Genomic DNA, 72089 nt, shown 5'->3' on the forward strand with positions numbered 1-72089 from the left:
CTGACTAGATTGAGGGTCCCTACTTGGACAGGGTGCAAACCGACTGCCAGCTATAGACCCCATTTCTAACAACAACAATCCGGCAAAAGCTCAAAATGAATAAAACATTTTGTAAATCTCCAGGCTTCAGTTTTATTCATATCATTAAATTCTATTAGTTCTCCTAAATAACTGTCAGTAGTGAAACCAGATCACCTTACTCGCTGAGACAGGGAGTTTAGCACCTAAAGTCAAACCACTATGTAATAATGTATTAAGAGTTTATAGTTTTTTTTATCAAAATGTTTTCTGGTATATACAATGCATACGGCATTCTGACGTCGACAAGGACTTTGTCCATGCTATGATGATCAACAAAAATAAATAGAAAAATATGAACATATGAGGCACTTCCTGGCCCTATCATTCCATGTCCTCATGCCATACGAAAAGATCTTTCACTTGAGAGTGGTGCCCCTCAACCTCTTGCCTATTCGTAAGATCAGATACTCAAAATCTGTAGACAGATAGCTACAAACCAAGGACACCTCATCTATGTCACCTACTGGCCTGACGTGGCGCAGAAAACAATCCCTGTGCCTAGTTCCTCTATACGTTTAATGGCCATTCAAATTGCAAAACCATGCCTCTGGCTCACACCTGTCTGGCAAGTGCATGGCCTTGTGGACGCCCCAAGCCTATACCAATCTATATCAGCAAATTTGAGCACTATGCAAGTGCATCAGGGGTTTTAAGCTCTACAAAGATGATACAAATGACGTACCTACTTGCCTGACCACCTAGAAAGTGCTTTGTGGTACTGGAGCTGAAGGAAAATGCCACAGAAATGATAATACAATAAACTGCAAACTCATGATGGCCTTTTGAATGACTGGCCAGCCACCCGACCCGAACCATCTACCTTGGTGGACTGCACTGTGCTGGTTCTTTTACATGTTAGCTAGCTTTTGCACATCCATCAAACCACTGTGACGGAGCTGTGCAGGGACATTCAGCACCTAACATAAAATCATAAATCTTAGATGAAATTCAGCAATCCCTAATGTGTGCAAGAAAGGAATCGGAATCCATATGCCTGACAGCTTATAAGACCACAGAAAAGAAGAAAAATGAAGTGAGCACAGAAATAGCATTTGAAGTCGCCGGATTCGACTCTGCCTTGTGGGCTGCCGCAAGTACAAGAGCAGGCTAACTCATTTCTCAACAGAACACATTTCCCCACCTCTGGCGCCTTCCAAACCCTAAATCATTACTTCCTTTGGCTCCTGAGTACACAACAGGGTCAAGGGCTGCAGCAAGTGAGCCAAAAATGTGTTTGTCTTAAAAGCTTCTACAGGAAACAAGTAGACCAAGAATTGAAATAAAATGAGCCACAAAATATAAAACAAACACTGGCAAAGCAAATCAGTCTGACTGGCAAGCATGCAATGTTTTAGTTACGTATTTATTTTTTTGAATACGAGTAAAAAAATGGCAACAAATATAAAGATAGAGTGACCGAGGAGCCCAGGCACGCTAGCCTCTGACACTGAAGTGAGCTTCTTTTCAAGCAGCTAAGCACGTGATCAAGCGAAATGTCATCACTCACAGTTCACTGACTGTCAAATGACGGAGAGGTATGACCCACTGGTCCACGCTGTATACTTTGGTGGGTATGAAAACGTGAATGACACTTGAACATATCAATGGATGGAGACACTATGTATGTATTATTCTTTTGATTTATTTGGAAAACTGGGGCTAATGAACAACTACTGCTGCCTCGTGGCAAAATAGCAGATTATTCACCCTGAACAGAAATGTGTGTTAGTGTTTCTTTCAGAGGAAATGGAATCTAAAACATGATTTAAAGAGTGTTTCGAGAGAGGATCTTCAGAGCTCTAGGAAACATGAAATTGTTGTGTGGTTCCTGTGTATGAAAGCTACAAGTAGTGTTTAAGATTATATCACTTACAGATATTAAAACTGTGTGTGTGTGTGTGTATATATATATATATATATATATATATATATATATATATATATATATATATAAATATACATATATATATATATATATATATATTACCTTCCTGGCAGTCACCAGTAGGTAGTTTTAGTTAGGACCTAGTTTCTATACGAAGTGTTTTTTAGTTTGCTAATAACTTTAGTGTCGTTTTACAAACCTTCACCGAATTTTCAAAACTAGTTTGCCACTTACTTTTGTTGCAGACTGGAAAGTTTCAGGGTGATTCATCAAGCAGGAAGGGAGGAAAAAATGGGGGGTCCCAAAACATGTTTTCCCCATGCAATTTCCCACAGGTATTTTCAACACGACTACAGCCCGAACCACTGGACGGAATTACACCTAATTTGGCAGACAGCTAGATCTTGGACCAGAAAGTGTGCTTTTTGTAATTTGGTGTAAAACTGTTCAGTAGTTTTTAAGTTATTAATGGATACATACATTAGTATATCTAGGGACTTGAATCCACGGATCTCAAGGAAAAGCATTACCTGGCTGGTTGCAATCTGAGAGGAAAGTTGTGGCCGCCATTTTCTTTCTCGCATAGGGCCGGGGTGGAAGAAAAAACTATAGAAAACAGACATAAGGGGTCAGGATATGGGTATCCTGACCCCATAGAAGAGATGAAGGGGACCAGGGCAGAAATGGGTCATTTTTTTGGCAGATCCACTGTGGCGCTTCAGTGTGGCCCCCGAGTAAACTTGTGAGGGTTCCGTTGATCCAAAAAACAATGGAAAAAAAACACCCACTAACCCACCAAAATTTACTGGGCATGGCTAAAGGCCTTGGATGGCGGTGGTTGTATTAACATGCAGTAATTAGACATTACTTTACATTTAAAAAAACATACAAATTCACTGAAAAAAACCAAAGGTTACAGGGATGTTATAGTTAGTTTGACGTTTTACCCATAGAAAACCATACAAATTCAGCAGTTATTATTATAGTTATATTTATTTGAAGAAACTATAACTTGTGCAGTTAAGTAACTTTAGTCCAAAAGTTGTAGTTTCTTCACATAAGTATAACTATAACTGCTGAATTTCTCTGGTTTTGTATGGGTTAAATGTCAATACTTAACTATAATGTCCCTGTAAACTTTGTGTTTTGTTAGTGAATATCGCGAGTAGGTAGTTACAGTTAGGACCTAGTTTCCACTGAAAAATCGTTCTTTGAGTTGGCTATATCTTTGGTGCAGTTTGGCGAATCTTCACAAAATTTCCCCAAAAAATGTGCCCAAGGGTCTTGTTGTGCATGGAAAGTTTCAGGCTGATCTGTCAGGCAGGGGTCTGAGAGAAAAAAAAAGGGGGGGGTGGGCGGAAGCAAAAAAATGTGTGTTTCCAATGTTAATTCCCATTAGGACTTTGAACACGACTGCAGCCTGGATAGATGGACGGAATTACACCAAATTTGACAGAAAGCTAGCTCTCGGTCCAGAAAGCATGCCTTTTGTTATTTGGTGTAAAACTGTTCAGTATTTTTTTAAAATTTTAAAAGAAAACGGAATCTATACATCTAAAGGTGCAAACACTTCACAAATCCTCCTGATGTCGTGCAGAGATCTGTTTGGCTGCCAACACTTAGCTGTCAGGAAGTGTCTCAGCTTCAGCCGAGACTCAAAAAAAAAAAAAGGGGCAGGGCATGTTTACCCGCACCCCCAGCTTTTGTGCACAGGTGCCCCTGGGACCCCACTAGGGGAAAAAAAAAAATGTATGGCTCATGGCGAAATTTGCGACTGAGATTGTCTTTTTTTTTTTTTAAAGTAAGCGTAGTCTTTCGTGCTTGTTTGTAATTTTGCCCACTGGTGGGCCAGGTGCTTGATTACAATATTGAGGAGGGGACACACAGGGCCCCCCTCCTAGGATTTTCAAATGCTCCAGGAACCACCATCTCCCTGTGGCCACATGCAAAACAAAAAAAATATGGGTGGCCACACAGACCACCACCTCCCCGAGGCTAGAAATTAAAATAAAATAATTACGAGCCATACACCTGTGGCGACAGCCACCTCTCCAGGGCTACAGTAACATTAAAGTAGAGGGTCCACGCAGACCCCCGGGCACCACCAACTCCCCAGGGCCATATAGAAAAAGGGATCCAAATATGGCCCAGATGACCACCACCCCCCAGTGCCGGCTCGTGCTACCACCCAAGGTGCCCACCCTCAGCTGACAAGCTCCCGCCAAGCAAAAGCAAACACTCCACTTTCAGCAAGCGGGAGCTTTAAAAATATCTGCTTGCTAAAAGTGGAGTTTTCATCTCTTTCCCTGGCTGCTAACATGCGGGCAGGGTAAGAGATGAAAACAATTCCCCAGCATGCAGGGAGCTGCTATATGTAGCAGCTCCCTGTGTGCAGGAGCAATGGCTGCTCCTTCCGCGGTCCCCATAACTGTATACTGGGTGCCCTAGGCACCCAGGAACATGTGGCTGGCCCGAGGGGATAGAGTCACGGGAGCTGAAATCAGCCTACGGAGGGGGTCGTCAACCCCCACCATACTGTTTCAAGGTGCAAGCTACTATCTCGCTTGTACTATCCAAACTAGTTTATGCCAATGGCCTCTACCATGGATCATCTCTATCTATTATGAAAAAACTACAACATATTCAGAACTCCGCAGCCAGGCTACTATTACATGTAAAGCCGCAAGCCCACATCTCCCCTGCCTTGATAGCACTACACTGGTTACCCGTTGCCAGAAGATGCACTTTCAAGCTGCTTTGTATCACCCACAAAGCTATGCATGGAACAGGACCGCTTTTTATCAGAAACAAAATAAACAAATACATCCAACAAAGAAACCTCCGCTCAAGATTGGCACCCCGCCTTAGAGCACCACCATACAAGAAAAAGACTATAGGTGGTACATCCTTCTCCGTTCAAGCAGCCAAACTATGGAATTCATTACCCCCAACTATAAGAGCCACAGATAACGTTCTTCTCTTCAGAAAACTACTCAAGAGTTGGCTCTTTCCTTCATAACCACCATATTCAAACAACTATGGACTGCATATGCCTATGTTGATAAATATTCTTTCTGATTATGTGTCTATTTCTAGTTATGCATAGTTCTTTAGAAAATATGTATCGCTACTATGTCATAACAATAAAATACACACTCTTTAAATCTGTTTGACTAAGTATATTTAGCCGTGGTTCTAATTATGTATTGTATGTACACATATGTGTGTGTATTCATGTGTGTATGTATGTGTGTGTGTAGGTGTGTATATATATATATATATATATATATATGTATGTATGTATGTATGTGTGTATGTTGTTCTGTGCTTGGCATGTTCGTGGGTCATTGCATGGCTCCTGGGTGGGTTGTTATACTAGATATCTATGAATCCTCATCTTATCACACTTACCTACCCATCATCATATATCATGTCTCTATCAATCTATCCTCCATTCCCACTATGACTCATCCCAAATCCATTCTACTACTTTCATCTCCTAAATAACTCTGCCTAAGCTCTTCCCTCCGTTCCACATCTAACTCACCAAACCTCACTCTACTACCATGACCTCCCAAACAACCTTACTAAATTCGCCCTCATTTATCTCACCCTGCTACTATGATCTCCCTAACCCTTCCCCAGACTCTTCCCTCCCCCATCCCCCTTTACTCATCCCAAGCCTTTGGGATGAGTAAATGAGGGATATACTCCCAATTAACACTTCTGGATTTCTTTCCTCCTCCACCCCTCCATTACTCCAGTCAATCAAAATAACAAACTCTCATATCCGTGGCTCAAATTAACTCATAATAATACTAAAACTGTACTCATATTTCCCGATACTAATCCATCACCAATTCTTGTTGGGTTCCAGAGCAGCGTGCTACTCGCTGAAAAGCGCTTCGACACCTCGCCAGGGGTAGTAAGCGCTATATAAGGATTAGTTACTTACCTGTAAATCCTAGTTCTCTTCCAGGGGTATCCTCATCAAAGTCATAAACATTGAATATTCCCGCCCTTGTGCGGGGACCCCGGAGCATATATATATAAAATACATACATATTATCATGTGTAAAACAGCAATGCAGGCTATAATCATAAATAGGCTAAAATGCTTTATTTCTATGCAAGTTTTTTTTTTTATTTTTTTTTTTATATTATATTATAAAATCACAATAGATGATAAATATCTACCTAAGCCCCAAAAACTGGACTTAGGGAAGTAAACAGCAGTAAATATCAGAGAAAAATAGAAAAAAACCACATTGAAAAACAATGAAGCATTCTTAGCCAATAGGCTGCATGCAGGTTAACACAGGAGAACCATAAAAACTTTGGCACCGTGCCTTTAAGACCCTGAGCACCTCCAGTATCCCACCATGCCTCAGGGGTGAAGGGAAGGTGACAGTTGGTTCACAGTTAGGTCAGTACTTTTTTACGGTGACAATCTGTGTAACTGATCAGAAAGATAATCTGTCCTGCACTTCTAGGCGACTTAAGTCCGGGGAGGAGGGTGGGTTGTTTATGACTTTGATGAGGATACCCCTGGAAGAGAACTAGGATTTACAGGTAAGTAACTAATCCTTCTCTTCCAGGGGATCCTCATCAATAGTCATAAACATTAAATAGATTAGCAAGCCCATCCCTAAACTCTGCGGACTGTCCGAAAGAAGTGCAGGAAAGAATACATATTCATGCAAATAGATTTCTAAGAGAGGCCTGCCCCACCTGGGCATCCGCTCTTGCATCCGAGTCTAAACAGTAATGCTTAGTAAAGGTATGCACAGACTTCCATGTAGCAGCCTTACAAATCTCGGAAATTGGTACATTGTTAAGGAGGGCAGCAGTAGCCGCTTTTCCCCTTGTGGAATGCGCTTTTGGCCTAGCCAGTAATTGCTTATTAGCCAGTTGGTAAGTGTTAACAATACAAGACACAATCCATCTTGATATAGTTCGTTTAGACGCTGCCTCTCCTGTTCTTAAATTACCATAATTCAGAAACAAATGGTTAGAATGTCTAATCGGTTTTGTTTTGTCCAAATAGAATTTCAGCACTCTTTTTAAGTCTAAAGAATGCAATGCTTTCTCAGCCGGAGTCTCCGGATTGGGAAAGAAAGTCGGTAAAGATATAGTCTGATTGATATGGAATTCTGACACCACCTTCGGAAGGAAAGATGGGTGAGTTCGCAGAACCACTCTATTATCGTGAAAAACCGTGTACGGTTCTCTACAAGACAGAGCCTGAATTTCGCTGACCCTCCTCGCTGAAGTAATGGCCACCAAAAAAGCCGTCTTCCACGTAAGGTGCTGTAAAGAGGCCTTGTGGATAGGTTCAAAGGGAGGGCCCATAAGTTTTGACAGGACTACATTCAGTTCCCATGGAGGAGAAGGTCTCCGAATGGGAGGAAAAACCTTTTTCAAGCCTTCTAAAAAATCCTTGACTACAGGTATCGTAAAGAAGGATTCCTGAGAAGGCGACTTACGATACGCTGTAATTGCAGATAAATGAACCTTAATAGAAGATACCTGCAGACCAGACTTCGCCAGATGAAGTAAATAGGATAGTATGACGTCCTCCTGAGCTCGTATGGGATTTATACCTTGTTGAGAGCACCAGATGTAAAATCTCTTCCACTTAAAAGCGTAAGAACGCCGCGTGGAAGGTCGTTTTGACTCTTTCAAGATGCTCATGCACTCCTGTGAGAGCCCTAGGTGCCCATACTGTAGGAATTCAGGAGCCATGCTGTCAAGCTCAGAGAGGGAAGGTTGGGATGTAGGATTCTGCCTTCCATCCTGCTCAGGAGATCCGGTCTGCACGGCAACCTCCTGTGAGGTCTTTCCGATAAGTTGAGTAGGTCCGTGTACCAGAATTGGCGGGGCCATTGTGGCGCTATCAGAATCATTCTGGTTCTGGATTTGTAAAATTTGTTGATTACTGCCGGTATGAGGGGAATCGGTGGAAAGGCGTAGAGAAATGTCCCTGACCAGTTGATCAACAGGGCATTCCCTTGAGATCCCGGACGGCAGAACCTGGACGCGAAGTCTGGGCATTTTTTGTTTGTTTCGTCTGCAAAGAGATCCAACTGAGGTCGACCCCATTGACCGAAGATGTCCTCGACGACTTCGTCGTGTAGCACCCAGTCGTGCGCGTCTTCCAGATGTCTGCTCAGGAAATCTGCCTCTACGTTTTGCTGACCTGGCAGGTGTACCGCTGTGATAGACATTCCCCTGGCCAGGAGCCAATGCCATATCGTTTGGGATTCTCGAGACAGAGGTAGTGATCTTGTTCCCCCCTGTTTGTTCAGGTAATACATTGTGGTTGTATTGTCTGTCTGAACTAGGATAGATTTCCCCTGAACCAATGGAGAGAAAGATTTGAGAGCCAGATGGACTGCTCTGAGTTCCAGTAGATTTATGTGATAGTTCTTTTCCTTGTCGGACCACAGACCCTGAGCTTGGAAGGAACCCAGATGAGCACCCCAACCCTGAAGAGACGCATCCGTCACCAGAGTGTCGACTGGAATTGTCTGGTGAAACGGAGAACCTATCGACAGGTGTGGTCTGTGCATCCACCATTGTAGTGATTGAAAAGCCACTGTTGGTAGTCGAACTCTGTCCTCCCAGTGACCAGTCTTTTGGCTCCAATTGTTCTCTAATGCCTCCTGAAGGGGCCTCATGCGTAGCCTGGCATTCGGGACAATGAAGATGCATGAAGCCATGGAGCCCAGAAGCGATGTCACCTGACGAGCTGTAGGTGCATCGGCTGTTAATAGATGTTGACACTTCCTGTGGATTGATAAAAGTCGTTCCTCCGAAGGATACACTCTTTGGAGCTCTGTGTTTAGTATCGCTCCCAGGTAGCGGAGGTTTTGTGTTGGAATCAAGGTTGACTTGTCGTGGTTGATTTGAAGACCTAGAGACTCGAAAGTTCTTAGAACGATATCTCGATGTTTTCTCGCCTGATCCGGAGATGAGGCCTTCACTAGCCAGTCGTCCAGGTAGGGATAGACGAATATTTTTTGTCTTCGAAGGTGTGCCGCTACCACTGCTACACATTTTGAAAAGACTCGGGGTGCAGACTTCAGGCCGAATGGAAGGACTCTGAATTGGTAGTGCTGTGACGCTATCTGGAAACGTAAAAATTTCCGATGTTTGGTTGCTATTGGGATGTGAAAATATGCATCCTGTAGATCGATGGAGCACATCCAGTCTCCCTGATGCAGTTGCGGGACAATCTGGTGAAGGGCTAGCATCCTGAACTTTTGTTTTCTTATGTACTTGTTCAGGAGCCGTAAGTCCAGAATTGGTCTGAAGAGGCCCTGTTGACCTTTTTTCGCCACCAGAAAGTAACGGGAGTACACCCCTTTTCCTTTTTGTGCCGGAGGAACCTTTTCTACAGCTTTCTTTTGTAGGAGTGCGAGAACTTCCTTGCGTAGCAGGCTGAGATGAGAAGGAAAACACCTTGCTGGCGGCAAGTGTGGAGGAGGTTTTTTGAAAAGGAGAGAATAGCCATGTTCGACAATATTGAGCACCCATTTGTCTTTTGTGATTGAGTGCCACTCGCGAAGATGATGCGTAACACTTCCCCCCACCGGAGTGGTGCACAGTGCTGAGGGAAGCAATGCCTCATTGCTTTGATGGCGTCTTTGCTGTAGACTGTTGAGGTCTACTTGACCCTCTGTCTCTTGTGGGTCTACGTGCCTGAAACAGGGGACGTCCCTGTCGTTGTTGTGGCCTTTGAGACCAGTGAGGGGTTTGAACCCTCTGCTGGAATGGTCGTCTGTCATACGGCCTGTACCTCCGCCTGAAGTCTTTTTTACGTTCCAGGCCCACTGCCCTCATCGTGTCGACTTCCGTCTTCATTCGGGCCATCTCTTCATCCGCGTGGGTACCGAACAACGAACTCCCGCTGAATGGGAGGTTCAAAATGCGCTGCTGTGCTTCCTGCTTCAGACCCGTGAGCCGTAGCCAGGAAGACCTCCTAGCGCAGATTCCGTGCGCATACCCATGCGCAGCCAAATCCGCCCCGTCCGCCGCCGCGCTGATGACCTGGTTAGATACTAGGCCCCCTTCCTGCAAGATTTCCTGGAAGTCCTGTCTATCTTCCCTGGGCAACTTTTCTGTAAATCTGTGGAGTGAGTCCCACAGAGAGCGGTCATATCTGCCCAGAAGTGCTGAGGCGCTGGAGACCTTCATAGCAGATGCCGCCGTACCGCACATCTTTCTCCCCAGAGAGTCTAGGTGTCTGCTCTCCTTATCCGGGGGGACTGTGGAAGATGATGCCACAGAGTGTGTTTTTCTGGCTGCGGCTAAGATCACAGAGTCCGGTGGCGGATCCTTCCGCAGGAATAAAGGATCTTGTTCCGGAGCTTTGTATTTCTTTTGAATCCTAGCCGGGGCAGACTTGAGAGTGGCTGGAGACAGAAAAGTGTCCATAGTCGGTTGCAGCAAACCCGGTACTAGTGGCAGCAGTTTTCTCGAGACTGATCTGTGTTGTAGGGTCTCAAAGATAACTGAGGATGAGGTGGCCGGCTCTGGTACCTCAATATTTAGCTTCTGCGCTCCCCTTAGAAGAACCTCATTAAAAGTGGTGATATCATCCACCGGGGAAATCCTAGCAGGTGGAGAATCTGTGAGTGTGGGGGAGTAGCGCCCCACAGACGATCCTGAAGAAGACCAAGAAGGTGATCTTCTGCGTGGTGTTCGTGACCTGGTTCTCCTTCGGGAACGGGACCTGCTCCGAGAGGCTGTAGCAGAGTGTGCAGGTCTTGTGGTCGGCTGACGAGAAGCAGAACGAGCCCGTCCTGCTCTAGCTGTAGGCAATGGCGTTCTCGGTAATGAGGCAGTAGGAGAATACATCCTCGAGTATTGTGAATCCGGGGATGCTGTGATGGGAGAAACATGCCCCGATGCTCTGGAATGGGATGATGCACTCCTTATAGAGACCACCGGTGAGGGAGCTTTGTCCGCTGGCTCCACTGCCTGTGACACCGCTGAAGGTTGTGTCGACGTCGATTGCATCCTCGACGTCGAAGGTTGCGCTGGCTGGTCTGCTCTCGACGTCGAATGTCCTGACGTCGGAGGTCTTGCCGTCGAGTGTCTTGACGCCGATCGCCTATCACGGGACCTGGACCTACTCGCCGTCGTGTGTCTCGACGTTGAGTGGCGAGTGGTCGACGGCGGATGTTCATGCCGTCGAGGTGTTTTTGGTGTCGTGTCCTTCGACGCCAAGGGGTGAGACGTTCTCAACGGCGAACGGGAGCGCCGGAGATGACTCGACGCCGAACGGCGGCCTGCCGTCGACGGAGATGTACCCCTGTGTCCATGCTTCGACGTTTTGTCCCTCGACGTCGGTCTGGTCGCCGTCGACGGCGATCTATGCCGGTGAGACGGTGGTGCCGATGACGTCGATGGAGAACAAACAGGTACAATCCTACCTGTCGACGTCGAACGGGCCATTCCTTCTGCTGTAGGTCTGGGAAGTGAAGAGGATGTTGACTTTTTCCTCTCCTGAAGTCCATGTAGCCTGATCTTCTCTCTGTCTTTGAGAGTCCTCCTTGACATGTTCTTACAATACTTGCAGGTGTCAGGACAGTGACTCTGTGGCAGGCAGACAATACACAGAGAGTGTGGGTCTGACTGGGCTTTCTTCTTCCCACAAGAGGGACATTTTACAAAAAGAGAAGGCATTTTTCTGTCAGAAAAAACCTTCCTAGCTCAGACAAAGATATTACTTGTCGAGTGAAAAGTGAAAAACGCTTTTTTAAAGAATTTTTCTGAGGAAAACTCAGAAAAACTGAGAGCTCAATGCTCCAGGATCCTCTCAGAAGAAGCCGGAAAAAAGAACTGACCTAACTGTGAACCAACTGTCACCTTCCCTTCACCCCTGAGGCATGGTGGGATACTGGAGGTGCTCAGGGTCTTAAAGGCACGGTGCCAAAGTTTTTATGGTTCTCCTGTGTTAACCTGCATGCAGCCTATTGGCTAAGAATGCTTCATTGTTTTTCAATGTGGTTTTTTTCTATTTTTCTCTGATATTTACTGCTGTTTACTTCCCTAAGTCCAGTTTTTGGGGCTTAGGTAGATATTTATCATCTATTGTGATTTTATAATATAATATAAAAAAAAAAAAAAAAAAAAAAAAAAAAAAAACTTGCATAGAAATAAAGCATTTTAGCCTATTTATGATTATAGCCTGCATTGCTGTTTTACACATGATAATATGTATGTATTTTATATATATATGCTCCGGGGTCCCCGCACAAGGGCGGGAATATTCAATGTTTATGACTTTGATGAGGATCCCCTGGAAGAGAAATACTATTACAATTACAAAATGTAGCAACGGGAGGTGGTGGTCCACCAGGGTGGGGGGAGGTGTCATCGAGGCACCCCCATATATATTTTTGATGTTGTCCCAGGGAGGTGGTGATCGCCGGGACTCAGGGAAGGGGGTCTGTGCGGCCCATTGTGCGTTTTTTTATTATGCTGCACCCTTTAAGCACCAAATCCCTTAGCCATGCGTGGCGATGGGTTAGCAGCTCAAAGGGGGTTGACGGCAGGGCCTGGCCACAGGCGAGTCCCTGTGGGCAAGCCCCGCTGCGCATGGCAAAGGGCCTGCGTAGTGCGGGCTGGTGTGGATATCGGGGGTTGCCTGCAGGACCTGGCCGCAGGCCAGGTGCTACGGCCGAAGTTCGTGCATGGCCCAAGGTTGGGTAGTTATAGGGGCTTGGCTTGAGGGCTAGGCAGCAGGCCAATCCATTCGGCCAACCTGTGCCATGCATGGCAGAAGGCCGGGCGTGGCACAGATTTGGGTAATTATAGGGGGTTGGCTGCAGGACCCGGCAATAGACCAGGCCCTGGGGCCAACCCCTCACTGCACATGGCCAAAGGCCGTGCATAGTGCGGGTTGGGTGGTTACAGGATGGATGGCTGCAGGGCCTGGCCGCAGGTCAGCCCCTGCGCCCAACCTCTGCCACGCACAGCCAAAGGTGAGGCGGGGAGTTGTCCGCAGAGCCTGGCCACAGGCCAGGACCTGTGGCCAACCCCCATCACGCATGGCCAAAGGCCATGCACTGTTGCAGGATTGGGTGGTTATAGTGGGTTGGCCACAAGGTCTCACCGCAGGCCAAGCCCGGCGGCCAACCCCCACAGTGGACTGATTACCATATAGTAATTAAAATTACTTTACGTTAAAAAACCCATGGAAATTTGCTGAAAAAAAAAACCAAATAAATTCACCTGTTGTAGTTAGAGTTATTTCAACTAACTATTGGATATAGGGGGTTGGATGCAGAGCCTGGCCACACGCCAGCCCCTATGGCCACTCCCACCGTGCACAGCCAAAGGCTGTGTGAGTCACAGGGTTGAGTGGGGTGTTGGCCACAGGGCCTCACCACATGCCAGGCCCTGCAGCCAACCCCTGTCGCGCATGACCGAAGCCATGCATAATGCAGGGTTAGGTGGTTATAGGGGTTTCCCACAAGGACCCGGCGGCCAACCTCCCCCACACATGGCCAAAAGGCTGTGCATGGTGGTTGGATTAACATATAGTAATGAAAATGATTTTACATAAAAAAAACGATAGAAATTAGCTGAAAAAAACTAAGAAATTCCCCTGTTAGAGTTATTTCAAGTAACTATAAATTGGGCCCTAAGGTAACTATAAATCGAACCCTCGCCATGCACTGCTAATTACCCCAGATATTACAGCACTCATGACATCTTTTATAACAGCATTGATAATATTACTGTAACATTTGCTGTAACATTTTTCATTTAAAAAATGTGCATGGCGGGAGCGCGGGTTACAGTTACCTTTGGGCATAAGCTGTAGTTACTTGAAATAACTAACTATAACGTGAATTTCTATGGTTTTGTGTGTTTATTATGTGAGCCTAACTATAACATCCCTGTAACCTTTGGTTTTAAAAAAAATTATATTTCCTAACTACAACGTCCCTGTAACCCTTGGTTAGTGTTATAATAATATATATATATATATATCTATATCTGCACACACACATCAACCGTTGTTGTCACAAAGCATGGATTCTCGTGATAGGCCAGGCTCTCAAAATGTCTAAGCTGTCATTCTTCAAAGTTGAAGACGCTCCCCACAGAATAATATTTATTAAGCTGTAGCTGAGGCTGCAGGGTAAAACCAGCCTGCATAAGTGGCTGGGCGACAGTGAGCTTCAAGGATTGAGGGAGCGGGAGCATGGACCTCTGCCAAGACTGAAGGCATCACTGGGCGTAGACTTCTTACAAGAATGGAGGGAGAATCAGGGGTGGACCTCTCTCAAGAACGGAGGTACCTCTACCAGGGATCGAGGTAGCATTGGGCTCGGACCTGTCCCTGGGAAGGAAACAGACCTTCACGAGTGACAGAAGTAGGACAAGACATGGACCTCGGCGTCTGTGTAAGGCACTGTATGTCACGGAGAAATAGAAGTGTGTTAATATCACTATGCTGCTAAGGAGTGTTTTTCATGTACAGCAGGTTGGCTGAGAAGTACTAATATCTTCCCATTCAAAGTGCAACAGCCAGCAGTAAACTGCTGATTTGCAGTCATTTAATGTATAGCAGTCTTTCTGAGATGTACTTGTGCTTCTCAAATAAAGAAATAGCAGTGCTGCTGAGGAGTACTTGTGCTCTCCAGCCAGATGCACTACCTGTTGAATGTATAGCAGGTTGGCTGAGTGCTGGTAGTATCCCATTAAAGGTATAATGGTCCTAGTGTAAAGAGATGATGCAATCATATCTAGTAATTGTAGACCGTCCCAGAAGTACTGTGCCCCACAATGAAAGGTACAGCAGTGCTGCTGAGAAGCACCGAGGCTCGTGCCTTAAACGCACTGCAGCCCTCTGCTGCAGACAGGTTGAATATACAGCAGCCTGTCTGAGAACTAGGATTATCAGATTAAATATATAGCAGCTGCACTGAGTATTGTTGTAGTATCCAATTAAATGGATAGCAGTCATGTATAGAAACAATGGATTTATCCCATAAAATGTATAGCAGCCTTACTTAGAAGTACTGGTATTATCCTGGTCAATGTATTGACGTCCTACTGAGAAGTACTGGTGTTATCCCATTAAATGTACAGCAGCCGTGCTGAGGGGTGCTGGTATTATCCCATTAAGTTATAGCAGTGGAGCAGAGAAGTATCAGAATTTTCTCGTTAAATGTTTAGAGACAGACAAGGCAAGGACCCAGTGAAAGGAAAATAAGGCACAGAGGGTAACAAAACCGCACCGACGGTGCCCCTGGGAAGAATGACGTTAACAAACAAATACGCCCAGTTACTAGGAAAGAAATCTAAAAAAAATAAAATCGTGCGGTGAAGGTGTCAGGTAGATCGTATAACGCGCTAAACCTGGAGAGGGGCCTTGGGACCGGTTCCGGGCTACAGATTGGGGGGAGTTCACGGCCTCTGATGCAGGTCAGAGGTCCCCGTGAGCTGCAATCCACAACAAGAGAGAGCGGTATGGAGTGATGGGCGGGGGCCATCACTCAGGGGTGAAAGGGGGAGCGGCCGTTCCCCGTGGGAGGAGCTCGGCACTGCAACAAAACCTAGAGGCCGCCCAGCGCTGCGCGCAAACAAGTCTCTACAAAGCGAGGATTACAGCGAGCGGGGCACAGTCAGCTCCAAGCATCGCCTCTCCCCGGACCCTGACTGCATCTCCCCCCTGGACGCAAACTCAGTAGGTAGAGCCCCCTCCTGGACCTGAGGACCCCTGCACTCATCTCCCACTGGACAGCAGCCTTCCCCGGAGCCGCGGACTCTGAGGCCAGCTCTCCACGGACTTGTGACCAGTGGGTACCGGGATTGGATCTCCGCTGACCCGAGTGCCAGGACCAGGATCACTGCCCCTCACGGGGATGGAGCCCCTGCTGCTGGCTCTGTTCTGGGTCTGTGCCTGGGTGGTGGAGGGAGACAGGCACACCGTCTTCTGGAACAGCTCCAACACCAAGTAAGTTCACCCGCCTGGTTGGGCACCTCTGTGCAGGGGGTGCTGTGATGACCGCCTCACTCAGAGGGCGCAGGCCTTACCAGGGGCAGGGATGACCACTTCCCTCAGTGTGCCTCTTGTTTAAGGTGTTGTTGTGCATTGCACTCTTTATCAAGAATGCATCTTTCGCAAGTGTTTATGAATGCTCAGAGCGCCTCGAAACCCTGAGATCTCTCGTTTACGCTCGAGATTGTATACATCCCGTGGGGGTATTTGTGGGACACCCGTCCTCCACCCACCCCCTCCGCTCGGTCTCTCAGCTGCAGATCTGGTGCAGGCGCAGATGGAAAGTCAAGTCAGTGTTCAGCGCTGTCCTCCATCTCATCCATGGTTGGACAGAGGCGCGGGTGGCTTGCATCAGGAACCACTGTGCCTTGCAGATTGTGCAGGGAGAGGGCATTCACTAGCCCAGGGTCACAGAGTTTTGGGGAAGGCTGACATTAACGGAGAGACTGTTTTGGTGTACTTATACGTTGTCATGTGAGCTCTCAGGTTACCGGGACAGCTCATTCTTTAGGGTCTTCTGTGGTTGGCAGCAGTGCTTTAAATGGGCCGGTACTCTCCGGTACTGAGTACCGGCACTTTTTTATTTTGAGAGGGAGAGGTACCGGCATATCTCAAGAAAAACGTAATACTTTTAATTGGAGAGTACCGGCACTTCTCAGAAACAAGCAGGTACTCTATTACAGAGTACCTGCAATTATATTTTTCCATTTAAAGCACTGGTTGGCAGTATTGGTTTGGTTCACTTGGCCTTTGAAAGGAAACCCATCGACTGGTAGTGTAACAAGTTATACGGTAACCCTTGTTGCATGTGTGTCGCCTCTAGGTGCCTGGGTGGATTTGAGGTGTGGTAAGTTGTGTGACAGTAAAAAGGGTCTGTTGGAAGACTGGGGTCTTGCTCCATAGCAGCGCCGGCCCCTCGCACTGCTAGGAATGTGGTCTCCCTACCCATTCGATCGTTGGCCTCTCACTCGGACTAACAACAGAGTGCGAGTGCACGTTTTGTGAATCGTGATGCTGGTTTGTGGTGCAAAGCAGACGTATTTAGCAGTCAGTCTTTGCGTTGGGCTCTCCTGAGCCTGCAGCAGGGGGGCGAAGGAAGTGGAGGGCGCCTTTTCGGCAGGGGCTCATTACCACTGCCGGAGAGGAAGGTTTTGAAGTACACCTATAGACGTCAGGGGGCCTGAAAGGCTGCAAGCGGCTGTGCAGAAGGTCAAAGGTCTGACACAGGCACTTATCCTGCCCCACCTCTACCGGTCTTTCAGTCACCTGTCTGACGCGGGCTATTCTAGAGGCCTCGCCCCCAGCGCCGTACCATTAATATTAAAGAATTTGCAGTGGCACCGGTCGCAGTCAGCGCTGAGGGGCTGTTACCCCCGTGTTATGTCTGTTTTTCACTCCCTCTCGGGAGATGGGGCACACCATAGCGCTCTGTGGTGCCACGGCTCTTCCCGGAAGTCTCTGCAGTGCGCCCGTGCTGCACCGCCAGCGCGCAGGAGTTGTAGCGTGGGAGGGTGCGTAAGGGGCGGGATAGGTCTGTGCAAGGCTCGGGGCCTGCTATGTGTGAGTGATCCCTGACTCAGGCAGCGAGTCCCGGGTTGCGCAAGGCTGGCTCAGGTATGCTGCAGGGCCTTGGAGCCAGGCCAGGGGCCCGCAGGGTGGAAAGGGTCAGATATGGGAAACATGACAACTCTCTCAGTGGGGCATAGGGTGCGGAGGCAGTGCCTAGGGGCCTACGCGCGTCTACATCACAACACACCACCACTACATAACATTTGCACCGTAACACGCTAACGCAGATGGCGGCAAGGGGTGCAAAATCAAGGGGCACCCAGGGTTACTAAGCGCCCGGGAGTGCGGCTGTGTGATTGTGATAGGCACCCTGCAGACTATAACGGACTCATGATGCATTCCACAGTTAGCCTAATTAAGATCTGGTTGGGCTGGGACCGTGTCAGTCGCACTCGGTCCTTCCAAAGATTCAGGTGCACCGTCCTGGCAGTGGCAAAGGGCAGTTCACCTCTAACTGGAGTTAATAGGGGTAGCTTTTACGGCTAGAACCGAATATGGCCAATGTTTTCAGTTTTGGTTAAACATTTCAAGAGTGCCTGGAACTGCAGCAACTTCTGAAGCACTTTAAGGCCTGAAACACACAAAAAAAGAAGACAGTTCGTTATGTTATTCCACCTGTGCTTTAAGTGTTTTTTATTGCTTCTGTCCTTTAACTTTGAAATCCGCTGGTGTCCTCCACCCCAAGAACCTCGCTTTTAGGGGGACCTGGGCTCCAATGGCTGCTCAGCAGCTGATGTCACGCCATCTTTCCAGATCTAAAGTGCGCTGAGAGCTGCTGGGGAAAGCGGATTAGAGCTGTGCGTTTCGGCGACAAAAGCATGCGCAGTGCGGAGAATTAGACCTCAATTATACTGTGCCGGGCTCATGAATTAAACATTGCCCCGCCGCTATCAAAGGGTTAAACTCTTTTGAAGCTCGTTATTAAGCTGCAAGGTAAACTGGGCGAGGGCTGTGAGATGGAGGAAGCGGGCTAAGCTCTTTCTGAAGTCCTAAGAAGTTTGTGAGCAGAGGTGCCAGCTGTGTCCTGTCGCCCCCTTCCTTGTTAAGCTGCCCTGTGCGCAGTTTAGTTCCTGGGGGTTAAAAGGAGGGTTTAAAATGAGAGTGCCAACATTTCATCCCACGCTCCAGGATCCTGATAATTAAATCAGCAGTCAAGGCAAACAAAAAGGGGGAGATTCCTCCTGATGTGTGTTAATCCTGTAGAAATGAAAGGTGGTGATCCAGGTACCCCACAGGCCCCGCTGGCTGTAGGTGCTGCTGGGCTGTTTGTCACTGAGAAAGCGTGACGGGGTGATCTGAAGCCAGGGGGGGTTCGGCTGCTTCTCCACTGCCTCAAATGTCTCTTGTGCCCCCCCCCCCCCCCCCCCCCCCCCATTAATATGCCTTCAGACCCGAAAAGGGGGATGGGGTGCTATCCTACAGATTATAGTTTTATTCCTAACTCCGGTTCTCTGGCCACTTTAATAGACTTTTTTGTTATTTCCCGGTGACAAACAGCTTGAGCTAAAGAATCATTTCAGAAAATCAACATCTAGAAACAAATTGTAAACTGGAATAAAATAACTTCTGTACTGCAACTGTTGCCATCCAAAGTCCACATGCTTAGGTTTGTTTTCCTGGAAGGAACACTTGACATTAAGAATAAGTGAACTCATGCAGGCTGTGTTTGAGACGCCCTGTCCGAGAGGCCTTGCCTTTGGGTGTTGACAAGGGCCTTACACTAAAGTGCCAGCAGCTGGAGCCCTGGGGCTGCCTAAGCGCTATAAATTCCACATTGTGGCGTAACGGGGCCTCTTTAAACACTGCGCTGTGCCAGGTGATAACTCCCTCCAAACTGCAAGGGGAGCGGTGTCGACTCATCACTTAAGTTTCCAGAAGACACGGCCCTCTCCCAGTGCTTGGTGAGGGACCCAAATCTGCAGCTGGCCATCTTCGGGTCAGACCCCTTTCCCCCGCAACAGGGTGGGGGCGCGTGCAGAGTACACTGCATCTACTTAAGGGCCGCCTTCTTGCATCACCACCCCCCTCTTCGAGCTGGTACTGTCACTGCAGGATCGGCCTTTACCTACGTACCAGACACTTTCTTTTCAAGGGAGATTTCAAGACTCCCTACGTCATTCCTACCGCCTAGAGGGGACAGATCACTCCTCACGGAGCTGGGTTATGATGTGGGGCAGGGGTCGGGGGTGTTGTAGAGATGCATCGTCTTCCTCGCATTTCGTACCACCCGGAGCAGGCACGTTTCCTCTCCAAAGGAGCAAGCGGTGCGAGGCGCTAGATGGCGCACTTCCGGAGACAGGCGGACACCGAGCGCCGGGCGGGAGAGGCTGGAAAACAGACCCGCGGTTTTATTGGCACTGCGCCCCAGCTCTTAACCTAGCAGCCTCGTAAATGAGAGTGGAAATATAACAAAGGAGAGAGAGTAAACGAGGGAGGCTGTAAAAGCCTCTAACTCGCCGCAGCCTCTTCAAAGTGAAAGGTGAGGCTGACCAGAACCCCGGAGCAGGGACTGTGAGCGCAGGCAAGGGTTACAAATGTTCTTTGGAGTTTTACTGAGATACGTGCAATATTATCCCCTCAAGTAGGAAGGCCTCCGTCTCTTCTCCTGGAAGCATTTGACAGTGGGTGTTCAGAATTATGCCTCTAACACGCGAACTAAAAAAAAAGTTACATTCATGATATTGGTTCTCTGGCATTTCCTGTAAAAAATAAAAAGAAACCATACCCAGAAGATTTTTTTGTTTATGATATGAATTATTTTCTACCACTCAACTCTCGGAAACATGGCATGTCCCATGCTAGACGAGCATGCCACTGACATTTAACACTGCTTCTCTTTGTTTGCGTATTTATGAAGAGTTTCATGTCCTCAAATACTGCGCTACCGCGCTAGACCGAGTGGTGTGCTCCTCGACAAATGAAAGTATTTGTCTTTACCTAGGTTCCGTGCCTGGTACATCGGGGGGCCGGAGCGCCGCTTTCACCGCGTGTTAGCTGCGGTGTAGGCCAGATGCTCTGTGCCCTTTGAAGGTTTCCTGTTGTGCTTGTCGCGGCTCTAAGGGGTCATGCAACGGAGGGGGCTGCAGGGCTGTTGTTGAACAAGCCCAGAGCTCGAGTTCACAAGGGCACAAACCCTTATTTTTTCCTGTACTCCAGCCAAGTGACAGCTTCACCGGGGCATGTGAAGGAAGCAGACCCCGCTGTCTTTCCTCTCGCAAGACTGAACGCTGGAGGAGGGAAGGCTCCCTCTTATCCTGCCTCAGAGGGCCACCTTTTTCCTCCCGAACGCCCCCTCAAGAGAGGTGGGCAACATGCCAAGGCTTTGTACAGCAAGACAATGCTGATGAAAAGACTCCTCTCCTTGCCCCTGCACTGTGTTTCTGTTATGTTATGTTTTAGAGAGGGGGCGGGGCGGCTGGGAGGGGGATTGGATGGGCTGGTTCCTGGCGCCCACGTTAGCCAAATAAAGGAAACGTCAACTACCCGCAAAACGAGCCCTGTCCCAACCTCAACAAGCTGCGCCGCCCCCCTGCTTGTGAGTTTGTGCCAGGGTGAGGTGTTTGGCACATGGCTGCCAACTCTCTAACCTAGTGGAACTGATTGGGGCTGTTTCTGTTTCCTAAAAGCCATGGACAATGGAAAAGAGCAGGCCCTAACCAACCAAGGAGTCTTTCAAGCGAGGCGCAAAAGACACCGACAGGCCCCCCCTGCCCACACTGAACACATAGGGGTGTGTCTTTTAACATCACAGACTACTTTCGTGTAAAATCCTGACAGTTTAAAAACCTCAAGTCACAAATACAGACAGCATCAAGGAAACGCGCGGAGAGATTTACAATTTGGCCTTACCGACAGGATCTATATAACGGAAACATCTTACACGAAAACAATACAGCAAGCCCTGATTGGAGCCAGTCCTGAAAAGGATATTTTGGACAGACTGCCCCCAACCTTCGCAGTGGCGTCCTGAAAAACAGCCCTTCACAGTTTCTCAAGCCCAGGCCGCAGCGGTTCACCCAAAGCTTCTTTTTAGGCTAACACGTCAGGGCCTCTGTCCAGTAACCCAACTCAGCCCTCAAGAGTTCAAGCAGTAGCAAACAGCACAGCGCCCCCAAAGGGAAGCTGCACGAATCCTGCTGCCTCGGAACATTGCAGCTGGCCCTGCTCGGACACGAACACCACCCACGAAAACCCATATTTAGGAGCATTTTGCAGCACTCTGTAATTACGGTGCTAAGCAACAGCTTGGAAGAGACCGGTTTGAGCTTATATATTTGCTGGAGCCCTGACAGGAACCAAAGGGCTGCAAAACAAGGGTAGCACTTTAGGTAGGGTCATTCTGCGGAGCATGGCCTGGTCATCTGGGAAACAAAATAACATACTCTGAGCTACCATATTTGTTTGGCACACTTGCACAAGTATACAGCCAGCATATCATAGCTCCTGGAAAACCCAGATGGCAAGAAGCGCTTAGCTCAACCATTGTCTGGAAAGTCACTCAAGATCTGGAATGGTTCTACCCCTACTAGATGAAGCTTGCTCCACTTTCAAAAGAAGCTGTTTTCTTTCTCAGATAAGACTGCAAATACCCTGGTACCCTTGACAAGGGGGTCACCGTATACTATGCATGGTGTACCACCACCTGGTGTTATTAATTGGTGCTTTGTGTCAAGCAGTGTCACCTTTCCTATAGCGTGTAGGGTGCATGAATTAAATGCTGGCTTCTTAATCTGTGGTCTCTGTGTCTCTAGGCTCCGTGAGGCAGCCCAGCCAGAGACCTCAAGTTTCCAAGGCCATGCGTGATCAGTTCACTTATCTAGCCAAGGATTCTGCTTTTATTTTCTGGCTTGTATCCCTGATTGAAAGCCGAAAGCCAGCCCTGGGAGTGCTTTATAAGTCGAGTCTAGTGAAACTTAACGAGCACAACACGGCAATAATCCTAGTAGCAAAAACCTCATCTTTGAGAAGCAACCTCTGCCTAACTCCACACATACAACCCCCAAGTTGTTATCTTGTTCCCTGTACTAGCCCGCCTGTTGGTTATTATCAGGGTTTACATAACCCAGACACAAATCTTTATGTTTATTTTTTATAACTCAATGTTGTGCAAAGGGTACTGCCAAGACAGGCGAACTGCACCATGGGCGGATGTCAGGGAATTAGTAAAAAAAAAAAAAAAAGTTTACCTGTAACATTAGTTCTCCGCTACATATTATGTAAGTGCATTTCCGTCGCGCATTCCAAGGTGGAAGACCACAATAAAAAGGAAAGGTTACTTGCCTGTAACAATTGCTCTTCAGTACATGTGGAAGATCCTATGTATCCAAGTTATCTCTAATATCAATTTTGATACGGAATTAAAAAAAAAGAAATCAGAAGACGCGTTTTAATGGGAACAGAAGTCACCGGTCCCACTGTCTTACTGCCGACATCATAGAGCGCAGATTCCAATAGGTGTTTAAACGTCTCACTGCTGATGACGCCACAACACATTCTGCGTCATTGGTGTTGACACCAGAGCTAATAATGTCGCACAGCGGAGTTCGTCATACTGAATGGCGGCCGCTAATGACATCACAGTTCAATCGGTCTCACTACCGATAACATCACAGGATGTGTGATTACTACAGCATGCTTTCTCCAGGTTGATTATAGCAGAGGACAACGCCCCCATTATTCTGTTTTACGCAAAAATGATTTTTTTTTTTTAAATATGATTATAGAATGCAAAAATCAATACATGACTTTGCAGCAGTAATTCTGCAGTTTCGCGTTATTGTAGTCAAACTAAAGCCGCATTCATCGGACCCTCTCTCGGGGTGTGTTAGAGGTCACCTTTAATCTCTGGTCCCAGGCGCCGCCGGGGCTCTGACCACACGTAATTAATGAAGGGTGGTCAGTGCGTGTCCTGAGTGAAGTGCTGGACAGGTTTGTGCCTGGGGCCACCCTCACCATCTCACATTCCGCTCCTGGACGGGGAAAAACTTCAGTCTGTTCCCTCCCTACACGGGGTTCAAATGTAAAATCATTACCCAGGCCTTTGTTATCCTCCAGAGATCACTTATAAAGCTCCCCGCACAGGAGCCAGGCTGTGAATGAGTGACAGTTTAGACTCATCTGTCAGAATGGCAGGCCTCGGAAAGCCAGGGTGGACAGCAGACATCTGTGCTGGACGCAGACCAGGAGCTCCGGAGCTGCGGGATATTCAAGGCTCAGCCAGCAAACATAAGCATCTTGTCGCAGTGACCTCGGTCGCTCGTCACAGGCTGGCGTGTCACTGAGGGCGGAGGCGGCCTGTCCTGTGAGTGGGGGAAGCACGCACTGACATAGCAGAGGTGGCACTGGCCCACCGGAATGACAGATCGCATCATTAATTGGAGTTCCGTGGGCCCCGGTGTCGCTGCACCGCTGACTTCTGCGCAGCTGGAAGCAAGGCAAGTCATCCCAGCATGCTGGTGACCTGCGGCTTCCATAACATGACGCGCCCCACTGTCAACATACGCTTTTCTTAGATATCCCCCAGCTTCTCAAAATGAACTTTACCCATACGTTTCCCTGTTTTTATCTTCCTGTGAGAAGAATGTGACCCCTGTACTTTCATATAACGTTGCTACATGGTAAGGGCTAATCCCGGGTTCCCCGGGGCCTTTTTCTCGCGTAAGAAAACTTCACATGGTTGGTTTAAGTCCCCTACTCCCCAAAAATGCAGCTCTGGCTCCAAAAGGTTGAGTGTGAGCCCTGCACCAAAGTCCACCTAATTAAAAAAGTAAAGTTAATTAAGCTGCCTCAGATCAAAGGGCTAGCCGCCCACTTCTTCCCCGTCGCCAGGAATCTAATTAAAAACGGGAAGAGAAGCCGAGAAGTCGGAGTCAGCACCTTTTGGGGAGGGTGATCTGGGGGCCGCAGGCTTTCTAGCCACAGCGGCCTTCGGTTCCCATTTGAGCATACCGTAGGTAGGGGAGTTAAGATGCTTCATGGAGGGGCGGGGTAAATCCGAATTACCGAGTGGGCCCATGTTACTTGAGGAACATTCAGCAAGTCCTGTCTGATTTTTTTGTTTGTTTGTTTAACTTAAACAGCACTTTGTGTGTTGGATCTACCCCAATCCTGTTTTTTTTTTTTTTTTTTTTTAAGTTAAAATATATGCTTCACGTTGCCATGGACTAATAAAAAAATGCTACAAGTAGCTCCGAATAAGTGCAGTTTTGGTGGGTAGATGGGCGTGGAGTGGTACTGCTGCTTTGAACGAGGGTTCTGGGGTTGTGTTACTGCTTTGGGTGTGATTTAGGGGTGAAAAGCTGCGTTGCTCATGTCGTGATTGACTTGCAGTGCTGCTCAGACAGTTTAAAGCGGGCCCCTTGCTTTCCCCGCTCAGGTTTGGCGGTCGCACCAGTCACCTCTGACAGGGGAGTCATTTTGCTGTCGGAAGATATTCAGTGGTCAAGGGTGCTCTAGTCATCTTAGAATGAACAGCAGTGATGTTCGAGGTAGTTTTGGGAAGGCTGCTATTTTTTGGTCATGTTTCAAATTTGATGCTGGTCTGCTTTTAGTGAGTTTAGGTTATCACTACAGATTCTGGTCATGGTTTAGGGACACAGCGGCATGAGGCAAGGTTTAGGGCTCAGTGATGGGGTGTTTGGGGGTCTGAAGAGCTTTGGTCATGTATAGTTGGGGAGACAGTGTGGTGTAAGTCAGGGTTAAGTGGCTGAGTACTGCCTCAGTTTAGTATCCTTGGGACTCACGTTTGCTGTTGGCAGTGATTGTTGCCAGTTTTGCTTTATGGACAGTTTTGGGGTCTGTACTGCTTTAGTGTCTTTGACTGTCATTTCTGCTTTGGGCAGTGTTTGATGCTCAGTGTTGCTTGATGTAGGATTTGAGGGCTTGTCCTGCTTTCAGCATGGTTAGTCGGTCTTTAGGGATCACTTCTGATTTAGGCCTTGTTTAGGAGGTTTTGCATTTGTCACCCCAAGTGGGAAGGGTATGCCCAGACGTGGGTCCTGTGCTCACTATGCCACCAGATTCAAGCTACCCTGGCTGAAGAGAGGTGATACCCCGAAACCGGTCCCAGGATGCTTGTTTCTGGTCCAGGGAGGACCTGGCGTGGCAGTTTGGGCTGGACTGTTCCCATGGGAAACAGGGTCAAGACTGATTTGCATGGGTCCAAACTGGAATGGCATGGTGAGCAAAAAACTGATGGATTAAACCCAGATCTGGGACTGGGTGTGAATGTTTGATTTGGTCTACATTCCATCCATCAACTGTTCTTTTTGCATTTATTTGGGAGTCAGTCACTTGTTTTAAGAAGAACGCGTAAGACCTGTGCTGCTTTGGCCATGTTTTGGGACATCAGTGCATCTTAGCCATTGTTATGGGGTCCGTTTTGGGATTGGGGTGGGCTGGTAATACCCTTTGGTTAGTTTTGGTAGCGCTTTGTTAATGTCAGCTCTAAATAACAATTAACTGTCAGGTTTTGTGCGAGAAATCGGATTCTCTTTACATTAGGCGCCATTTTAAGTTGTAAATCACTCTATCCATCTTCAAAGGCCAAACTGCCCTATACAGTAGACCTCGGATTGGTAATTCTCAGTGGGCTGCCTTTTGCCCGGGTAAGCATGACTTGAAACCAACTCCAAGTGACGTCAAACAGGAAACGTCCACGTCACATCCTAGTTGTGCAGGCTGTGGATAGCCAGGGCCGCTGCACTTGGCTTTAGTGGGGCCAGGGGTTGACCAGGCCGGCCTCCGCACCAGTTTCCTGCAAGGGGTACAGAAAGGACAGGCCTTACCCGAGAGCGCACACAACTAACTGCGCCATGGTGAATGATTAACCGCACAAGGTGAGCCGGCCTGGCACAAATATTTGCTCAGCACTTCCTCTGCGGGCAGGGTTTGCGTGTTGCCGTTTTGTGCGCCGCTCTGCTGGCAGAGCTGCAAGGTTACCAGCCTGGGCACAGATGGCCAAGATTACAGAAACAGAGTTTGGGCTTACATGATGCAGCTGTGCTGTTCGCCCTGCTCGCTACAGCTTTACTGTGCTGGCGGTCCGCCCCATGGCCCACACGCTGCAGTGGTGCTCACCTTCCTTGGGATGCCTACCGCATCTGTGCTGTTCACCACCCATGAAATGGCTCCAAGGCTGTGCTGTTCACTGTCCCTGAGATGGCTGCCACGGCTGTGCTACTCACCATTAGTGAGATGCCTACCACGGCCATAGCCATCACCATGTGCTGTTGGTCACTCTACCCGGTACCCAGTGCAGCTCAGCGACATGCATTCTGTCGCGGATGTAGTGCAGCAAGCCTACTGTGCCACTGACTAACTCTGCAGCTTGCCTGCCGCTGCTGCTGTGCTGTTCGCAGGCACTGCAAAACGCCATGCATTAGAAAAGGACATAAACAAATATAGCTTTATCGCTGTGAGTACACCATCCTTCAAAAGGTGAACATCTATACTGATTGCTCAGTGGCAGTATCCTGCCCCTCTCCTTTCGTTCACAGAACAAGACCCCCTCCTGTTAAAGTCACCAATTATGTCTTTACACAGTACTGGACCTCCTCAAGGAAAAGAACTGCAAGTAGTTGAATTTTGTTCTAAAATAAACACCACCTAACCAGCAGGGTTGCTTGTTTCTAGGAGCTCTAGATGGCGAGATGACCACCACAGTGCCAGCCGCCGCCAAAGCTGCGTCCTTTCGCCTAATTTTAAAGAAAAGTTGTCTGCTGCTATGCCCAGGAAGTCGAGCACCGACGCCAAGTATGACATTTCCCAGCCCTAATGGACATTTCCCGCTCATCCATCGAGTCCCTGTGTTTACAGCACTCCCACAGAATCCGAGTAATTACCCTCTGTGACGGGCGGGTGCTCGCAGAAACAACGGGGTCCCCAAAGCCTAATAGAGAATGAATCCCCTGTGGGGTCTTTATTGTTAGTAAATACCATAAATGCCTATCTTTAGAGGCAATCGACCCCGAGCAGTGACCCCGGCAGATCATGTGTCTCCCATCTGGGGGAGCCATTAGCCTTCTTGGTTCCTTCTCAGCACAGATTACCAGGGCCGCTTCTTCGGAGCCCTGCCCAAGATGGCGGACAGAGTCCCACATGGTGTATTTTACCGCATGTGGGAGATGGCAGAATGAGTCAGCCCCACATGTACCGGAACTTTACCTTGTACGTTACATGCACGCAAATCACTGCAGCACTGTTTGCATCTATCGACTGAGTTACCTTCCCGAGAAACATTCCTACCTTGCCAGAATGGCAGTTCAGTGCCCCTCCCTCTGGGTCTGCCCAGAAGTTGTTCTAATGTCAACAGTAAAAGGCACATTTGGAGTACAGTCTGTGCTTGTCTGCTGATAAGTGCCGGATTAGTACCTTTAAACAGGGTATCTGGCAGTTGCATGGGGCAGGATTAACTCCCAGATATTAAGAAAGAAACAACAAAAGGTGTTTTCTTTTCTCCCGCGGCCGGGTCTGCCTGCCCTACCCCGGCTCTGTCGGGCTGATGCATGGTGGGATAATGTGCAAATTTTCTATAGCCCTTGGTGCTTTCACCCAAAAGAGTTCTCTCAATTCCGTGCGCTCTCATATTTCGTTCTTCCTGTCCTATTCTTTCTCCAGGGGCATTTTCCATATCAGAGGCGTTCTTTATGAGAGACCTCAACTCTCACTCATTGGGAGTGAGAATCACACATTTTGAGTTTGGGTTGAGCTTTCAAAACAGACTAAATGTCACCTGCTGAAAAGGACAGCCTTCCTAAATGTGACTTTTTTTCCTAGCACTGATGTGTGTAGCACAGCGCCAGTGACCTTTAGAGCCACCAGAAAGCAGTCCTACCAAAGGAAGAGTGCCCTGACTGGCTCTTTCAGTTCGCACATGTAGGAATGCTGCTCCACCACATCTGTAAGCCAGGAGTCCACATTTCTTAAAGTCCGTGTTGTTATTTTACTTACTTCACAATTATTTTGATTGTTTTAATACCATTTTACTGGTGCCTCTTGTCATGGATGTCAGAGTTTGAGACTTCACTCAGTATGATGTCATCAGTCTTGCTAATTAAGGCTTCAGGCCTAAGAAATGTCAAAAAGTGTTCATCCTGCCCTGGACTTTTCCATCAAAGTCTCCTTATCTCTCACTTCATTTCCAAAGCCTCCTCGGGAACCGAGCTGCCTCAATTCTGAGTCTTATCCATAAAGCTTGGTCCCTCCCTTCCTAAACTAGACCTTCTCGCTATCCAAAGCCTTGTCCATAACGTGCTATCCATATCCAAGGGTTTCTCTCCAGAACATTCACCCCATCCTAGGTGTTTATGCTAAACTGTTCCTCAGACACAAGACTGAGGCTCCCAGACTCTACCTCCAGGGCTCTCTTGACCTGAGGCTCCCAGACTCTTTTCTCAGGAGGCTTCACCTCCCACCAGGTCCCACCTTCTACTGCGCGGGTCTTTGCCCTTTTCCTTTCTCCCTTTGACAGGGCTTCACCTTTTAGCACTGCTCTTTTCTTAGACGTCCATCCTAAAGCGCTCCTAAACCTTTTTTCAAAAGTTATCCATGATTTGGATCTTCAGCCAAATGTGTTTTCCATGTCCCAGCCCCTCTCGCCATGGCATCCTCTCTAAAGCATTCTCCCTACTTCTAGCTTGTCTGTAAGCCAAATCCCAAACTACCTCTCGGCCCCACACCTGCTGCCCTTGTTTTGCTGTGTTTAGCATCGATTTTTGCTCCAAACCCCGATGAGATTATGCTTCATTTCCATTCACCTCGAGCGAACCAACATTGCCCCTTCTGAAACCCTTTCTTTTCACCCAGCGCAAACTCCCCTCCCCTTTTGACAAGGGCCTGTGAGCCGGTGTTTCTGTTTCCACACACCTCGCCAAGATATTCGCCCCAATTAGGAAGAATTCACTGAAGCCTTTTAGACTTGAGTCAAATCCTCGGCCACCTTCTCATCTTTCAAGGAGGGAGGGGGGTGTCGATGGGGGAGCTGTCATTTGGAGGGTAGGGTTCTTAATTAGGGGCTGGGATTTCATGGCCTGTTGACCTACAGGCGGGAACAGCGTGGCCTGGAGACGGGCAGTCTGGGGTTAACAAGAACTGGGGGACGTTACCACGCCCCAGGGGACCGTAAAGGGGACACCAACTGGACTATTTAACTCAAAAGGGGAGTGTACGTTGTCAAGGGCCTGGCACCACTACTGGGGCCAGGGAACTAAAGTTTCCCTTATCAAAGCAAAGCCTGTAGTTCTGCATTTGACAGTGCAGCCCAGGGATGCAACGCTGGCTGTGATGTCCACTTTTAGGAAGTCTACATTCCCGCCTGCGAAGTGAAGACCCAGAAAGGTGGAAAAAGCTGCAGAAAATGTACAAGCGCATGGATTTACCACAAGCTGATCCCCTCTGCTGCTGTGTTATCCACTGTCCATTATTCAACTCCGTGACTGAAAGGTGCGGTTTACTTTTAGATGCCTCTCTGCACCAATGGCCCTGCTCCTCGGACTCCCATACATACACCCCACCTTCATATATCTCATTCACTAGATTATGGGACATTTCATTTTTCATGTTGTTGTTATTTTTTTATTAAGCAGGGAGCTTCTGCACGCATCTCTATTCTCTTCCTGAATTATCTCATGTCCTTGTCGTTGTCATTCATTATATAATTATGACGTGTTAATCAGCTGGTATTCTGCACGACTATACGATTATTGTTGCGTATCTGCTTATACATAGTGGTTTTCTCATAACGGGGACTCCTATCATCTTGATCTTGCATAGGTGAATTCGTACACACGTTTCTAGCTGCCTCGTTTCACTGAAAACACTTGACTCTAAACATGCACAGATTGCGCTAGCACAAGTAATTAACCACGTCCTACAGTATGAGGATACCGGGTACTGCTGGATTTCAGAATCATGTACGGGTTTATTTTTTATGATTTTTTTGGTGCTGAATTTATATGAAAGGTCGATATTTTGGCAAACGCTGTTTTTACAGTCTACGCTCCCCACTGAGTACATGAAATATTTAAATACTTAAGCTAAGCGACCAGGCGTTACTAAGATGGGTTGTAGCCATCAGATAGACTCCAGAGCTGTTAGCTGGCTTGATGTTATGTGGCTGTCCATCCGAAGCCACAGTGCGTCAGTCACCAACTCTAAGCATCCTGGGGCTTGTCGTTTATTTCACCGTTCCAAGTATATGCCTACAAGTCCCAATATTCTCAGTGCTGTAAGTCTAAGGCCGAGTGTGACATGATGTAGCCCACAGGTTGTCTGAAAACACTTGCGAGTGCAAATGCTGCCTGTAAAGGTTACTCCATATGCACCAACAGGAAGCTTCTAGAGTTCTGTCCTTAAATGTGCACTTGAATGACACAGGCCTGCCTTCGCCCGGCCGTACCTGCTCTTCACTGCCCCTTAGGCTAGGCTGCCTGCAGCTTGGCCTTTCTCTGATTGAGGGCTGGCTCCATTGGAGGTGCGGCCTGCTGGTCAGGCTGCCCTTGGGCGTGGGGGAACGGTATGTGTTCTGTTGGGCTGGGACGGTCCGGTTCATTACCAGCTGCCAGTCACAGCTCAGGCATGTGTGCAGTGGACACCGACTCCCCCTCTAGCTAGAAAATCGTTACCTCTGATGCAATCGCAGACTCGGGTTACAAAACACTGCTTACGTGTGACTAATGTGGTGTGTTAAAAAGAGAGGAGGGACAACAGCTACTGTGCACTGCTCGTAGGCCAACCTCGGCCAAGCTATCTTATCCATGTGTTCAGAAAGCGACACTTCCTGCCTTTTTTTTACCTTCACTGCAGGATAAAGCTTGAGAGAAAGCGCTACAGGATAAAAATGCGATTCTTTTCCACTGTCATGTTAACTTTGCTAAAAATACCCCAGTTCCTCTTCAAACATACCAACAACACCAACCCTAAACTCGATGCCAGAGTCTGAAAAATGCTACTTCTTGGAGGGGTTGATGATTAAACCATCTCAAAAGAGTTTTGAGATAAATGATAAGGAATGTTACAAATGCTGTGAGTTGCTCGACTCCGTCACTAGGGCATATTGTATGGTAACCTGTTAAGCGCTTAGTTCCACACTAGTGACCATCAGGGAGGAGGCTAGTCTGTTTGCTGTTTATGTTTGGTATGTTGTGTGTGTGGTTCTGTGATGAAAGCTTCCCATGATATAATGACCTCTGTTTCTAAGCCATCATTGTTCTTCTTTGACCAGGTTCCTTTGGGACGAGTACACGGTTGAGGTGCGCCTCAACGACTACCTGGACATCATCTGTCCACACTACGAGGACCGCGGTGTGGCCTCGCACACCGTGGAGCGCTACACCCTCTACCTGGTGGAGCACGAGGAGTACACCAACTGCAAGCCCCGCTCCAGCGACCAGCTGCGCTGGGAGTGCAACAAGCCCTTTGCCCTCCATGGCCCAGAAAAGTTCTCTGAGAAGTTCCAGCGGTTTACTCCGTTCACCCTAGGCAAGGAGTTCAAAGAGGGACATAGCTACTACTACATCTGTGAGTACCAGCACCTACCCTGTGTACAGTGTGTGTGTTTGAGGCAGTAGCGCTGACAAAGTACTTTCTTAGTGAGGGGCACTACTACATTTAAAGGTTTGGAAGTGGACTTGGGTATGACGAAGCTGAAAGAACTGACGCTTACCTGAGCTGAGTGCAGTAGGTCTTCGCTGTCTTTCTAGTTGGCACAGTGATTTGGGCCACATCTGTAGGCTGGCTCTGTCACGAGGTGCAGCCATGGAAACACTTGTTCGAGGCTCTACAGGAAAAAAAAGACAAACCACACCACAAACACGAGCCAAGGAAGAAAAACCTTCTAACGAGTATTCTATTTTTTGTGGGGGTTTTCAGCTTTTTCCTTGGTTGCACGACTTCAGCAGAAGCAAGGCTCAGTGAACACTGTGTTGCCTCCCACTGGGCCCTGATTCAGCCCTTTTTAAATCCCTAGCCTTTGCGTTTTGTCAGCGGGCCCGGACCTGCCCCTTTTTAACTTTCCGAGAAGCTGTTGTTCATAGGATGTATGACTGAATCAAACTGAAGCTCTTCAGTGCTTGGGGTGAGAAGCTTGGAGTCAGTTTACTGGAAAGGTCACACATGACTTCGCCTAGTTGGATAGACGTGCAGACTGTCTTCATTCAAGGGCTATGAGCTTGTGGGGAGGCGTGTAACAATAATTTTCTGTAGATGCATGGATTTTCTTTACTTTGGTACCACTGTCCCTCTTCCGACTGATTGAAAGAGCGAGTCCTAATAGAACCATTCTGATTAGCTGTTAACAGCACACAGAAAAGTAGTGGGTACCCCACATGTCTGGAACACATTTTACAGTCCGCGGAGGACTGTGGAGCTCGAAATCCTCTCATTTCCATCGTTACTCTGCAGAGAACATTTTGGGCAGTTGTTTTCACCTAATTTCACACTGAATACAAAGAAAAAAAATGCTGCATTTCCCCAGTTTCGCTTTTCAGCAAAACTTCTCGCCCATTCTTACTGCTAGGGTTATTTCAATGTTTCCTTTAAGGGTAGTGTGTGATAAATATGCACTGTCTTCATGGGTAGGGAGGTGGCACGCGATGCATGTATTTTTTTGTATTGGACAGACAACAGAGATCTGCATACTGTGTCTTGGTGCGGTTACCTTCATTGGAGGGGTAACGGGCATATGCATTGTTTTTATTAGTAGCGTGAGAATGTTTGGATTGCTTCAGTGAAATTGTAAAGTCCATTTTGATACTGTGTAGGGATGAGAGACATAGTAATTCTATGTTTAGTTTGACATATATGTTGGGTTAATTTGGGTATTATTTGTAAAATACAGTGTCTGTGAATGTTATAGATCTTGATGGTAACAAGGATTCCTTTGTTTTTTTTTCTTTTACAGCCAAGCCAATCCACCACCATGGGGAGTACTGCCTCAAGCTGAGGGTGACCGTCGCTGGCAAAACCAGTAAGTTCAACTATTTCCCAAGCACATAAACGTTTTTCCTGAAAAAAAAATACACCTATTTTAGTAAATCGCTTCTTTCGTTCACCCTCTTCCCCCATGCAGACGTGCAACTTCGAGAAGCAGAGGCACGGTTTCTGCACAAGCACGAATTTCCGATTTGCAATTTATGCCTAGGGAAGCACCTTTGCTTCCCAAGTCATACATATTTCCAAAGATCCTAGTCTTAAAACCGGCAGCCCACAAACCCAGCCACTCCCTCCATGACCACTCAGACACCGTCATCCGTCCCACAAGCCCACGTCTTGCATAACCACAGGGAGCCTAGGGTACTGTTTAAGCCCAATAGTGCTCCTGTCTCCAGGAGGGGTACCTTGGGGTTCCTTATCCTGTGTTTACATCCTTTTTTTACTCTTCTTGACCTCTTCCATTTTATTTAAACTCACTCGTGTCACCCCCAGGCTCTCCCAGATGGTCAAAAATCTACTCTCTCTTGTATTACTTTTGTCCCCTCACCCAGGCCAATTTACCTCAGCTTCTCTTTTACTCTTTCGAATTTCCTCTGCATTACAGTCCCTCATGATGTCGACCTCCCTTTCTATACCACCTCACTCATCCCAAAGAGCCCAACACCTGTAATCTCTCTGGGTCTTGGTTTGTAAAGAGGGATGAGATGGCTTTAGAGTATTTTTCAACACAGATTACGCCAATGCCGCTTTCTTTGTGCAAGAACACCATGATTGGAAATATTATGCCTGTTCAATTGTTTGCACTGCTCATTCCAAGAATCAGGTCATGATTACTCTAATGTTTTCTTTCTCTCTTGTTTTCTTACAGCTCAAGCACCTGTTGTAAATGCTCATACTCCCAGGGCAAGAATGCAGTCAGGTATGCATAACCCTCACACTCTGCAGCACAGACTGTAGAACAAAGGAACACTTATGTTTTGTATGCTGATCAAAGCAGGAACTATTTGTGCTATAAGGACCCAATGAACAATAGTGGCATCTGTGAAAAAAATAATGTTTAGGGGAAGGGCCTGCGACTCACAAAGCAAGATAGGGTTAATAACCGCCTGGGTGGGTCTCACTGCACTCCTTGGAAGTCACAACTTCTTAGAACCGGCTCTAAACCTTGAAAAAGGGAGCTCCTTAGTCTTATTTGGATAGATCACCAAACCCCAGAAGCTTTAGCTCTGGTGATTGGGAACCACTTCAAAACCTGGAAGCTTGAGCTCGTACGTGTGGTATCACTGCAGACTTTGAAAGTCATAGCTCCTCCCCACAGCCAGAATCGACCTGCTCCAAACATTGGAAGCCTGCTCCTGTGGGTGAAACCCTCTCCAAAACCAGAAAGTTAAAGTTCCTGTTGGTTGGAGCTGCTCCAAAATCTGGAAGCTAGAGCTGCTAGTGCCAGCAATCACACCACCCACTCTCTGAAAATCATAGCACCTCTTGACATCTAGGATGATCTTGCTCCAAACTTTGGAAGCAAGAGCACCTCAGTGTTATTTCGATATTTCTCGAACTTCTGGAAGCTAGAGCTTCTGTAACCTGGACAATAGGGGTCTCATGGGTTGGCATTACCCCATATTCTGAAAGTCGTAGCTCCTCCTGACAGCTACAATGGATATGCTCCAAGCTGTAGAAGAGAAAGTACCTCAAGGTTATTTGGATCCTGCTCCAAACCCTCGAAGCTAGAGCTCCCTTTGGTGGAAGCCACTCCATCCTCTGACAACCAGAGCTTTTGTGGGTGCGGCCTACCTCAAACTCAGGAAACCAAAACTCATAAGGTTTGGAAGCTGCAGACTCTTAAAGTCAAAGCCTCTTGATTTATGAGATGGCTCTATTCCAAAACTTGGATGATAGTTTCTCACTGCACCAGGACAGTGCTGCAAAAACACAAAACCACCAATGCTCCTAACGTTGTTTTTTTTTTTTTTTTTTTTAAGAAATGGTTATAACTTCTTTGGATACAACTTCAAAATCCATGTAGAAAGATAAATAATCAATATTTCCCCCAAATGTTTTTGTAAACCTGGCTAATATAATCATATTACAATACATAGAAAAATCCCAGTTCAAGACAGTATGTAATATATTGTCCAAAAACACTCCATAGAGCAATATGATATACTATAAACAACATGTATAGCTGCCTAACTTGCTGGGTTTCTCGCACACACATCCAAATACCAACATCCTAATCGTTCATCACACACTAGCCACAAGTACCCACATTGTAGAAACTCAGCTACTCATAGTCATGACATTGGACTAGTATGCTTGACTACAATCAGGACGGTGCTACTCCAGACTTTGGAAGGTGGGAACCATGCCGTGATAGTTAGCCCTCATAGAGTGGGAATGTGCTCCAAGCCTCTAATGTGTGATCTGTTCTAAGCCGTAGGCTTCGTTTCTCATGCTCTGCAGTTCTGATCTGACCCTTTATAGCAAGGCACCAATCACAGACAGCACCTGCATCAAAGTAGCACACCCGATTCACTTAAAAGAAGAGGACAGTTGGGGTCCAACTTTCATTTTTGTAGCCAGGTTACCACTACCCCCTTTAACCATAAATTTGTGTAATTTTAGTTTGTTTTAAGCACAGAAGTATCCAAAGATTAATCTTTTGTCTCTTTCTGTTTTTTCTTTCATCACCAGACCAACCAGCTGGCGACATTCCTGGGGTTTTGAGAAGTGTGGCTGGAAACAGCTCGGGCCCAAGGATCTCCGCTTTCTACGTACTGTCCTTACTGCTTCCCCTGCTAGTGGCAGTTGGGTGCTGACACGTCTTGACCGTGCCAAAGGATAAAGATTTTGTGAAGCTTGCTGAAGTCTAACAGGGTTGACCAGCAAAAAAGACAATCGCCTGCTCTGCGATACAAGGACAGATTGTATGCACAAGGGATGCCAGTCTGTACAATGTACACACCTGTGTGAGGGCATCCATGTCTGTCTCTGCCTATTACCGGGGGGTTACTGAAAACACCCAAGACCCCACACGCACAAGTTGTGACAAAAATGTGACGGCCTTAAGTGGTTATCAGTATTAATGCTAAAGTGATCAAAAAATGAGCGTTGTGACCAAAAATCAAGACATCCAAATACAGAAATGCTCAGAACGTGCACTAACATGTCTGTGAGGCACGTGGACTTTACGTCGCCAAAGGGAAGGGAACAAGAAAATGTGCACTTTGAAGCCACCTGTTTTCAGGAACCGGAAGACTCGCACTACAGGTAGTTTTGGCGCCACCATCAAACATTAGCCACCTCTTGTCGGAAGTAGTGAGCATCTCCTAATGCCAAATCTGCCTACGTTCTCTAAGGAGAAGTAAATGAAGACACTCGAACTCATGTGCATGTAGCTCACCGTGCGGAGTGCACACTGGGCGCCACGGGAATGAACAACTGGAAACTGCAGCAGGTCGTACTGCAGAAGGAAAATCATATGTAGCAGTATTCTCTATACAGCCATTCTGTGGCCGATGCTGGTCATCGGAACGCCACAGGCAGCTAGAACAAAAAAACTGAGAAGGACTGAACTCTGTACAGTGTACATAGGAAAGCCAATTATAAGAGTTATTTATAGAGATGTATGCCATTCGTGACTATTGTCCAGGGGCAAGGGCTCTACTTCTGCATGAGGACGTTTTGGTTGACCCTAGATATCGAGTATTGTGATCAACGAATTAGAAAAAGTCAATCAAAAAGAATCATAAAATATGGAAATGTGGTAAAGTAAGAAATGTTAGAGGCAGATAAACAAATATAGTCTGTTGGTACTGTCACAGAGGTCACCTTGAACGATCAAGTAGCTAGGACAAAATTGCAGGCCGGAAATCCTGTTCCCACACCAGCCACCTCTCAGAACCGAATTTGATTATTTCACAATTAATAATCAGCAAAGTTTGAAACACCACGTCATCTCGTCTCAGTCATGACTTGGTACAGTTTTCTGTTGGTCAGAATGTTAAAAAAAATCAAAATTCTTTTAACACAGAAGCTGCGTATCTGTGCGTTGACTTTTCAGTAAAATAGATTTGGGATTTTTTTTTTTTTTAAGGAAAAATTACATCGTTTGTATTTTCAGCTTTAGGGAACCATACGCACCATGCAACTCAGTCCTTCCACATGATCGGCACCATTGTAGACACACTGCTTTTAAGCAGACACAAAAAAATATTTTTGTGCGGGCTGAACCATACACCACCCTCATCCCATACATAATGACTCATTCCAGGAGTTGTAGAGTTGCAGATATACATGTGAACTTAAATATTATGCAACAAGAAATCATTTTCTCCAGGTAGACATAGGAATGCAATATATGTGTTGAATTTGCGAAAAACAATCATAGTGTGAAACCCCAAAATATGTAGGGGGTTATTCCAACTTTGGAGGAGGTGGTAATCCGTCCCAAATGTGACGGATTTACCACCAGCCGTATTACGAGTTCCATAGGATATAATGGACTCGTAATACGGCTGGTGGTATATCCGTCACTTTACCGTCACTTTTGGGACGGATTACCACTTCCTCCAAAGTTGGAATAACCCCCGTAGTGTCTTACATAATCAAATGTCTTTAAGGCCATCCTTGCACCTCCATCAGTACAAAAAAGACAAACGTTTGAAAATGTCACTGTTGCCAAAATAATTATTTTAAGACTTTGGTTATGGAACATAATAATTATCTGCCTTTTATTTCGAAAGTCACAAAAAAAGAGAATGGAATTCTGACTCACACAGCTGACAAAACTATAGGAGCTGCTGGGGACCTTCATAACTGGAGTAGGGAGACAATGATCATCTCAGACTTGCAGCAAGTACTAATTGCTGAATAAGAACATACGGTCCATTAATGGGTTTCTTCTAGATATTTTTTTCTTAACATCTTCCACCTTCTCAGATCTCCTATTTAATGATGAAATTTCTAATGGTCTTTTTTTAATGATATATTAATCAGGATTTTACATCGAGATTTTAAGTTTCCTCTTCTACATGGGCCTCTACTGAGTGAGATTTAGCTTCTCTACTGTGAAGATAGCAAACTGTCCATGTAATTCACGGAAAAAAATAGGAAGTTTCTGTTGCAAAAGAAAATGCTGTATTGCACCGAAACCTGGATGAGAAAAACACTAAATATCGAGAGAATATGGGTAAAAGGCACTTTTTAGACTTAATTGGGTTATTTTAAAATGATTTTAACAAATGTATTAACTAATACAATATGGAATTGAAATGTTTTTTTCTTAACATTCTGGTTCATTAGTTTTGTTGAATCGTTCGAACACACCAATCACAAACATTTCTTACCTTAAAGGGAAACAGTTTTCAGCTTTTGGAAATAGTCGCATAGTCCCTTTTCTCTCTCCATGTTCATTTTGTTATTTCAGATGAGGTGCAGAGTCTGGTCTCACACCTCTTTCTACACGGGCAATTCAGCCTAAGTCGCCCACCGTGTTAACTACAGAGTTCGTCTGGCTTTCAATCACTACATAGAAAATGTACATATGTATAGGAAATAAGCTGCTCTCGCCGTGTCAAGACTTTTATAAAACTGGAAGTTGTTTTTATAGTGAATGTACTTGAATAAAAAACAAACTGAAATCTGTTGGCGTCCCCATGATTCAATGTTCCTGTTGCCTCACTGTTTCTACAGTTATGTGTATTTGCCCTCAATTCTCCTACAGATCAAAATCTGGATCCGATCCGGCAGCTGTTCTGTGACTCCAAAGGATGCCAATTTATTTAATGTGTTGAAGAAGGAATTGAGGCAAAAAATGAATTGGAAGAAGTTAGATATTGTGTTAGGGCTAGGGTATATGAGGACTACTCTAATAGGAGATCAGTTGACTGACAGTTTAAGGTAAAGCCAACAAATGGGGAGTGATATTTGGCAAGTAAGGATTTATGCGGGCACTGGCCTTGTCAGATATAACCTTGTTTCCTAGCAGGCAAACGCCTGATAGAGGGTCAATCACTGTCTCGGGCCTTTGCTTTAAATACGTGGAAATGAGAAAGAAAAATAAACCTATTGCCAAGATTGTTTCAGTGCTTTTTAAAGTCTAGTGACAGGAAAGACACAGCTCTTCTTCCACCCTGCAGAGCCGCCAGGCGCTGAGATGTATCTGGAGCGAAAACGTGCTTTGTTGTCTGCACTGTGTGCAAGGAGACAATATTAACATCCGCCATCATGTCCCATATGCAAACAAGATGAGCTTGTCACTTGCGGATACTGAGCGTCTACTCTGGATTGGTCTACCTACAGCCAATAATCGTTTATTCTCATTTGGAAACTGACGGACCAAGGCAGGCCTCTTCTGACTTGGAAATGTCAGACAAAGTTACATCACTGGTTGACCCTACTAGTCAGAGATACATACTTAAAAATGACAAGCAAAAATAACTACAACCTTGAATCTCTGAGTGTGGTCACATAAAGAAACCAGGCTACAATTTCCAAAATAGACACTTTTTTTTTTTAAAAGGACAAAAGCGAACTGTTAGAAGAGAATTCCAGACCCAGCCACTAGATTACAGAATAATGCACAGCATGTGAATCCAGAAAAGATTCACAATGATAAACATAGGTATTTCGTGGACCTGACAGCACCAGTAGAAATAATGATACATGACCTCGCCTGGACATACTATGTATATGAGCTCTTGGGAGCCAGGCTGCCCTGTGCCAGCAGTGATGCACAATAAGCCAGTCAAGGGTAACTGCAGCAGAGCATAACCAACTGATACACTTCAATAACAGTTGGCAAAGTAGATCTTCCCCTTTCATACACTGTTTCAATAGTCTAACCAAGATATCACTATGGCCCCCCACTATAATGCACCTAAACTGGTAGTGAATAAAAAAGAACTTTCTCAACTACACCTCGTAATGAGATGCAATTTTAGTTACCAAATTCATTGTTTGTTCATGGTGAGCTCCTTGTCCAAAATGTTCTATAGATGTTTGACTTTATATGCTATTAGGATGGTTTCTCCAAAGCACTGCAAGAAACCCCTAATGAAAGATTCAGTGTTTACCAATGCGTGTTGGCCAAACACCAAAACCTCCAATTTAGAAACATTTAGTTGCAGCCAACTATGGTTCAAACACGATTCTTTAGACTTAAAGGTGGCATTTTATTGCAGTGAGTTGCTGATCTTTCAGTCTACAGCATAATCCTGGTGTCATATGGCTAATGGGTGACTTGAGTGGTCTAATGTTTGACACATTAAAACATAACAATAGGGCTCTTATGGGAACGCCAGTCCTTTATTGGTGGAAGTATAGAGCAACATTTCCAGCAGGACTGTAATTGAGGCTAGCGAGAGCAACGATTAGAACCAATAAAATTCCACTTTTTTTACTCTGACCATTTCGGTAGTGGCTGACCTGATCAGGGAGCTCCACAGTATCAAAACAAGCTCCGGTATTGGGCGACCAGAAATGCCAGGTAACTTGCACCACCTTGTAGGCCGGTACTGTCAAGCTTATTCAAAATGCCAGATTTTATATACATAAGGAGGCCACAACATTGTAGACATGAGGTTGCTTCCTAAATTATCTAGTGACTTCTTTTTTCAGGAGCTGAACACAATAATGGTTTCCTGGCTATAAAAGCGTATTTTTCTACTTGCCTAGGTGTTTTGATAATTCTGTTTTGGGTCAGTTTTGTACTGGCAGGAAACCTGCATTCCTGTAGGGAGGTACTGCTTATAAACTCCACACCAAGGGTCATGGTTTTCGGATACGAGGCTGAAGCCAGCCAGTGGCAGCATTTGAAGAAGCAGTCTGTAGCCGTCACCATTTTTATCAGGTGGAGGTACCATGTGGAAGAACTCATCTGAAGTAAAATTTGAAAAGTCTTAAGTCATAAAGAGAACAAACCAAGGCACATCCATCAGCAGGAACAGGGCCAAGAGACCAGGTGGACGTGCTGTGGGAGGTGGACTAGTCCATAAGAAAATGAGGAGATTTCTAAACAGTTCTTAACAGTTTGGTATGCCTTGGAAGATGGCTAACCCTGGGACTCAGTCACTTGTCAGACAAAGCCTAATATGTGATTTAACTTAATCCATTTCCTTTTGGCCTTTCAGAGGCAACCATCTGTCAGACACCCTCTTGATTTTAGTATGGACCAACTTACCTTTTCAATGCTCCATGTTCAGAACACTTCTCCAAACTTAATCGATCTTGCCCAACACTTCCACATACCTCTAACTAACCCTATCAACCCTGCACTCCACACGGGTATCCAGGAACCCGAAGTGAATCGTAGCGGTTCTTGGCCTCTCTCGAGCATATGAAGCGCTACATAAAACCAGGATCACAATCCACTGCATCGATATCCGCAGCAGAAACCTTGGCTGGAGGTCCTTAGAGACGTACCCACCTGAGCGCGGGCACAGTAGCGGTTGGCACACGCTGGCAGCCTTGTCTACCTCTTGAACAAAGAGCCCAGTGTTTCACCTGCATGGAATTAGGCTCCCCCTCACCACTCGAGCCGGTTCTCCCAGGAGAAGGTGGGGACAACATGGAAGGCAGCAAAGTAGTGCAACTTTCCTTCCCGGGGATGAATAGGCACATTTACAGGAGATCTGAGCGCTAGCACGTGGTTGCTGTGTGCAAAGCGAGCCGCCCTTCTCCTGGTGCCAGTGTGAATTCTTTGAATATCGCGTGTTTATCTTTCTTCCTCTAAAAAGAACCTGCTTCTGTGCATAGCTCCACAAAGTCACATTTCACATCAGCTGGGGTAGGGGTGGCCCACTTGCACTTGGTGGACTGCACCCAAACGGGGGAGGAAACACGAAGCAAATGAAAACTATCATTGGCAAAGCCATTAGGCCTGGCTTCGGCTGCTGACCTTTTGGCATTGCCAATGCTTATTTTGCTTATAGGTGTTTTTTTTTTAATATGAAGGCACTAACTGTACAAAAACAATTGCTGTCTACAAGCCAACATATCTATTTTGATGTAAAAACACACATTGTACATGCAGTCCTTGGCGCTGTAGGAGAGTAATTATTTTTACATTGTGCACCAGCAGAACGCTGTCACTCATAGATGAGCCAATGGCTGGCATGGGTTGACTCTCCCCCATGCTATATGTTGAGGTGGGTGGAAGCAAAACGTGTGTGACACTGCAGCTCACCAATGGATGAAGAGGTCTGACTCATCGCCCATCAAAGTATGCACAGTATATGTATGTTTATTAAAAACAAAAAGGTATTGACTATCGGTGAGCTAAACAGAAGGAATGGGTTAGGCGGCGGCATCTAAAACTCAAAGCTATCATGTGCAAAACTATTCTGATTCAAGCCAAAAACCATTAGGAGCGACAAACTCAATCACCCAAAAGTGGGGACAAAATGTGATGAGACCCTTCTCCAGTGCCTTTGAGCAGTGTTTGCAGCCGGTGGTTCAACATCTTTTGGGGACCAAGACTTACTTTTCACCATTGGAATTTGTCACAGAGCACGACAGAGTACGGCACAAATGAAGAACAAAGGTGAAACACAAAAGAGGAAAACAGTGACAGAGGGAAAATACGAGATGAAAATAGCCCACAGGGTGAGAAAAATGAAAAGGTTGGGTTATGTTAGAAAGGGGCAGGAGGGGGAAATCAAAACCGAGCAACCTCAGATTTAGCAGTGCCACCTCCCTAAGAAAACTTTTAAGGCCCAGAACTTAAAGAATATGCACTGCTCTCCTCTACCAAGTACTTCATGCCTTTACTGTGCAATACCGTGAAAAAAATAATAATACTGGGCGAGGTTCCCCAAGCAGATTCTAGGGCTAATAGTACCACAGGTACAACTAATTTATGCCTTTATCCTACACCCTTAGAGAAAATGCTTGTTCTGTAACTCCAGTCTGCAATACGATACCTGTTGCTGCCTCTGCTGGTGTCCACATAGCCAGCTGCCTTACCACTAAACATAAATCAACCAGCTCTTGGTCCCAGAGGTTTGCTGGAGCACAAGTGGAGACGCACTGGCAGCAGAAGAGAAATTTACTGACCCGAGTGGTCTGAAGTGCAGTATCATGCCCAGCACTTGAATTCACACTGGGCTTACTGCATCCAATTGCTGTTCCTTTATTTACTTACTAGGACAACCAGGAGTTCTTGGCACTAAAACAGAACTGGATGACTAGACATGCTGGAAATCACAAGAGATTTCTCAGAAAGGATAAGTAAACATAGTTTAAAAAACGTATGGAAGGTGAGAAGTTGACCTATCTCCACAACCAAGACTGAATGGACTTTCAAAGAAGGACAACATGCATTCCAAATGCACAACCATAAGGGGGGTTTGAGTCAATGCACAATGCTTTGAACATGATTCTGCTTCTGGTAGATAGGTGAAATGATCTCTCTACACAGGAATCTTGGAATGGACTTGCATAGTACTAAACCCAATCCTGGAAACACACAGCCACTCCCACTTAATTTTCTAAGTGGGTGGTTTCATAAGCAGGACTAATCCATCACAGGGATTTAGGAACAACACAGTTTGCATTGAATATGCATGAATATTCACCTGACATGTGTCTCTGGCAATGCTGGTAGAAATTTGCTCTCAATAGGAAGTGGCTACAGCTGCTGCATTCTGCAGCCACCACATGCATTAATCATATGTTTGGGTAGTTCTAGAGAAAGGTAGCTGCAATAACCATACCTTGATCGGAGGACTTAGGGCCTAATTTAGAGTTTGGTGGAGGGGGTTACTTCATCACAAAGTGACATATCCCATCCGCTCTATTACAATTCCATTATAGCCTATACAACTTGTAATACGGCAGATGGGGTATCTGTCACATTTGTGACAGAGTAAACCCTCCACCAAACTCTAAATCAGGCCCTTAGTCTGATAGGGAGTGGTATTCTGGCTCAATACGGTGGTATTTGCCAAATAATTTTATTCTCATGTTGGCACGGCATAGGAACCTATTTTGAGATGACCAACAGGTGACCGTTTCTTGGACTTCGGAAAGGTATTTTAACAGTAAATGGATGGATACTCAAGATATTTTCTATATTTATTTAGTTATTTCAATGTATTTATTGATTTACTGTTTTTATCTGAAGACCAACATTTTAAATGAGTACACCAGAGGGCTGCAACATGAAGGAACAGCATGAAAAAAGCAGGTTCAGAAATCATATCAGTTAAGGTCCAGGTAGATGCATAGGATCAAAATTAGTTACTTACCTGTAACTGCAGTTCTCCAGTATTGGTATCTTTCATAGATTCACATGCTTGAATCACCCCTGTCGTCGAGGTGGGAGCCTCACAGTAACTTTAAATACACAAAGCAGTAAGTTTTGAAACCATTAGGCCTCAGTAGGCCCCATAGGATATGTTATAGCCTTTCCACCTTGTTTTGTGAAAAGACCCAAACTTCAGTGCCAACCAATCAGGCTTCAGCACCCTCCCAAACACTCCCAACAGAGGCGGATTTCCCTCAGATTTTCTAGTACAAGTGTGAAGTTCAATATCTGTATATTAGGGGAGCCTCTGAGGGGTGGAGGGTGGGTCGCATGTGAATCTATGAAAGATACCAATACTGGAGAACTGCAGTTACAGGTAAGTAACTAATTTTCTTCTCCAGTATTGGATCTTTCATAGATTCACATGCTTGAATCAGAGTAACGAGCAGTAATGTTGGAGAATTAGTGAATTAATCTGCATGTTGTTTTAATTCTCCAACTGATATCAATAACATTAATACATATAACAGTAATAGAAAAAACTGTATGCCTGAAAATTATGCTACAAAATGTGCCGCTGTTGTTTTAAAATCTCTACAACATTTTAACACAATATGAAGAAACGTTGGTACTACGACTAGTATGAAGCAAAATATTAGAGTAATCAGCACTGTAATATAAAATTAGATGTTAAAGAAACTGAAGAACAATATCGAACATACCTTGACTGTGGTGGTGGGATGTTGTAAGAGGCTCACCTTAACGAAATAGATGCCTCAGCACTGCCTGCCCCACCGCTGCATCAATGTTACTCGTTTCTTCGAGACAATAGTGTTTTGTAAACGTATGCTGGCTGGACCATGTGGACGCTCTGCAGATGCTATGCAGTGGCACCCCAGCGAAGAGTGCATCTGAAGTGGCTACCGATCTTGTAGAATGGGCTCTCACCTTGTTGTGGAGCGGTTTACCAGCCTTAGCATGACAGAATTGGATTGCCAGGCCAATCCACCTGGCTATAGTCTGTTTGGACACTGCGTGGCCCTTTTTTGTTCCACCAAATGCAACAAATAACTGGTCAGACTGACGTATGACTTGTGTTTTCTGTAGGTAAAATTTTAGTCACCTTTTTATATCCAGAGAATGTAATGTCTTTTCCGCTTCCGTTTGTGGCTTTGGAAAAAAGGTTTTTAAGATGACTGGTTCATTCAAGTGAAAAGTTGAAGGAACTTTTGGGATATACTTAGAATTTGTTCTCAGGATTACACCGGAATTTGTAAATTGGAGGAAAGGCTCTTTAGTAGTGAAGGCCTGAATGTCGCTGACTTTTTTGGCTGAAGTAAGAGCTAGTAGTAATGCTGTCTTCCATGAGATGAATTTGAGATCGGCTCTGTGGATCGGCTCAAAGGGAGCTTTCATGAGTTGCATTAATACGATATTCAGGGACCATAACGGCGGAGGTTTCCGGACTGGTGGGAAAACACGGAACAGGCCCTTCATGAATTGTTTCACAATCCTGGTGGAGTATAATGAGACCATGTCTTGTGATCTACGGTATCTCGAGATTGCTGCCAGATACACTCGAATGGAGGGGTATGAAAGTCCTGACTTTGCCAAGAGCAACACATATGGTAGTATATGCTCTGGAGGAGAAGAAATAGGATGCATACCTTCTGCTGCACACCATATACAAAAACGTTTCCATTTAAGTTTGTAAGTTTTATTGGTAGTGTCAGCTCTAGCTTTGGCTAAGATTTCTCTACACTCCGAGGAAATGTTCAGATTTACATACTCACTGAATTCAGGAGCCAAGCCGACAAGTGAAGAGTTGACGGATCTGGATGCCTGACTTGTCCCTGGTGCATTGTCAAGAGGGTTGGACTCTGTTTGAGTTGCACATGCGGCTGTTCGGAGAGCATTAGGAGCTCCGTGTACCAGACCTGTCTGGGCCACCTGGGAGCTATCAACAGAAGGCGACACTCCTCCGTCTTCATTTTGTTGATGACTCTCGGTGTGAGCGGGATCGGAGGAAAAGCGTAGGCATAGACCCTGGACCATCTCATCGAAAACGCATTCCCCCACGATCCTTTCTGGGGAAGCCAACTTGCATAATACTGGCATTTCTTGTTCTCGAATGTGGCAAACAGGTTGAGATTTGGTTTGCCCCATAAAAGATTGGGAAGTTTCTGGTCTAGCTCCCACTCGTGGTATGGTATCACTGTCCTGCTCAGGGTGTCTGCCAGAACGTTGGTCTGTCCTGGCACATGCTCCGCTTTGAGCGAAATGTTGTGCTTGATGGCCCATTTCAAGATATCCTGAGCCAGTTGCGAGAGTTGTAGAGATCTTGTGCCCCCCTGCTTGTTTAGATAAAACATGCTGGTTGTATTGTCCGTTCTGATTAAGACGCTTGAGTTTTGAAGTTTTGGCAAAAAAGCTTTGAGAGCTAGGTCTATCGCTTTGAGCTCCAGGTGATTTATGTGTAGCCGAACCTCTTTTGCATTCCAGGATCCGGTGATTTGCAGATCCTGGCAGTGTGCACCCCATCCCTCGAGAGAAGCATGCGTTGTTACTATGTAACAGGGTACTTGATGAAGGAATGTGAGTCCGTTGGACAAATTGGTCAGCGTTGCCCACCACTTCATGGTGGTTTGCATTAGAGGTGTTATGCGAATTCTGTCTTCGAACGAACCGTGCACCTGAGTCCACCTTACATCCAATTGTTCTTGCAGGGTTCGCATATGGAGTCTGCAATCTGGGACTAGCGGAATGCATGATGAGATCATCCCTAGCAATGATTTGTAGGTGCGGACTGAAACAAAACTTTTTGTAGAGAGTCTGCGTACTAGGGAGGTCAGTTTTTGTTTTCTTTCGTGAGACGGATACGCCTTGCTGTGGACCGTGTCTAGTAATGCTCCTAAGAAATTTAATACCTGTGTGGGGTGAAGCTGAGATTTTTGATAATTGACGACAAACCCTAGGCTGTTTAACAGTTGGAGGCAAACCGAAATATGACATATCACCTGAGGCTTTGAAGGTGCCTTTATGAGCCAGTCGTCTAGGTAGGGAAAAACCTGCATGCCCGACTGGCGGAGATGTGCTGCTATAGGAGCCAACATTTTTGTGAAAATTCTGGGGGCCGATTTCAGACCGAATGGAAGAACTCGAAATTGGAGGTGCATACCAGCTACTTTGAACCTGAGGAATTTGCGGTGGTTGCGGTGTATTGGAATATGAAAGTAAGCATCCTGGAGGTCTAGGGATGCCATAAGATCTCCAGTATTTAAAAGGCGCAAGACATCCTGTAGTGTCACCATCCTGAACAATTGTTTCTTTAGGAACCTTATTAGTGCTCTTAAGTCCAGAATGGGGCGCCAGTCCCCGGAGGGTTTCTTTACGAGAAAGAAGCGGGAATAGAATCCCCTGTTCCTCTGAGAAAAAGGGACCAGTTCTATTGCTCCTTTGCCCAGCATCACTTGTACTTCCTTGAGGAGTTGGTTCACCCTCGGGGCGGAGGGCCTGATGGGGGAACAGCTGGTGGTGTCTGTGTGAATTCCAGAGTATGGCCTCTGGCCACTATATCGAGTACCCACTTGTCTGATGTTATTGCTGCCCATTGAAGGAAATAAGAAGTGATGTGACCTCCAACCCTCGAGATTGGTGAGGGGAAGAATTCTGGTATGGCTGGTAGGTCATTGTTTCCTGCCCGTATCCCTTCCTCTGGCAGCCACTCTTCCTCTTGCTGGATGTTTATAGGCCGCGGCCGGTGGCAACCGGAAATGCTGCTGTTGCTGGTGGTACTGTTTTCGGGATCCTGTGGAGAAAGACTGATACTGGGGTCTGTACTGTACTGATGGTAGCCCCCTCGAAAGGAGTACCCTCCTCTTCCCCTTGCTCGTCAAAAAGGTTGCTTTTTATACTGTAAGGTACCTAATGATTTAGCCGTATCCGTATCCGTTTTGATGGCTTGTAACATGTCGTCGACATGCTTCCCAAACAGACTTTCACCATCAAAAGGCATGTCGAGAACCAGGCTCCGGACCTCCGGTCGAAATGATGTAGCCTTTAGCCATCCATGCCTAAGTAAGACTGCTGCACCAGCCAATTGCCTGAAGCCCGTTAAAGAAATGTCTATTGCGCTGTCTATAATCTCTGCCGCAATCCGTTCTCCTTCCTGCAACACCTTCTTCGCTTCCACCTTGACATCCTCCGGCAAGAGATCCAAGAAAGCAGACATGTCTGCCCACCTCTGGCGATCATATCTCCCTAGGATGGCCAGGGAATTAGCTGCCTTGACTGTGACCGCCGCTACAGAGGAGAATTGTTTCCCGATAGTATCCAATCTCCTCCCTTCTTTGCCTGGGGGAGATGCTATGGGTGTGGAAGGGTTTCTAGAACGTCGTTGCGCTGCCGGCGATATCACCAAATCCGGTTTCGGTTGCGATACTAAACAGGCCGGAGAATCATCCGGGGCCTTATATTTCTTTTCTAGCCTTGGCATTTGTGAAGGCACTGTCGCCGGATTCTTCATCGCCTTCAACCCTTCCTGCCATAAGAAGTCTACTATCGGTATCACCCTTACCGATCTCTTTGATGGCTCCTTGAAGTCGTAAAGGAAGTACTCTGTTTCATGAGAAATAATAGAAAGGCCAAATCGCTTTGCCGCTCTCTCAATCAAATTATGAAAACCTCCTATGTCCTCTGGAGGCGAATCCACTGGACCTGCTGGAGGTGGAGATGGTGTGGGGACGAGGTAATCATCCCATTCACTGGTCACTGAATCTCTTAACTCACCCTCTTCCCTCTCGTCGTCCGACGAGGGATGAGCTTCTTGCGTTTGGTTACCTAATGGTATGCCAGTGTGCGGCGTCTCCGGGAGACTGGTGCTCGGGGTTTAACGAGGCGTCTGGTGGGTTTGAGGCCTGGGTGGTGTGGTAGGTGTTGATGGTGGAAATCTTCTGTAGTAGTCGTTGAGCATAGATTGAAGGTCTGCCACCAATGTGCTTGTCATGGAAAGGGATAATTGTTGTTCTGCCGGGGGGTATGATGTTGAAGCATAGTTGGGCTGGTACTGCCCTTCATCTTCCACATCAAAGTCCTGGCATTTTACATGCAGCTGAGACAGGCTACTCGCTGCACCAAACATTCCCTCATCTTGGGAGTATGCGTCATCATCATCATCCAAGAGATGTTGTGGGGGACATGGCAATACTTTGCTCGGGGAGGTATGCATTGGAAGAATATCAGAAGATTTGTCCCCCATGGTGATGAGTGAAAGAGGCAAGAATCTTGTTGAATCCTCTTGAGAGTAAGCCATCATTGTTGACGATTGGTCCGGTGGAGTACCCGGGAGGGTCGATGGTTTATACATTGTCACTGCTGTCGACGATATGCTCGTTGACGGTTCCCTCGTCGACGGTTCGCTCGTCGACGGTGCCGTTGTCGACGGTTCCTTCGTCAACGGTTCCTTCGTCAACGGTTCCTTCGTCAACGGCTCCTTCGTCGATGGTACTTTAGTCAACGGTACTTTAGTCAACGGTACTTTAGTCAACGGTTCTCCTGTCGGCACCTGTATCGCCGACGGTGCTGTCGTTGCCGGTGTGCCCTTCTTAAACCTCATTGAGAGGTGCTTCATCGACGGAAGTGCCTTGGTCGATTGGTGGACCCACGAAGCCTCCGCTGTCAACGACGTGTTAGTCGACGAAGCTTTCTTAAATATTTTAGCTATAATTATCGTCGTCGACGATAATGGTGACGTCATGATCATCGATGAGACTGCCGTTGTAAACGTCGACGACACTGTCGTTGATGTCACCGTCGACACCGTCGTCGACGGGGTGGTCGTCGACAGGCGCCTTTTTTCTGAAGAGGATTTTACCGGATCTTTCTGGGGTGACAGAGACAGGGATGCCCTTTTCGCAGTACTCTTCCTGTGTAGAGGCAAAGTAGGCTCTAAAGGAACCTTTTTTGGCAAAGTTGTGTGGGTCTCTGAATGGGAAACACCCTTTTTTGCCTCAGTAGAGACCTGCTTCATCTTTTTGGCCATCTTCCTCGGTGGCTCATCAGGCAATCTTCCTCTCTCACCTGTTCTTTTTTGGGAGTGAGAAGCATGAGACGACGCTTCGCTTTCGTCTGAGGAAGGATGCTCCATGGCTTTCTGTTTCTGCAGCCACAAGAGAAGCCTACCCTCATGGTCTTTGAGGGTTTTTTGACTGAAGGTGCGACAGATCTTGCAGTCTCTCACCTTGTGGTCCTGATGGAGGCAGTAAATGCACTTTTTGTGGGGGTCATCAACATGTAGTCTTTTCTTCCCACAACTGCCAGAGTCTCTGAACAGACCCTTTTTTGTCTTTTCAGACATGATAAAGCTGGAAAGCTAGGTTCCTGAGAGAAAACAATTCCTGTCAGAAAAAGGTAAACTGAGCAGAGCTCAGGGAGACTCCCTTCACACGATCTGCGGTAAACAATCTGAGGGAAATCAGCCTCTGTTGTGAGTGTTTGGGAGGGTGCTGAAGCCTGATTGGTTGGCACTGAAGCTTGGGTCTTTTCACAAAACAAGGTGGATAGGCTATAACATATCCTATGGGGCCTACTGAGGCCTAATGGTTTCAAAACGTTACCGTGAGGCTCCCACGTCGACGACGGGGATGATTCAAGCATGTGAATCTATGAAAGATCCAATACTGGAGAACTGTCTTTATTTGGTTACTCCCAAGAAAACTTTAAACTTCACTTTAGTTCTGTTAAAAAAGTTTGGTATTCAAGAGCTTTTTGAAAGTAACAAGCATCTGATCATAGTAGGCTGTGGAAAAATTTACTTTTAAATTAAAGAAAACATGATTAAAAAAAAAAACAGCCTAGGAGAAGATAAAAGGTGAATTTTAGAATTGTTTGGCAAGATAAACATATGATCTTAAGTGTCTGTTGCTCCTTAGCTTAGTCGCTTTCACGTGTTCCAAACCAGGAATAAAAACACCCATTTTGTCAGTTTTCTAATTTTCTTCCTTCACATCTACAATTGCAATTACACCCAGACTGGCTGGTTAAGTGTGTTCTCCTTTCTGTTCCTGTCCACGTAAGATAAGGAGTTAGCCAGACAGTTTGTACAAGCACATTACTACTTCCAAAAGGGGCCTCAGCAGCACCATCCTTCAGAAGACTTTAGCCATTATTGAGTCCTACACATAGTGGATGAGGATTGTCATAAGGCCAAAGATGCAATATGCACTGCGTCCAGGAGGGCTTGGCTCCTATACGTTTTTATGTAATCAATCAATGCCCTTAACATTTATTGGACGCTTGACTTCAGGGACTTTCAAAACGGCTTCCATTTGTGTTATTGTTAGCACTGTTCATCATGCACGTTGAGAAGTTACTGGAAAAACTATCATGCCTTGTTGTCCCTGTCGTCCAAGTTGGAGAAATATGTGTTTCAGGTCATGAAAAGAGCAGCAAGAGTCATGATACGTTTGAAATTGTAACAATAAACATAATTTGAAAGCAGAGTAAAAGATAAAGTTTATATGGAACTACAGATGTAGTGAATCCTATCTTGTTCTAATGAGAAGCAGGAGTTAGCTTAGCCTTCTGGCTCGTAGACTTGTGCTCTGTCACCCAATGACTTTTACCCTACTTAGCTTGCTCTGTTTTAACACAATTAGTTAATTATATCTTTCCATGATGGCTGCATTGTTTTTAGTTAGGACAATGTTTTAGTTTCAAGCTATTAGTGCCACTCTGCTAAGGCATCACTGTCAAGTGACAAACATAAACAAACTGTAGGTATTCACATTAGGTACTTTCCCTCTTTGCGCTTTCCAGGGAATTGTTTATATAACTGCCGTCCCAAACATGTCTTGTTATCTATTGTTGGGGAAAAGACCTACGTCAGGGGTCAGATCAGATCTGTATAAATACATCTCACACAGGCAGATAGTCAGAGGGATTCCTATCAGATGCCATGGACGCCATCCATGCTACACGTCGGCTTGATGCTGACCCTGTCTTCGTGTCCCCCAGAGTCTCGAGCTAGAGACCTCATTCCAAAGTAATGAGGGTTGGGGGCTCTTCTCATGGGCATGGTACTGGCAGATTAGGTTTATCACACCTAGCTCTTGTCAGGTTAGGGGTTAGATTCATCATGCTTGGGTATTAAGACATATATCATATCTCATGTCATTTTATGTTATTGCAAGATGGTGGGGGTCTTTGTATTAATGACTCGTGTTCACAATTTTGCTTCTTGCACTGTTCATTCTCCTAATCATTGCAGCAAATGCAATTTATTGTAGATTGTAGTATTGTTAATTAAGACCTATTAAGACTTTACTGCATCTCCTTCATTGCCTGTGTGTTTGACAGAGAGACATGTTGTTCATGTGGGAAAGGGGTCATATCTCCATTTAACCACAACACTCCCTGATATATCGCACTCATGAGTCCATGCGTAAAGGCTGCCACAAATCACCTTTCACTGTTTGAGTTTTTGGTGAGGTGCTGCTTGTGAGCCGCGAGGGTTTGGATGTCAAGAACCCCCTAGGTTGCACTGCTTTGACTCCTGTGAAGAGTGGGAGAAGAGCAAAATATTTGCAATTCAAAAGGTATCCACAGTAGCAGAGACGCCGTCCTTATGGAAAGTATTGTGTCAAGTTATATTACAGTTATTGCACAGAGAGAGGCATCCAAGATGGCCGTTAGGTTGTGCCGACAGAAGTTACCGTTCTAGTGTTGCTCTTCCACAATCTAATTGTTAATAGGTGTGCGCTGCTTGAGCATAGCACACTTCAACTGACTTCTGACTGGAGTCCGAAGGTGAAATATGAGAGCGCTTATCCTGAAGTAAAAGTTGTCGGCATAGGCACCATAGTTCACAGGAACACCCAGGTAAAAGTTATCGGCAAAGGCACTGTAGTCCATAATAATTAACAAACAATTCAAGTAAGTCTCAGATAAATCTTGACAATGTAAAGTTGTTGAAGGTTTCAAGGCGATTCACAGCATCCTGAGAGTTACGCTTGGAATCTATGGAAACACTTGATATGAACAATCCCAAAATACGCCAGAGAGCCTATTTATAACGGTATTTTGACGCTACAGACTTTGAAGTAGTCGGCAGGGTGTTAGAGTTGTCGGCTGAATTTCAAGCAGCGAACATTACAAGAAGAATCTCAAACAAAAAGCATTGTTACCTACGAACATTTAAAAGACAGCCAATAAGAATTCCATATGACAGTATTTAATTCTATATCTATCTATCTATCTATCTATCTATCTATCTATCTATATATATATATAACAACCACTATTTACAAAAGGAAATTAAGGCAAGAATGAACTAATAAAACATGCCTACGGAGACAATGGTATTCAACAAGACAGCATCAAATTGACTATTATCGCAATCAAATATCAGATAATCCTTATGTACCAGTTGAGGGAAAGAGAGAGGCAAATTCCTCAGAAAGTGCAGGTAAAGAGTCTGGAGTATAATAGAAGAAAAAACCTAATTCATTGTTGGTAGTGTTATAGGTGTTAAATAAAACAATGTGTCCCTAGTAATTGTGATTGTAATTTTTCAGGTGTCGCTTCAAGATAAATATAGAACAGTCTAGCATAGTGGTTCCCAACCTTTTGACATCTGTGGACCCCCACTTTATCATTACTGGGACCCAAGGACCCCCACTGAATCATGTTTTGTAATCTGGGGACCCCCTACCGAGTCATTACTGAAAGCTGGGCACCTAATCTGTTAATATTATTTAATTTTCTAAGCCGTCGCGGACCCCCATGGGTCCCCAGACCACAGGTTGGGAACCACTGGTCTAGCAGACTGAACAAAAGAAGAAGCGAACCTCTGAGACAGTCTCTCTTATCCCATTCCCCTTTCCCCTTCCAGAGTGCTCAAAACGAGGAACTATCCGTTGCGAGTGGCTTGGGTTGGGAATTGAGGATTAGTCTTCTGCTCCTGAGGGAATCAAATCAAGGTACTCTGATATTGGACAACAGTTGCGACTTGTTGTAGGATTGGCATAGTCGCCTACAAACATAAGTACTGTCATCCTCAAACAAGCAGTCTTGCCTAGAGCAAGAGTCAAACTACGACATGGCGCCACCAACGATGGTGTTTAGGCACTAATTTACGGATACCCTGACTATCACTGTCTCATAAACAACAGGTATTCCCTTAGGGAATGAAGGACCTACGTGGCCTATGTTTGCCCATACACACCTCACCCAGGTATTCAAAACATGCAGGCAGCTGATCTGCGCAATCTATACCCTGGGCTAGTAACACTATATAGAGGACTTGTTCAGTTCGTAATGCGAACTCTGAACATTACACCAGGACGCCCAGTACTGGCTGGATACCAATTTGCTACTACTGGGATTAATCCATAAACAGTACATTCTATGATGGATAAAGTAACCACAGAAAGAGAGAAAATCCCGTTCTGAATATCCCAGAAAACAAATCAGCTAGAAGCTGTGTTTCCCCGTACAGGACCACAGGAAAAACATACAATTCTCACAATGTGCTTGCCTTTCGGGATGGTTCCCTCTGTGAATGACTGTGCCACATGGGGTACAGTCCTAGCTGCAATTTATACTACCACACATGGTACCCCAACACTTGCCAATTTATCGGAAGTGTTAAAACAAATTCAGAATAAGCACGGTGCTGCTCCAGCCCTAGATTTAGGGATGAAACTAATGTGTAACTTTGAAGCAGTCTTCTCAAGCATACTCAGTAACATTAAAGAGGAAGTGGTAGCACTGGCTATACGCCAGCAGCTCTGAGAGATTCCTAATTTGCACCAGGAGAAACAGCTACTGAAAATAATTTCAGACATCTATACCAGTATAGGATGGGATACGTTTGGGAGCCAAGCCGAATTTTTTTTAAAAATAGAGTACCACCCCTAAGGGAGGTATTAAACAAGTACAGGAGTGTTCTAAAACGCTCTGGCATAAACAAAAACAATTTAAAGACAGATGAAGTCAGAGAGCAGATTCCTCACACCCGGAGAACTCCGACAGGAGGTACAGTCTCAGAAACAGAAAAAATATAAAAGCTCTAGACAGATATACTGATTCACATTCCTCTCGTCCCTTTCAGGATGCACCGGATAGATGTAGCGAGAGAGGGGCCCTCCATATCAACATTATGAATACGTGAAACTAGCGATTCTATTGCAGTTGAGGCTGCGGATGGGTGCGCTCTCCCACCCGACAGGGTTTATGATCTAAATATCAAAACTGAGGGAGACAGACTTTGTTAAACACAAAGCAAAAGCTCCAGTGAGGGAGATCCTCACTCAGCTCGAGTAACAGGGTGTAATTGAGCCCCGTGTCTCTGCAATGAATGTCCTGTTATCCCCTGTTGAAAAACCCGACCATTCATACAGAATAGTCTTAGATTACAGATATTTAAACAGTCATTCACGCACATACACTATACAAAACTCACATAGCACAGCACTAATTAACAACATAGTGCTTAAAAAAGTCAAAACAACCTTGGATATCTCCAATAGTTCCTTCTGCCAAAACGTAGCACACAAAAGTCGGGACCTGGGTGCATTCTCATTTGGCTCACAAAACATTTCTGCAGTTTGCCCCAAGGCTACAAGAACAGCCCAGGGCTGTTCTCAGCCAGTGTAACATCAATATGACATGATATTGATCTAGAGGCGTTGTCTTATGTGGATGACATCTATCTCACAGATGACGACCTCAACATTCATCTTGCCAGGGTCGATCAGATCGTTTTAGGATTTGCACAGTTGAAGGTTACGAATACTGGAAGAATACTATTGATGTAAAAAGTGTATGGGCAAACACCAGCTTGGCTAATGAGGGGTAGGGGAGCTTTATTTAGAGCGTGCTTTATTCATGTGCAAATTATCTTTTTAAATGACACAATTCAGCAGACTTTGTGTCTAGGGTTAGCAAAAATGAAATAAATAAATGAATGAGCGCAGTATCCCCACACCAGTAAAATTGAATAAATGTCAATCCTTCCTGAATGCCACAGAAGAAGAACTAAATGCAAAGGTTCAGGCTGGTACCTATAACTCTTCACTTTCCTGTCCTGGTAGGTGGTTATTATGGCAAATAGACACAAATGGGTGTCATGCACGTTTTGTGAATTCCTCAAGGGGTTTCAAAATTAGCTGGCCAGACCCTCACTTTGTCTCGAGTCAACACACAGGTATGGTTACAACATACAGTGTGGGTAAACTGTGCCAGCAGTGAGTACAGACTAACAAGTTATTCACGGTTAAAGAACATCTTAACATTCTTTTTGAAGATACAGACTTACAGGACTTCTTGTTAAGTCCAAGAAAGCCACGCTCTAAAAGATTCATCTAGGCCATATATAATGAGATCTTGAAGCTTTCCCAGATAGAAGCTGCTGCGCATTTAAGGCATATAGACAAAATTTTGAAAAGGCTTTAGCTGTTGTCAACAACGGCATGAATACTCTGTCCAACATGATTTATTCCATCAATAACATATTGTCATCTGCGATTGACATAATTCAGAATGACATGTGCCTTTTATCCCATGAACAAAGTCAGCTGAGTTCCATCATGCAGTTAGGTTGGACATTACAGGCTCTCAAACACGGGTGAGTTCCATGGGAGTATATTAACAGTAGTGACTTGTTTTCTGCATTTAATTTGTTGAAGGAACAACATACAATGGCTAAAAGGGAAGCACGTTTCACCATGCTTCACATACAAAAGTTAGAGAAGTTGCGTTTTACAGCTGCAGGAATTCCATCAACGTTATGGCTCCTACATGGCATTATAAATCTTCCCATTTCCACTTTTTGTTTTTCGAAATGCCTGAAACATCCTGCCATAGGCAGATACGAGCGGCTAGGCAATAGCTATATTAAAGAAGAGTGGGAGTTGCCCTTTGAATATAAATGTCTGAACGGCGATACAGAGGTCTTTCTTAGCGGAAACAAATGTGAGACTAATGTTAGTCATTCAATGATCTTCAAACAGGTGTCCCTTCATGGCCTTTGCAATGCAGGGGTCACAAACTTGGCCTGAAGGGTACTCCCGTCCCTTTAATTCGACCATCATTTCATGTACTTTCGAATGGAAGTTATGTGGTGCTGAATGACCAAAGTTGTTGCGGTATGCGACCAGGAACTACATACGCAATTTCAGTCTCTAAGGTTGTTACGTGTTGTGGACATGTTTTAATATCCCCCCACCAACAGGAGATAAGAGTAGCAGAAATGTGGCCTCACAATTGATACTACTAATGTAAATTGTGACAAGCTGAGCAGACTAAAGGCGTTACTGTTCCAAAAACAGGTTGCGTTAACATCGGCTAGAGAGACGTATGCTCTCCAGATAGCAAGATCATCAGCCAAGATACAATCCCTATTAAATACCAATTTCCCCAAGCACTTTGGAGATCTGGTATCCAGAATTTTCAACACTTCGAGCACTACAGGGATTGTCCATTTCTTTAAGGCTGTTGGGCCTGGATTGGTGTCCATCTTCCAGACTGTCTTTGGAGTCATTCCTTCAGCCATCCATTCACTCTTTTCAAGTGTGTTTGGCAGCTTTCCTATAACTTTGGCATTAACAGGCGGAAAACTACTGCTATTGCTTCTGATTCGGAGTGGTTGTGCTTTTCCAGCTAAGATGAGTGATGGAGCAACTGCCAACAGCTCACCTGTGCCGTGAACGCATGGTTCAATTCTTCAATGCTCCGTTGCTGGAAGAGTTGGAGCGTGATTGGTCATTGTCATTCAGACCAGTCCTATGGTGTGTGCAGCCAGTCTTTCGCTGCATGTGGTGCCTCTTCGACCATTTGCCAGTGTGCCTCGCTGTTCTGCTAGTGCTACCTGTGGACAAAGAACTACTGATGTTCCTGATGAGGGCTCATTCACGGTCATGCCCCTTGAGACTAAGGCTGATTCGCGAGGCCACTTTTGAGCCACCCTTGGTGGATGATCTGTCTCTCTTCGGCACTGTGGAGAGTGCCATTCCTGCAGGTGGTCCTGCACAAGAGACTGCTTCGTACTAATGCTCCATGGATCCGTCTGCCTGTCCTGTCATTGATCTACCATCTGACGATGTGGCCTATTTCTTGAGGGCCTTTCCATTCAATGGCTCCGAAGACGCTCTTCAAGATCATGACTACTGTTAGATCAATTTAGCCTATTCTAAAGTTTATAGTTTGTTAATAACTTTGGCCTGCTGTGCTTGTCATGGTCGGCATTATGCCTCTTTGTATGTATTTAGCTAATTTTTAACATGTTTGAAAATGCATTTTTGGCTAGTTTTTTATGATCTTTGCTTGTTTTAGTCCAGAGCATTTTTGGCTTGGATTCATTCACCTTCGGTGGCATCCTCCTATGGCGTCATACTTGTTCCCGCAATGGTGAGGGTGTTGTGAATCCTATCTTGTTTTAATGGGAAGCAGGAGTTAGCTTAGTCTTCTAGCTTGTAGTCTCGTGCCCTCGCCACCCAGTGACTTTTACCATACTTAGCTTGCTCTTTTTAAGCACAATTATTTAATTATATCTTTCCAAGATGGCTGCATTGTTTTTAGTTAGGACAATGTTTTAGTTTCATGCTAACAGCGCCACTCTGCTAAGGCGTCACTATCAAGCGACAAAGATAAACAAACTATAGGTATTCACATTAGGTACTTTCCCTCTTTGCGCTTTCGAGGGAATTGTTTATATCATTGCCACCCAAAGCATTTCTTGTTATCTATTGTTTGGGAACAGACCTATGTCAAGGGTCCGATCAGATCTATATAAATACATCTCACACAGACAGTCAGAGGGATTCCTACCAGATGCCGTTGATGCTATCCATGCTACACGTTGACCCAGTTTTGTACCAATATAACACATTAATGTTCCACATTTAGCTACCCAATGGGTTTTTTTCTGCAGAGAGCATGGACGCTGGATACATTCTTGTTAGACCAGTCAGCTGATGGTATTCCTCAAAGTTCTTGCCTTACTCCTCCTGTTTTTGTTAAATTAGTTTTTATTGGCCTTAAAACGCTGCTAAAGCGTTGGTGCTCTCTCCTTTTAACATGGACCAGTGGGAATGCAGCACTTATTGTACCACCCACTAACGTAGCCTCTTAAACATGTCTCAGGCCTGCCACTGAAGCTTGTGTGTGTGTTTTTTAACTGCCATTTAGACCTGGCACCCCTAGGATAGGCTCTAAACAACCCAGAGGGCACAGTGCAGTGCATTGCATTTAAAAAGTTGGACATGCACTTTTAAGTTTTACATGTCCTAGTAGTAAAAAACTCTTAAATTAGTATTTTTTCACTATTGCAAGGCCTACCTTTCCCATAGGATAGCATTGGGTTACCTTATTACATTTAGTAAGTGACAACTTTCAATCGGGAGCAAGTATGAAAGTCAAGCTTGTTCTCTAGAACAATTTAAATTTAAAACCTTCTTTAATGGTAAAGTTGGAGTTTAGTCAACAATTTTGAAAATGCCACTTTTAAAGAAAGTTATAATTTTCTTGTCCAAACGATTTGGTGCCTGCAGAGTACCCCCTGGTAACATGAATAGGTGTAACTGGCAGTTGGTCTTTGTGCATTGCTCCAGACAATGAGACAAAGAGGAAATGGGCGTTGGCATCTCTGACTTTATAGGGGAGAGGAGTTGTCACCTAACACACTTGCACATCACAAAGACTCTGCCTCAGTATACTCGCAATTGGTTTTACACCAGTCTATTGTGCCCCCAGAAAAACTGGCAGGAAATTCCAGGTACCTCTGCAGGGGGTGGATTCTAGAAACATCTTCTACTTCAAAGCTGGCACCCAGTTTTGGACCCACAGACCCATCAGGTGGAAGACTCAGAAGGAAGACTATTGTGCTGCTTTGCTGCAAAAAGGACGGCTACTCTGCTGTCCTGCTACTCTGATGCCCTGCTGCCTGAGCAAGAAGGACTGAGCCTGCATCTTGAACCCAGGACCACCAGAGTGACTCCAAGGGCTGGTTAGCAGGAGTCTTGACCAGAGCTTTGGGGACAAAAAAGGCTCCAACCACCTTGAAATCAGCACCTGGACTGTGTCTGCTGTGAGTTTTGACCCCCTCCACTCAAGTGATGACACCCAGTCCTGAACCCTTGGAAGTGGGCCTGAAAGTGCTTGGCCAAACCCGGCTGTGGTTCATGCAGACCCGATGCAGCTCAACACAACGCACTGCCTGAAGCCTCGCATTGGAACAGTCACTGTGTGATGCAACTCAGACGCATGTCCTTGCAGCTCCTTGGCACCACCGCTGCACAAAGCACTGTCAATGCAGCACCTTGCATCACAGCCCCACAGCTCCTTGGAACCACTGCTGCACAAAGCATCCTCGAAACAGAACCTCAAACTGTAGCCCTGAACCACTGCTGCGTGATGCATCCTCAACGCAGAACCTTCCAACGCTCTGTAACCCAGATTTAAGTTACTTTGTTCAGTGGGCCTAACTTGGAACCTGCATCCTGCACACGCTCCAATGCAGTTAGCATGAACTGTTGACTTTGTCCCGGTCTGACAAGACCAGGTAACCACAGTTGGCGCTATGTGCTTCCAAGCACTATTTTTACCCAAACTTTAAAAACTGCATACAACCGGTTCTACTAACGGAATCTTTGTCATTTTGGTGTCAAATAATTAATTCATTTTTACTCTATATTTTCTAAATTGGAATATGTTTTTTTATTGTGTTGTGTTTTCACTTTATTACTGTTTGAAGTGCTACATACATTTTTACACACCATCTCCAAGTTAAGCCTGACCCTTTTTGTGTCAAGGTACCAGAAGGTTAGGCACAGGTTAATTTGGAGTTTGTATGTGTTTCACCCTGACCAGAACTGTGGTTGCTGCTTGAGTAAGGTTTCTGACCCCACCAATCAGTAACCCAATTTCTTACAAGCCTGGACTGGGGAACCAAACCAGAATAGCAAGAAAGCTGCTTCTTTCCTCTCCTCGTTCTATCACTCTCTTTCCATCCTTCCATTCTCTCACTCCCCTCTCTTAGCTCTCTGAGACAGCATCTCCCTCTAGCTCTCATGAAGCCCCTGCTCCCACCGCACCCCCACCTGCTACAATTAACCTCGGGCACCCTGGAAAAGTGAGAGGCACCAACACTTGTCCTGGACTTTGAAACCCGGCAAATGCCCAATAGAATACAACTCCAGTCCTGCCCCGTTTCTTGGCATAGTGAGAAATTAAATATGGAAAACACATTTTTCGGTCTCAACGATGTATAGTCATTACAGATTATGAAACCATGTGTCTCTTTAAGGGAAGTATATCCACTCAGCGGTGTCACCCTAAGGATTTTAAGGGCCTTGGCAAATGAATATTTTTGGGGCCCCTAGTTGGGAACAAATTTGAATTTTAGTACCTATTTACTGTTACTGAAAGTCTACATGATGCCAAACAATATTGTATTACACTTTCGTACAAAAACAGCTAAGGGTCTTGCCTGGGAACCCCAAAATCTTTAAAATTATACTGGGCAGAGAAAGTCAGAGGTGCAGGAAGAGATACTTTCTAACACAGAAATAAACATGTGTGATAACGCAAGAGAAAGATCACATATCAGGGGAGCCCCTTGAAAAGGGGGGCACTGGGCAACTGCCCACCTTGCACAGGTCTTATGTCTTTGCCACTCAGTGCCTATTATCTGTGGTTTAACAGCCTCTTTGGATATTCAGATCCTCACCCAGGGTGCTTGAACCCTAGTTATTGTATTTTCGAAATTGTTTGAACACCTGTTTTTATTTTATTTTAATAAACAGCTTCTTAGCCTTTATCCCAGGTTCTGTTGCCGTTGTGGTGTTATTTGTTGTTTTAGCTTGTGCCAAGAAGTTCAGGATACAAGGGATTTATAAAATAAATATAGCGTTTGCCAGTTGTTCTTCAATGGGTTGCAGCCTGGTCTGGCTGCACTGCACCACAAAACAACATGAATGAGGCCTTTCACATGCTGCACGGCCGCTGAGGTGCTGTGTTTTCCTCTGTACTGGCTTGGAGCAACATCATGTTCAAGTGCACACGCAGCTATTCGTCAGCCACACGAGAGGCTACTCCCTTATTGAGAGGCCCACCCTTTCCCAGCTGCGCCCTATCACACCTCAACACCATCCCAGCTGCAGTCTCACACTTCCACAGTCTGGCTGCTTCCTCTTCCATTGGACTCCACCCTGTCCACAGCCTTAGCCAGAGCAAACACCTGCTACCACATGGTATATGAAATGCATAAACAAGTACCTCATGGCCTAGGGCTCTTAGCTAGCCTTCCACTTCATGGGCTTGTCTCAAAGGTTCCCGATCAGTTAACTGATTTCACGTCTGTGTCCTGTCATCCTCTCTGACCTGCAGTACTAGCTACTGTCAGGGTCGGCTTGGGACAGAAAATAGATTGGGTGTCAAAATTACATTGGACCCCATTATTCGCTTTGACTCTTGATTTTTCCTCATCACCATCATTGCACCCCGCCCCCATCCTTCCCCCTGTTATTTGGGCCTCGCCTGATCGGCCTCTCTTCCCTGCTTTGTAGTTCTGTCTTCCTTCCCTCCCTTCATTTCTTTCTGTCCTTCTTCTCTTTACTTTCTTCCTTCTGTAGCTTATATTCTCACCCATCTTCCTTTTTCTCCTTCTCTTGTATATATTAATATTGTTTTTTATTGGTGCATGTGTCGCAATCAGCATTTGTATCTCAATATGGGTTCCAACCTGGACTTGCATGTCACTGTATTTACTGTAATTTTCAGTACTTAATTCATGCCAATAAAAATAACGGCTATTTTGTTTTTCTTTTAAAAGGAGACCAAAAGATAAACAGACACTTGCCAAGCCAATAGGTTTCACCTTTGGGATCAAGTTTGCCAATGGCTTCTCAGCAATGCTGTACAGCATCCCCAATGACATGCATTACATTACAACCTCGCGGTCTTCCCAGAAGACCGCCGAGGCAGTGGGCGCCAGAATACCGCCAGTGCTGGCAGTAATTTTGACTCCCGATTTAGACTTTTCTGCTGGGCCAGCGGACAGTAACAGTGTTACCGTCCACTGGCCCATCGGAAAAGTCACATCAACATTGCTGCTGGCTTGTAATAGAGCTGGCGGCAATGCTGATGTGCAGCGGGTGCATTTCACTGCCCGAAATTCGGGCAGTTAAATGCGCGATGGGGCTATGCCTGGGGGCCCCTGCACTGCCCATGCCAAGTGCATGGGCAGTGCAGGGGCTCCCAGGGTCACCCCAAGTCCCCCTTACCGTCAGCCTTTCCATGGCGGTGTTTGTCGCCGTGGCCAGGCTGGCGGTCAGGGACTCATAATCTCCAGGGCGGCGGTGCTTGCACCACTGCCCTGGGGATTATGGCGGTATAGTGGAGGGGCCGGCAGTATGGCAGTGGCTATTGCGCCACGGTCATAACAGCTGGCGGAACATGTGTATGGTGGATTATTTTGAAAAACGTATAACCAGATTTATATCAGTGGTGGTAAGGATACTCCATCACAATGGCAACAGAGTATGCTTACCATGAAGATAATGGTCTGGCAGCCTGACATATATATATGTGGAAGGACCGTTGGTGCAACCATGGGGAAGGCCACTCCATCTCGCACATTGTTGTACCCTTCCAATGTCCCCACTGAGTAAGGGCCATCTGCTGCTGACCTCTGTGCCCGCCGACCCAATTTAGATGCGCAGTCATACAGGTCAGGTTTCACTGCCTGTCACCACCTGGAAAACCATGGTGGTAATGGGCAGTGAAAACTATCTAATGCCCGCCTGGTAATGGGAGATAAGTCCAATGGTGAGAGGGGCATAATTTGTTTCTCCAAAATAAAATCTGGCTTCAGGATTTTGTTTTTGAAAATAAAAAAAAGGACGGACTTCTCTGTCATGTTGATGGAGTAGGTGTCAAACGTAAAAAGACACTGACAGGAACCGCTGTGACGTCACCCCCTGTCAATGTTTTTTAATTGACAGCCAGCTTGGTGGTCATTTCTAAATCTGGCAGAGTAGTCTCAGCATTACAGGTGTTAATGCCTCCACCAGAGCGACGCAGACTTCTTTGTCAGCCAAAATTTAAATATGGCCCTTACTAAGAACTCCTCCTTTTTTTTTTGCATTCTAAACACTCAGAGGTGTCCAGCGTTGAGTAAGAAATTAGTTACTTACCTTTAACTGCAGTTATCCAGTATTGGTATCTTTCATAGATTCACATGTTGAATCTTCCCCGTCGTCGAAGTGGGAGTCCCACGGTATCCTATAAAGCAGTATATAATAATAACCATAGAGTCTACAATGCAAATAGGCCTGACAGCGCCACCAGATCCTGCGTGCCTTCCCCCTCGCTGTCTGCCTGTGTGTGATCCTTGCTTCCCGAGTGCCTGTCTGTGTGTGATCGCGCTCCCCTTCTCTCCTTGTTTCCCGAGTGTCTGTCCCCGATTGCTGCCTGTGTGTGATCGCGCACCCCTTTACTTCGTGTCTCCCGAGTGTCTGCTCACCTGAGTGCCCCCGCCGTCCCCCTCGTCCTTCCGCCGTTTTTCTCCTCTTTTTCGTACCTTTTTGAGGTACTTTTCGTTTTTCAGGCCTCCTCGCCGTTCTCAAGACCTCCCGCCGCTTTTTTTCCCGCTTTTTTTTTTGCCTACCCGCCCGCCTCCCCGGCTACCCCTTAAATGGCGGCCCGTCTGCGCCCGTCCGCGCCTGGACCGCGCCCAGCGCCCGAACCCCTGGTCCCCACGACCCCCACCTCACCCTCCACCACCGCCTGACCTACGACACCACCACCCTCACCGCCCTCAACCCCGGCCGCACGCCGGGCTGCTACCGCACCACCCCGAAGCGGACCCACGGATCCTTCACCTGCCGCAACTGCCGCTTCACCTGCCCACGAACACACATCGCACCCATCAAGAACGACTCCCACGGAAACAACCTCGACTGCATCCTGATCAACACCCGATCCGTCCACAGGCACGCCACCGAACTGTGGAACCTCATCGACTCAACAAACCCGGACATCGCCTTCCTCACCGAGACCTGGATGAACCCCTCCTCGGCACCCGACATCGCCATAGCCATCCCCGACGGCTACAAAATCATCCGGAAAGACCGCACCGGAGGAGGCATCGCCATCGCACACAAAAACTCCATCCGCATCTCGACCCACGTCGACGACTCACTCCCCGACGCCGAACACCTCCACTTCGCAATCCACAGCGACCCCAAGACCACCCTCAGAGGCACCCTCATGTACAGACCACCAGGACCACGCACTAAGTTCAGCGAAGACATCGCAGACTTCGTCAGCCCACACGCACTCCCGTCCACCGACTACATCCTCCTAGGGGACCTCAACTTCCACCTGGAGAACCACACCGACAACAACACCACCGCCTTACTGGACAACCTCGCCAACCTGGGACTGAAACCGCTAGTCAACACCCCCACCCACTACGCCGGACACACGCTCGACCCCATCTTCTCCTCCAGCAAACACATCTCTTTCAGCCACACCACCGTACTCGCCTGGTCGGACCACAGCTGTGTCCACTTCAGCTTCAAGAAGACCACCATGCGCCACCACACCCAGCAACCACCAAGAAGACAATGGAATCGAATCACCACGGAACAACTCACATCGACCCTCTCACAGAACCAACCCACCAGCACCACAGACCCCAACGAAGCCGCCAACAACCTCACGAGCTGGATCTCCGACTGCGCCAACCTCCGGGCCCCCCTGAAGACCCAAGCAAACACCAACAACCACAAGAAAAACTCCTGGTTTACCCCCGACCTCAAGGACTCCAAAAAAGAATGCCGCACCCTCGAGAAGACTTGGCGCCTCAACCAGACCGAAGAGAACATGTCTGCTCTCAAGAACGCCACCCGCCAACACCACCAACGCCTCCGCGCCACACGAAAATCAGCCTTCCAGAACAGACTAGACAACAACGCCCACAACAGCAAGGAACTATTTGGCATCGTCAAAGAACTCTCCAACCCCGACGCAGAAAACAACTCCATCCCTCCCTCACAGGACCTCTGCGACTCCCTCGCAGCCTTCTTCCACCACAAGATCACCGACATCTACAACAGCTTCACCACTACCAACACGAACCCACCACTGGAACCCGCCACCGACAACACCACCATCCTCACCTGGAACCCAACCACCACCGAGGAAACCACCCGCATCATGAACTCCATCGACTCAGGATCACCATCCGACCCCTGTCCGCACCACATCTTCAACAAAGCCGACAACATCATCGCACCCCACCTCCGAGATGTCATCAACGCGTCCTTTACCACCGCCACCTTCCCGGAGAACTGGAAACACGCCGAAATCAACGCTCTCCTAAAAAAAACAACAGCAGACCCCACCGAACTCAAAAACTTCCGGCCCATCTCGCTCCTACCGTTCCCCGCCAAAGTGATTGAGAAAATCGTCAACGCTCAACTCACCACCGCCCTGGAAACCAACGACTCTCTCGACCCCTCACAGTTCGGCTTCAGAGCTAATCACAGCACCGAGACCGCCCTCATTGCAGCCACGGACGACATCAGATCCCTGACCGACAAAGGAGAAACTGTGGCCCTCATCCTCCTGGACCTCTCTGCAGCCTTCGACACGGTATGCCACCGTACCCTGATACGCCGCCTCAGCAACGCCGGCATCAGAGGCAAGGCCCTGGAATGGATCATCTCCTTCCTCTCCGGAAGAACTCAGAGAGTCCGCCTCCCCCCCTTCAGATCCACAGCCACGGAGATCATCTGCGGCGTCCCCCAAGGATCCTCCCTCAGCCCCACCCTCTTCAACATCTACATGACCCCCCTGGCGAACATCGCACGAAAACACGGACTCAACCTCATATCCTACGCCGACGACACCCAGCTCATCTTATCCCTCACCAACAACCCCACCTCAGCAAGAGCCAGACTACACGAAGGCATGAAGGAAGTAGCGAACTGGATGACAGACAGCCAGCTTAAACTGAATACAGAGAAGACGAAGGTCCTCATCCTCGGCCCTACACCAAACGCCTGGGACGACTCCTGGTGGCCTCCCGCCCTAGGCAGCACTCCCCAACCCACCGACCACGCACGCAACCTCGGCTTCACCCTGGACTCTTCCCTCTCCATGACCAGACAGGTCAACTCGGTGACCTCGGCATGCTTCAACACCCTCCACATGCTCCGCAAGATCTTCCGCTGGATCCCCACCGACACCAGGAAGACCGTCACCCACGCCCTCGTCACCAGTCGCTTGGACTATGGGAACGCTCTGTACGCCGGCATCACCATCAAGCTGCAGAGAAAACTTCAACGAATCCAGAACGCTGCCGCACGACTCATCCTGAACATACCCCGCCACCACCACATCTCCGGACACCTGAAGAAACTTCACTGGCTACCAGTCAACAAGAGGATCACCTTCAGACTCCTCACCCACGCACACAAAGCCCTGCACAACCTCGGACCAAAACTCATCAACCACTGCGTCTCCTTCTACACTCCTCCGCTCGACCGGACAAGCCCTGGCAGCCGTACCCCGCATCCGCAAAGCCACCGCCGGAGGAAGATCCTTTTCTTTCCTGGCAGCGAAGACCTGGAACTCTCTTCCCAGCCATCTTCGCGCCATACAGGACCACCTCTCCTTCAGAAGGCAGCTCAAGACCTGGCTCTTCGAGCACTGACCCCCCCTCCAGCGCCTTGAGACCCTTACAGGTGAGTAGCGCGCTTTATAAATGTGATTGATTGACATTTCGATAGTCTATCCATGTCATTTTGTTAAATGGACTAAACTTGAACTATAACCAATCAGGTGACAGCACCCTCTAGAACACTCCCAAAAGAAGCTCCCTTCCTCAGATTTTCAGCATTAGAGTGAATTATGTAAACTGAGACAGCAAATGGGATCCTCTGAGAGGAGGAGGGCGGGTCACATGTGAATCTATGAAAGATACTAATACTGGATAATTGCAGTTACAGGTAGTTAACTAATTTCTTATCCAGTATTGGATCTTTCATAGATTCACACGCTTGAATCAGAATAACAAGCAGTTTAATAAAATTGAAGCGGATGGTGGTTATGAAAGAACTTTCCATTTTATATATCATCATATACACATAGCAGTTATAGCAACACAACACTGTATCCAGAGATATTTACCTTTTAACAGTAATAATGATAATAAAATTACAAGAACAATGCATTTAATTATAAGTAATAGAAATAAAATTCTTAATTATCATAGAGGTCCACCTTACTGCAACAGGTGTCGTAGAACTGCTTGGCCCACGGCCGTATCCGTCCTATGCGCAGGCTGAAGGCAGCAGTGCTTTGTGAAGGAGTGGCTACTCTTCCAAGTAGCAGCACAGCATATTTGTTCTAACGGAACTCCAGCAAACAGAGCCGCAGAGGAAGAAACTGCCCTTATTGAATGTGTTCTAGGCCACCTTTCTAGAGGTTTTCCTGCTACAGAATAGCAGAACTGAATGGTTGCCGACAGCCACCTTGCTATTGTTGCCTTTGTGACTGCAGAACCCAGTCGCCCACGTCCGTAGGAGAGTAAAATTGATCCAACTTACGAAAAGTTTTAGTTTGTTGAAGACAGAACTTAAGACAACTCTTCACATCCAATGTGTGGAGGGATTTTTCTGCTGGTGATGCTGGCTTGGGAAAATATGTTCGGAGAATGACTGGTTGATTGAGAAGAAATTGAGAAGGAACTTTGGGCATTCATTTTGGATTTGTTTTGAGAATGACGAAATCCGCATGTAGGAAAGTACCATCTTTCTTGTCACGTTACCCTCAATTGCTGCCTGTCTGTCAGTGTGTATTTACTGTCTCACTGGGATCCTGCTAGTCAGGAACCCAGTGCTCATACATTGTGGCCTATATGTGTTGTCAGTATGCTTGACTGTGTCATTGGAGTTCGGCTAACCAGAACTCCAGTGCTTATGTGCTCTCTCTGTACCAAATTTGTCACTATACTTTAGTGACTCAATATTCCAATTCTGATTGGCACACCAGACTCCCCTTATAAGTCCCTAGTATATGGTACCTAAGTGCCCAGGGCATTGGGGTTCCGGGAGATCCTTATGGGCTGCAGCATTTCTTTTGACACCTAGAAGGAGCTCATACAAACACTCCTTCAGGTCTGCTACTGCAGCCTGAGTGAAATAGTGCACACACTATTTCACAGCCATTTTCACTGCACCAGGTAACGTATATGTCTAACCTTCAGTTACTGAAGGATAGGTGCAAAGTTACTGCGTGTAAGGGGACCCTTGCTCTAGCAAAGGTGCCCCCAACGTTGTCTAGGACCAATTTCCAAGACTTTGTGAGTGCAGGGATACCATTATAAGTGTGCACTACATATATGTCAATACATATATGTAGCTTCACAACGGTAACTCCGAATATGACCATGTGAGGTGTCTAAGATTGTGTACTTGAACCCTCAATCCAAATATGGTATTGGGGGGCAATTCCATGCACCTGGGGGGTCCACCATAGGCCCCCAGTACTGCCAAACCAGCTATCTGAAGTTTCCACTGCAACCTCAGCTGCGGCCACCTCACAGACAGGGTTCTGCGCTCCTTGGGATTGAGCAATTCAATCCCAGGAAGGTAGAACAATGTACTTACTTTAGGAGAGGGGTGTTACACCCTCTCCCATTGGAAACAGGTGTTACAGGCATGGGAGGGGAATTCAATGCTTTGAAGGGCACAAACGGTGCCCTCCTTGCATAATCCAGTCTACATTGGTTCAGGGACCACCTGTCCCTGCTCTAGCATAAAACTGGGCAAAGGAAAGGGGTGTCCCTGGCATTAACCATCTTGGATTCCAAGGTGTGGGGACGCTCTGGGAGCATCTGAGTGGCCAGTGCCAGCAGGAGACGTCAGACACCCCTCCTGATAGGTGCATACCTGAGTAGGGAGCCAATCCACCTCTCAGGACTATTTAGGGTCTCTCCTCTGCGTGCTTCCTCAGATTCAGTTTGCAAGACCCCACCAGGACTCCTCTGCTTCAGCTGCTGACCGTCGAATCAACTGCAAACAGCTCTAGGAACCGCTGTAACTGCAACAAAGTATCCAGGAAGGCTATTATGACCTGCAACTTCAGCTCCAGCCAGCAACTGCAACAGTTTCCAGGTTGTGCACGCTTTGAGGACTGCCTGTCTTCACCCGGCACCAGAAGAACCTAAGGAATCTCCTGTGGAGTGAGTGAGTCACTTCCCTGCTTCAACAGGCACCTCTCTGCAACAACGACTGGTACTCTGGGGCTCCTCTCCTGTCGACGAGCGTGATCCCTGGAACACAGGTGGTTGACCGAAGTGATCCTGACTGTCCAAAGGTCCAGCTGTCTAAATTTAGTGGAGGTAAGGGCTTGCCTCCCCATGCCAGACAGACAGTACCCCTGTGCATCGTGTCCTCTGCAGCTCCTTGGGCTTCTCTGCACTTCTTCCCAAAGTTCTTTGGGCACAGCGTAGCCCAGGTCCCTAGCACTCTTTCCTGCGACGCTCAGATCCCTGAGTTGTTCTTCGGCGGCGTGGGATCCCTTTGTGTGGTGCTACGATGACCGCACTTTGCAACTCCTTTGTCCCCGTGTCCTGGGACTCCCGTGGGTGCTCCCTGGTCTTCTGAGGGTTCTCTGAACTGCTGAGAGTCTCTGTCTCCTCGGTCTGAGTTGAGACCCCCCAGGTCCCTCCTGGGTCTGGGCAGCTCCTCTTTGACGCAAAACGCGTTCTTGCTTGAACCAAGGCTTGTTGGCGGAATACAGCAACGCAAACAGCCTGCATCCAACGACTCGACGTGGGACATCTCTTGCACCAAGCAGGAACAGGCAACTATCTTCTTTAGTGCATTCCTGGACTTTTCTTCCAATCGGAGAATCCATTTTTGCACCTTTATCCAGGTTGGCAGGGGCCCCTGTTCTTCCTGGACTCTTCATCGACTTCTGGACTTAGTCCCCTTTCTCCACAGGTCTTCAGGTCCAGGAATCCAGCATTGGTTTCTTGCAGTCTTGCATGGTTCTCGCATAATCCTTCATTACAACTTCTAGTGTGTTCTGAGGAAACTTGCTGTACTTTACTCCTGTTTTCCAGGGCTCTGGGGTGGGGTACTTTACTTACCTTTGGTGTTTTCGTACACTCCCAGCACCCCTCTACACACTACACTTGCCTAGGGGGGAATCCGACTTTCGCATTCCACTATTTTCATATATGGTTTGAGTTGCCCCTAGGCCTATTGCAATCTATTGTGTTTTTCACTGTTTGCACTATTCTATGACTGTTTACTTACCTGATTTTGGTTACTAGT

The 72089-nt window shown here is 46.5% G+C and overlaps 1 protein-coding gene across 1 annotated transcript; it reads left to right on the top strand.

Annotated features, from left to right (window-relative positions):
• Positions 1-15567: 15567 nt before the first annotated feature.
• On the top strand, positions 15568-39133 carry EFNA1 (ephrin A1). The gene is made up of 5 exons (XM_069218413.1): positions 15568-15947; positions 31783-32078; positions 33460-33525; positions 34360-34410; positions 36186-39133. Exons 1-5 carry the CDS (start codon positions 15856-15858, stop codon positions 36308-36310), a joined length of 630 nt encoding a protein of 209 aa, XP_069074514.1. The 5' UTR covers positions 15568-15855; the 3' UTR covers positions 36311-39133.
• Positions 39134-72089: the final 32956 nt, after the last annotated feature.

Source organism: Pleurodeles waltl, chromosome 12 (assembly GCF_031143425.1).
Source record: "Pleurodeles waltl isolate 20211129_DDA chromosome 12, aPleWal1.hap1.20221129, whole genome shotgun sequence".
NCBI classification, from domain to species: domain Eukaryota; kingdom Metazoa; phylum Chordata; class Amphibia; order Caudata; family Salamandridae; genus Pleurodeles; species Pleurodeles waltl.

What these genes read in the sequence shown, in the direction of transcription:
- EFNA1 (XM_069218413.1), top strand. Translation starts at nt 15,856, where the DNA reads ATGGAGCCCCTGCTGCTGGCTCTGTTCTGGGTCTGTGCCTGGGTGGTG. An exon ending in TGGAACAGCTCCAACACCAA is followed by an intron (nt 15,948 to 31,782) that starts GTAAGTTCACCC and finishes TTCTTTGACCAG; the next exon opens with GTTCCTTTGGGACGAGTACA. An exon ending in GACCGTCGCTGGCAAAACCA is followed by an intron (nt 33,526 to 34,359) that starts GTAAGTTCAACT and finishes GTTTTCTTACAG; the next exon opens with CTCAAGCACCTGTTGTAAAT.